The sequence below is a fragment of the Necator americanus genome, chromosome III (genome assembly GCF_031761385.1).
Source record: "Necator americanus strain Aroian chromosome III, whole genome shotgun sequence".
Lineage (NCBI taxonomy): Eukaryota > Metazoa > Nematoda > Chromadorea > Rhabditida > Ancylostomatidae > Necator > Necator americanus.
This window is the reverse complement of record NC_087373.1, coordinates 10300801-10361740: the sequence shown is the minus strand read 5'-3', so window position 1 is coordinate 10361740 and position 60940 is coordinate 10300801. Positions and strand designations below refer to the sequence as shown.

General features: G+C 39.2%; 13 protein-coding genes across 20 annotated transcripts; 8 read left to right on the top strand and 5 right to left on the bottom strand.

The window, feature by feature from the left end:
* Positions 1-996: 996 nt before the first annotated feature.
* On the top strand, positions 997-6887 carry RB195_009180 (uncharacterized protein; the record flags this gene model as incomplete). 2 transcript variants are annotated; one of them, XM_064196045.1, is made up of 8 exons in its annotated part: positions 997-1026; positions 4418-4493; positions 4592-4682; positions 5570-5644; positions 5793-5946; positions 6243-6371; positions 6611-6690; positions 6764-6887. In XM_064196045.1, the coding sequence occupies 8 exons, from the start codon at positions 997-999 to the stop codon at positions 6885-6887; spliced, it is 759 nt and encodes a 252-aa protein (XP_064047189.1). The 2 variants fall into 2 exon arrangements, with proteins under 2 accessions (XP_064047189.1, XP_064047190.1); XM_064196044.1 differs by lacking the exon at positions 997-1026 and adding an exon at positions 3375-3461.
* Positions 6888-7603: 716 nt separating this feature from the next.
* Positions 7604-13153, bottom strand: RB195_009179 (uncharacterized protein; the record flags this gene model as incomplete). 3 transcript variants are annotated; one of them, XM_064196041.1, is made up of 19 exons in its annotated part: positions 7604-7694; positions 7828-8006; positions 8424-8528; positions 8578-8662; positions 8735-8899; positions 8967-9047; positions 9103-9202; positions 9256-9378; positions 10050-10151; positions 10542-10648; positions 10907-11008; positions 11076-11179; positions 11240-11365; positions 11433-11538; positions 12159-12270; positions 12555-12633; positions 12697-12745; positions 12846-12992; positions 13122-13153. In XM_064196041.1, 19 exons carry the CDS (start codon positions 13151-13153, stop codon positions 7604-7606), a joined length of 1995 nt encoding a protein of 664 aa, XP_064047186.1. The 3 variants fall into 3 exon arrangements, with proteins under 3 accessions (XP_064047186.1, XP_064047188.1, XP_064047187.1); XM_064196042.1 differs by lacking the exons at positions 7604-7694; positions 7828-8006; positions 8424-8528; ... (4 more) ...; positions 9256-9378; positions 10050-10151 and adding an exon at positions 10435-10488 and having other exon boundaries at positions 10546-10648; XM_064196043.1 differs by lacking the exons at positions 10542-10648; positions 10907-11008; positions 11076-11179; ... (5 more) ...; positions 12846-12992; positions 13122-13153 and having other exon boundaries at positions 10050-10146.
* Positions 13154-13450: 297 nt separating this feature from the next.
* RB195_009178 (uncharacterized protein) lies at positions 13451-16357 on the bottom strand (the record flags this gene model as incomplete). 2 transcript variants are annotated; one of them, XM_064196040.1, is made up of 12 exons in its annotated part: positions 13451-13517; positions 13584-13706; positions 13766-13898; positions 14015-14085; positions 14362-14478; positions 14567-14620; positions 14711-14871; positions 15241-15365; positions 15429-15532; positions 15606-15664; positions 15770-15819; positions 16354-16357. In XM_064196040.1, 12 exons carry the CDS (start codon positions 16355-16357, stop codon positions 13451-13453), a joined length of 1068 nt encoding a protein of 355 aa, XP_064047184.1. The 2 variants fall into 2 exon arrangements, with proteins under 2 accessions (XP_064047184.1, XP_064047185.1); XM_064196039.1 differs by lacking the exons at positions 15606-15664; positions 15770-15819; positions 16354-16357 and having other exon boundaries at positions 15429-15513.
* Positions 16358-16606: 249 nt separating this feature from the next.
* Positions 16607-18393, top strand: RB195_009177 (uncharacterized protein; the record flags this gene model as incomplete). Its single annotated transcript, XM_064196038.1, has 6 exons — positions 16607-16755; positions 16828-16919; positions 17544-17635; positions 17693-17863; positions 18004-18156; positions 18208-18393. The coding sequence occupies 6 exons, from the start codon at positions 16607-16609 to the stop codon at positions 18391-18393; spliced, it is 843 nt and encodes a 280-aa protein (XP_064047183.1).
* Positions 18394-18891: 498 nt separating this feature from the next.
* Positions 18892-20846, bottom strand: RB195_009176 (uncharacterized protein; the record flags this gene model as incomplete). Of its 2 annotated transcripts, XM_064196037.1 has the most annotated exons (7): positions 18892-19081; positions 19137-19195; positions 19311-19467; positions 19742-19848; positions 19933-20034; positions 20115-20265; positions 20710-20846. In XM_064196037.1, the coding sequence occupies 7 exons, from the start codon at positions 20844-20846 to the stop codon at positions 18892-18894; spliced, it is 903 nt and encodes a 300-aa protein (XP_064047181.1). The 2 variants fall into 2 exon arrangements, with proteins under 2 accessions (XP_064047181.1, XP_064047182.1); XM_064196036.1 differs by lacking the exon at positions 20710-20846 and having other exon boundaries at positions 20079-20255.
* A 938-nt stretch (positions 20847-21784) lies between these two features.
* Positions 21785-29368, top strand: RB195_009175 (uncharacterized protein; the record flags this gene model as incomplete). Its single annotated transcript, XM_064196035.1, has 22 exons — positions 21785-21924; positions 22699-22820; positions 22883-22971; positions 23062-23138; positions 23191-23301; positions 23415-23497; positions 24498-24572; positions 24683-24832; positions 25483-25603; positions 25661-25745; positions 25801-25878; positions 25936-26044; positions 26758-26883; positions 27026-27109; positions 27178-27269; positions 27363-27463; positions 27780-27888; positions 28134-28273; positions 28332-28380; positions 28434-28587; positions 29006-29135; positions 29323-29368. The coding sequence occupies 22 exons, from the start codon at positions 21785-21787 to the stop codon at positions 29366-29368; spliced, it is 2271 nt and encodes a 756-aa protein (XP_064047180.1).
* A 1291-nt stretch (positions 29369-30659) lies between these two features.
* RB195_009174 (uncharacterized protein) lies at positions 30660-32928 on the top strand (the record flags this gene model as incomplete). 2 transcript variants are annotated; one of them, XM_064196033.1, is made up of 6 exons in its annotated part: positions 30660-30815; positions 31721-31816; positions 31867-31932; positions 31994-32129; positions 32568-32714; positions 32828-32928. In XM_064196033.1, the coding sequence occupies 6 exons, from the start codon at positions 30660-30662 to the stop codon at positions 32926-32928; spliced, it is 702 nt and encodes a 233-aa protein (XP_064047178.1). The 2 variants fall into 2 exon arrangements, with proteins under 2 accessions (XP_064047178.1, XP_064047179.1); XM_064196034.1 differs by having other exon boundaries at positions 30756-30815.
* A 790-nt stretch (positions 32929-33718) lies between these two features.
* RB195_009173 (uncharacterized protein) lies at positions 33719-34015 on the top strand (the record flags this gene model as incomplete). Its single annotated transcript, XM_064196032.1, has 1 exon — positions 33719-34015. One exon carries the CDS (start codon positions 33719-33721, stop codon positions 34013-34015), a length of 297 nt encoding a protein of 98 aa, XP_064047177.1.
* A 4051-nt stretch (positions 34016-38066) lies between these two features.
* On the bottom strand, positions 38067-39783 carry RB195_009172 (uncharacterized protein; the record flags this gene model as incomplete). The annotated part of the gene is made up of 4 exons (XM_064196031.1): positions 38067-38201; positions 38767-38833; positions 39493-39556; positions 39711-39783. The coding sequence occupies 4 exons, from the start codon at positions 39781-39783 to the stop codon at positions 38067-38069; spliced, it is 339 nt and encodes a 112-aa protein (XP_064047176.1).
* Positions 39784-41152: 1369 nt separating this feature from the next.
* On the top strand, positions 41153-41362 carry RB195_009171 (uncharacterized protein; the record flags this gene model as incomplete). Its single annotated transcript, XM_064196030.1, has 1 exon — positions 41153-41362. The coding sequence occupies one exon, from the start codon at positions 41153-41155 to the stop codon at positions 41360-41362; it is 210 nt and encodes a 69-aa protein (XP_064047175.1).
* Positions 41363-47665: 6303 nt separating this feature from the next.
* On the top strand, positions 47666-49492 carry RB195_009169 (uncharacterized protein; the record flags this gene model as incomplete). The annotated part of the gene is made up of 3 exons (XM_064196028.1): positions 47666-47796; positions 49292-49362; positions 49413-49492. The coding sequence occupies 3 exons, from the start codon at positions 47666-47668 to the stop codon at positions 49490-49492; spliced, it is 282 nt and encodes a 93-aa protein (XP_064047173.1).
* On the top strand, positions 48573-48950 carry RB195_009170 (uncharacterized protein; the record flags this gene model as incomplete). Its single annotated transcript, XM_064196029.1, has 1 exon — positions 48573-48950. The coding sequence occupies one exon, from the start codon at positions 48573-48575 to the stop codon at positions 48948-48950; it is 378 nt and encodes a 125-aa protein (XP_064047174.1).
* A 2820-nt stretch (positions 49493-52312) lies between the features above and the next one.
* RB195_009168 (uncharacterized protein) lies at positions 52313-53900 on the bottom strand (the record flags this gene model as incomplete). 2 transcript variants are annotated; one of them, XM_064196027.1, is made up of 6 exons in its annotated part: positions 52313-52407; positions 52494-52542; positions 52607-52645; positions 52907-52973; positions 53629-53692; positions 53828-53900. In XM_064196027.1, 6 exons carry the CDS (start codon positions 53898-53900, stop codon positions 52313-52315), a joined length of 387 nt encoding a protein of 128 aa, XP_064047172.1. The 2 variants fall into 2 exon arrangements, with proteins under 2 accessions (XP_064047172.1, XP_013306255.2); XM_013450801.2 differs by lacking the exon at positions 52313-52407 and having other exon boundaries at positions 52511-52645.
* Between the last annotated feature and the right edge of the window lie 7040 nt (positions 53901-60940).

The following is a 60940-nucleotide window of genomic DNA, read 5'->3' as shown; positions in this document are numbered from 1 at the left end:
TTTTTTTTTTGCATTTAATCGAGGTGGTGAAACAGCTTGAACATACCTGTTTTTGTTTGTGTTGTGAGCTGAGGAAAGACTCTCTTTTTGGTTTTTTTTTTTCGAGCATAAAACTTCAAACAAAGTCAATGACACAGTCTCCACTTTTCTTCCTCTCCAATCGTTCAATAAGTTTTTTGGGTACCTCATGTTGCTTTTTTATCGTGCGTTTTTTCTTTTTTTTTAAATGTTTTTTGGTGTTTTTTTAAAAGTGTTTTTTTTATGTCCTCTGTAAAGTGCAAATCTCACGAGCAGCTTCAGCCGCCTTATCATTTCGATTAAATGGAAAAAGTGTCGAAAATTCCATATTTCGTACAATTTACGTTTACCTTTACCTTCATTTCAATGATCTGAACAAGAAACAAGATTCAACTAAATTTAAGAAAATCAGAGCATCGTATGTAGCCAAGTCAATTTGAATCTCATAGAGCGGAAAACTCTATCAAAAAAAAATTTAGAGTTTTTATATGCTTTTCTTAAGCTTGAAAAAACCGTCGATAATTTTTTAACCATATCGGCAGTTAGAAACCTTTTTTTCTCGTATTTTTCGGATTTCACAAACTTTGTAAAGTATAAAAACAAAATGATAATAATAAAAGCTGAAATATGGATGCTTGTTTGTGGTTTGATGAACAGTTAGATGTACAAGATATATATATATATATACAAGATATATGTATATATATATATATCTATATATATACAAGATATATATATATATATATATACATTTGAGTTCGTACCTTCTTACGGTCAGCGTCAAACGTGTTCAGTCGGGCTGGATGTGACGCGTTGCGTCCAGTCCCATTGAATACGTTCGGCACTGATTGTAGGTGGTGTTTGCGGCGCTTGGATGAAGGTGGCCCCCCCCCCCCCCCTCCCCCCTCAAATAACTTCGCATACAACATATTTACATTCATTTTTAAGGTCCTCAGACTCTTCTGAAGGAGATAAAAGATGGTTTCTTCGGTACTCGGCATCCCGAAGGTATCGTTGTAGCTTCTTTATATATTCACGTTTTGCTAATTGATGGAGTTTCCACTCAGATTTCTTTTCCTTTTTTTGATTAGACTACTGTACTCTGAAACTGCATGGTATGTATAGTATGTAACGGTATGAACAACTTTTATTTTTACTGTGCTTTAGTGGCTGCACATGCTTTCAAAAAGTCGTTGATGTGATTTTTTTTAAGTTAAAGGCATCACCCAACGGATCTGGGGTGGTACGGGTTTCAGGTGGGTTATGCCTATACGGGATGGTATATTATGGGTAGGAGAGTGATTCCGATCATTTCTTCCTAACTGCCGTTAAAAAACGGCCCGGAATAGGTGGCTTCGAGCATTCCGGCGCGCTATTTTCTACAACGAGTTCGATTAGAGCGCGCCAGCCTTCTGCACGAGCCGCATACTCTGGCCCGTTTTTACGGCAATTAAGAAGAAATAGCCGGAATCACCCTGCTCTCCATAATCTGCGACCCCATACATGCATTACCCACTCGAAACTCGCACCAACCCAGATTCGTTGGGTGATGCCTTTGCGCTGGTAACTACAATAGTTCTTTCTTGAATATTCATCGGTCAACTTTCGACCTCTGGTATATCCCACTAGATTAGTTTCGAATTTTCTGAACTCTCATCTAAATGTGGGTTTTAAGTTCGACCTTTTTTTTGCATCGTAGTGATGGAGGACTACTTTCTTAAGCAGAACAAAAATTTTTATTTTTTTTTTTTTGCTAATTTCGGCGAGCCGTTTGCCTGAAAAATAAAGAAGATAAAAAAAAAAAGTCAGCGCTGCTTGGAAGTGCTAAAGAAAGGAGGAGAGGGTATTAAAGAGGCTTGGCGCAGCCTGCTCACCCAATGTTGGCAAAATTTTTCTGTTACGCCTCTTCGAGACCGCTTGGGCTGTCGCTTCTTTCGAAAATATGACCTTCTTTCATTACTATAAATCATATTTAATCATTTTTTCCGTTGATACTTGCTATCTTGTTCTTCCACAACTGCAACTTACTATTATTTGAAGAAGAATCTCAACAATTCCGTTCTTTTTTCATTTTTGTTTTTTTTTTTCTTGCGAACTAGTCGGGATTGTTTCATTCTATACTGCATGCATGCAATCACGTATAGTGCAGTCAGAGCGACATGAAGCACGGTGCAATTGCGTACGCGGCTTGGTAGAGCGTAGCGGTTAGGAATGCACTAGAAGCCTTGCTGGCACCACCCTTCGATGCAGTTTGCGATGATCCCACCTCGGTTCCAAGTGCTGCTTCCACAGCGTCGTTCCGAGTGCGTACGCTAATGCACCGTGCTTCACGTCGTTTTGACCCGATTATCGATAAAATACGTGGGTGACGCATCGCATACTCGGTGAAAGGTTCCAGTGACTGTCTTTCACAAAGTTCGACGTGTAGCTGATTTCTACTTCTTTTTCGTAATTTTTTTGCCTGGTAATGATTCGTGAATAGAATTACGTGTAGTAGATTAGCGATGTCCTTTTCTTTTGGTATATTTAAGATCTAATTTAATTTTGTAAAGATTCAATTTCTGTTTTTTTTTCGTGTAATTGAGCAGGATTAGCAGCCTTTACAGCCACAGTGCTGGGGAAATCTTTTTCGATAGTTCAATGGCTTTTTTGTGATCCCAAAGCATCTTCCCAAAGAATTCACTTTCCAAAAATTCAGTTTCTACCTCACTTTCCATCTACTTGTCCATAGTTAACGTTCTTTTTCCAGGAGATTATGAGATTTTTCCAGGACCACGATTATAAAAAACTGATCTTGCAGCGCTCAGCTATACGAAGAAGTGAAAGAGAAAATCAATTTCCTCGAAAAAAAAAAGATATTGTAGAGCCTCCAAAAGCGAAACAAATGACAAAACAAATGGAAAAGTACTTTGCTGACTACGTAATACGTAATTCTATTCAAGAACATTTTTGCGAAGGAATAGTATGAAAAACGTTGGAAAACAAGAAGAAACATCACCACGAAGCAACGCATTTAACCAACTCTACTCTCTACTCTACCAACTGATTCTTATCAATTCTATAATTGTTTCATATACATTAGCGCTGTGTGTGTTCAACAGCATGAATGTAATGCGCCTTCGATTTGAAAGTGAAGAGAGAGCGTGTCTCAAGCAGAAAAGAAAAGAATGTGTCTTCCTTCATGAATTTAAATTTGACTTCCTAGACCGGGTGCAATAGTATTTCTACCGGCAATATTGGATGTCCCATAGTCTCAAGATGACCTGAAACCTGGTGTAATTGCGTAGCCGGCTGAGCTCGAAGCAGCGCGATGGAGCCAGCAGTTCGGCGCCATCACTGCTTACTCCACAGCAGAGATGAGTGAAACTAGCGATGATGATGGTATCGAACAGCTACCTCCAACGTACCGTTTCGAGAGGAGTCACTTACGCAATTGCACCAAGGTTCAGATCTCTCTGTTCTCGAATATAACCTAGAAGGAAGGACTCCTCACATGTATATCACCGCATGGATTTTATGAAGGCATCAGAACCGCTAAAATATTCATTGATTTTCCATATCACTTCTGAACAATTATTTTTTGATAGCCGAATTCGTATGACTTATTAGTGCGCATTCCTAAACTTCAAAACCCAGATCGCAAAGAGATAGTTCTGACCCATACAGTAACAAGATGCAACTTTTGTAGGTTTCGAGACGATTCTGAACTCGGAAAAGTTTCCGTCGCATTCCTTGCAATTCAGAAAACTCTTATAGCGTCAGCATTTTCCCACTTTTCCTTCTTTGCGACTATGAGTAGCAGCGCCGCCGTATCAACATCGTATCACAATCTAATATGTTATGGAAATGGAAAGTTTACAGCGCACGTTCTTATCACTCTATGTAGAAAAAAGTTATGTGACATCGTTCTAATTTGGTACACGCCATATCTCGTACCAATGGAAACTCGGCATGTATTCACATACATGTTTGTGCTGTGTTTCAGCACCCACTCAATACGCATGACCGCCACATTGACCATTCTCCGTTGCTTCCGTTCTATTTTTATTTCCGCATACTTATTTTTGTTTTCGTTGGATGTTGAAATAAATCCATATGAGTGGATATGAGGCAGTCCAATCCTAAAACCACAGCCATTTAGTAGGTTATCACGTAGTAATTATGCAAGACAGTTACGGACTATTGCGTTCACTAGTAAACCTCTTTTAACATATGCAGCAACAATTTTCAACAATAGTTTGTAAAAAAAAATGACAGGAAACATCTTAGGTGACCTCCTTTTTTTTGAACTTCTGTTCAGTTCCGTGCTGATGTTTGACCTTCATAATTGCCAGTTTCTTCCTCTATCTTCCCTTACTGTGTTCGTTTGCTGCCGCTTATGTAATAACTGAGAATTCAGCAAAGATTTCTTCTCATACGATCGTTTTCAAAGTGCTTACGACTAGCCATGGACGAACCTCCTCTAGACATTCGAGGTGACTACTTTCTTAATGAACACATCTTAAAGTTTAGGACAGGACAGAGCTTTCTTCTAACCATTTTCTGATAATGTTTGAAGTTTTCGGCAATTAAGGATGGCGGAATCCATATCTGAACAAAGAAGAGCCGGAAGTTCTCGAGGAAAACCTACCTACTCGGGATCCGCATAAGCTTTTTGACGTTTGGTGAGATTTTCTAAGTGTCGTATTTTATTGTTGATAGCATATTCTTCCAAACATTACTATTGTAAAGAGAATGTAATCTGGTATGATCAATACAATCTTGGCCCCAATAGTACCTTTTTTCATTTGGGCTCCTGTCTGTCTCCAGAACTTTCCAGTTTCAACTGTATTTCTTTTCTTCTTTTGCCGTTTTCTAAGAAGGAAAAAATTGAAATGTCCATTGAATCCTCACGTCAAGAAATCAAGAAATGAAATGTCAAGAAATGGTGGCGTTTTTTTAAATTTTTTTTTCATAGTCATCAAATTTATCGGTGCTACTCCACAATTCATATCTCAACATTCTTCTTTCGTCTAAACTTTTCTTCAAGTGATTTCATGCGTCTTTCACGAATATCTTAGAAGTTTTCTATTAATCCCAACTACAGATGGTTCCTGTAGGGATACTTTGAAATTATGGTACCTCTCAGAGTTATCCCAAACTTTGTGTAGCGCATTATTAGGTCCAAACTAGTCCATTCATGTCCTCTCTGTCCATCCTTAAGCAGCCTGCCCTCAGAGACCCACCAAGGCATGCGACAAAACACGCGCGCGTGTCCGCGTACCGTCGATAAGCGAGAAATGCAACCTTTAGATAATCGAGTAAGAACAGCAGAAGACCTTCTGTTCGTAACTTATTGCCCATCGTACTTCATTACAGTATCTATAGCAATTGCAAACTTGTCCTTTTGCGATTGTAGGCAAGCCATAGTTAAACGTTTGGTATCCATTAGTTGGATGTACGCAGCAACGTTCTAAACCGTGGATTACTACACAAAAAATGAGATTTCAGGGTATGAGTTGTCGAATAATAGCAGTTTACCAAAGTTAGTTTTGATTTGTAATTTCTTCAGGTTCAAGAAAATAGCAGAAATCAAATCCACAACATTTGAAGAGCTGAACACATGTTGTTTCTCCACAGTGGGAAAGTTAGTTTGTGATTTTCAATTATGAAGGATTAAATATTATTTATTAACATTTTAACTTTTTTTAAATAGCATCGCTGCAGTGCTAACAGACAGCTTTTAGATTTTATATATAAGTTTTGGGTAAAAAAACATTACCAATTAATTTTAGGGACATGAGACCATCGTCTAGAATCGTTCTGCTTAAGGCATATTCAGCAGAAGGTTTCTCTTTTTTCACGAACTACAACAGCAGAAAGGGGAAGCAGTTAGAGGAAAATCCCTACGCTTGTATGCTATTCTACTGGGCAAATCGACATAGGCAGGTGATCACAGTATTTTCGTTGTAATTATTTGGCAAATTTGATGGGAAGAGTTCGAATTGTCATCTGGCTGTGTTAATACAATGAATAATGAAAGCTGTAGAACTGTGCTGCAACTGTGGTAATGCTGACGAAAACGTAGCATTGGTTTCACCCGATGATCTTCTAAGAATTCATAAAGAGGCACCGATTCTAGGCAACAAAATGTGTTATTCGTGTGTTTTTTTGCTTTGACCTTTTTATACAATTATTGATTTCCTCTACATATTTAAGCCAAAATAAGATCATAGAATGTTTAGATCCGCATAGAAGGTAAAGTGGAGAAATTATCACAAGAAGCAGCTGTCGAATACTGGAACTCTCGTCCGTTGTCTAGTCGAATCGGTTCAAAAAGCAGCGAGCAGAGTACTGTAATTCCAAGTAGGCAGGTTAGAACTGTTCTTTGGTATGGATTGTTATATGGCTTCTGATGAGATGTAATGTCGTTAATGAGTATAAGAGATTAAAAAGCAAAATTTTCCTCCTTCTTTTCCCTAATTTCATTCGATAGCCCGAGACGACAACTCCTATTGTTGTCTTCTTGGCTTAGGTTTGTAACCATGTGGATTTTAGAGTCTTTCGCTGCTACTAATCAGAATATTAGTGTTTACAGCGTTCACTTTTACAGTTCCTCATTGACAAGCGAAAAGCTCTACAGGAATTAGCGGAGAAGGAAGGTGAAGCAGCCATTACAAAGCCAGAATCATGGTACGTTTGCATGAATCATTTTTGTGCTATTGAGTGAGTCATCCCGCATGAAACGCATGAAAAATAAATTCAGGGGTGGATACATCCTGATCCCTGACTATTTCGAATTCTGGCAAGGCCAAAGCGACAGGGTTCATGACCGTTTAGAATTCCGAAAAACAGGCGACAAATGGGTGATGCAGAGGCTTTCTCCGTAAGACCTTTTCTTCTGAATCTCACTCGAACATGCAGATTGTGTAGTAGAAGTACAGTTGACATTGTTAGAACAACGTTCGATTCAGTATGTATATTTAATCTCTTAATGAAGATTGGCAAAAGGAAAAGCGATCCGATGACACATAAAACATAACCTGTAGACAATTTGTTAAGTCACAATTATTGTACATTCGAATATCTGTGAAATGCTAAGAGGCATATGTGTACTGTAAACAAATCTCATGAACACGGAATTGAGGTATTACGATAATCTCGCAGTGTATATTCTCAAGAAAAAAAAAGAAAGGAAAAAATCAGGAGAATAGATAACAGTATCACAAAATATAACCCTAAAAGATATTGAACCTTCTATCCAAGCGTTAATGCCGATATCTACGTTTGCCCTGATGGTAGCGATGCGCTTTTAATTGAGGCAGCGCAGAAGTGCAGAAGATGTTTGTGTCAGTCAGAAAAAGTACTTCAGCCGCGTCGCTATCACCCGGGTATGAATAATTTTACACTATATTGTTAAACGCACACGAAATTACTAGAATTAAATGATATACATGCACATAAAAAATTGAAACTTGGATCCCACAGTAGTGATTGTTTGTGTTGCTAGAGTGCATGAATGAACAATACGTGTTAATTGCATGTAGAGAAGAAAAAGCTGAGAATTTTGTAGTATTTGGGAAAATCTTATTTGTTAGTGAAGCGTTCACTTGGAGATTCCCACCAAAAAGGCTCCAATGAGAGTTGTTGCAACAGCAACAACCAAAATGTTAAGGTTGCGTTTTCCAGTAATCTCTCTGAATGCATTTCAAATTTTGCGACATGAATATCTAGCTCAAGGAATTACGCTGTATCAACAGGTAAATAAAAAAATTGGGTCTGCAGCTAACCTAAATGAGTTCTATAAAACGTGAATAGTATTCGACTTACTTAAAATAAAATACACTCCACATTGCTGCGCAAACTCCAGGTACCATGCTTATAATGGGGAATGTGATGGATTGGGAAAGATTATCGTTGGCTACGAACCAGGACGACTGCGCAAAACTCCACATACAACCAGCTATCAAACTTGGACCAATGATACGGCGATTTACAATAGGATTGTTCTGAAATATTATTGTGCATTGGATTGCATCACTACAGTGAATATGACATCTTTCATGACCCTCTTGGCAAGCAGGGTCAAGGTCACTTATCGCAAATAACCCTTTATATACTCAGAATTCGAAAAGAAAAGAGAGAATAATGCATCTTATTTTCCTCCATACGATCAGAGACATAGGATTTCTGCATAAGTCTCTCTTAATGCCACTTTTTGGAATCATGAAATCAAAAGTGATGTGAACGTAGTGTACAAATCGCACATTTCGAGATTTTCTCGCGTTTCTATTACTTATCCAGTATTCTCAATCAGGATTGGCAGTCTCGTACAGCTCCTTATAACACCTATTCCGAGGTTAGTAATGAACTGACGTTTCTTTACTTACTTCTAAATGCAAATAACTGAAGTTTAAACAACTCACCTTAGTACAGATAATATAGGAAACGAGTAGCATAGTGGCTGTCGCAAAAATACCACAGTAATGTGAGAACACGTAATCCAACCCATTTTTTGATGCTCCTGGGAACTGGAACAAAAGTCATTGGTGAGGCTCAATAACACGCCAGAGAACTTACTTTTTCTGGATGATCCTGTATATAAATAACTGGTACAAATGTGACACCATAGAAAATACCCGCCACGAGTGCAGTGAGAATCGCTCTAAAAGCAATACAGACGTCTAAAATTTCAGTAAGTAAAAAAAATGCAAATAAAATAAGTATCCTAACTAACAGGACTCTTTTCGATCGACGGTTCATTGCAACGGGACTAACAGGGCTTATTAATGGGCTGTTTTCTTCGGAGCCACTCTCATAAGGTGTTACTGGTTCTTCACTGAATTCCTCCAGTTGGGATGGCGTGCGAACAGATGGATGAATTTGTGCGAAGAAAATACCACTGGAATCTTGCAACAGTGTAATGAGAATCTGAACACATACAGTAACAAGCGAAACTACATACTTACCCTACGATGACCATAAGCAACCCCAGGTAGTTAAGTAGCGGCCACTCAGGTACTGTTCCATTCACACCAAATAGACCAAACCTAGAAGTATGAGCTTGAAGGGTGAGAAGGATTCCCGAGAGCACAAAAAAAAAACCTTCCAACTGCCCATCCAGTAATACAGTTCGTAGCACCCCATATGAGCATTCCCATCCCAAGACCAAGAACATTCATTATGGGAATGGCTGTCACGTTTCCTTCAACTAGAGACGTTGAGACTAATTTTTCGACATCATGTGATACAACTCACCTAATGCCCAAAAAACGCCTCCGAGCATGGCAAGAGGTTGGAACACAGGGAAACCTTCGACGGCATTGATAATCATTCCTACGCATAAAATAGCAGTTGACATTACCCATTGTACAAAGACTCCTAAAAGCGTTAGAAGTTCTTCATGCACTGACTAAAATTAGAAGTATCGCTGATGAATCAGAGCAGATGTGGGCTCCAAAACAATAAAAGCTTCAAGTAAGACCCCACAAAATAATTAGATTGCATTCTTATGATGAAATAATATGCAAAACTCAAACGTGCAACGGTCACCAACACTCATGCAATGCAATGATCACCAACACTCATAATGTAACTTGCGATGAAGTTCCTAACAACACCTATTTAAATTAAACACAAAAAATGACTGTTTTCGATAGCCGGATTGATTGGAATGATCCCCAGAAGAAATTATAACTTTAAAATCCCAAAAAGTAAAGTTGTTCGTTACTCGTTATTTGGACTCTTGAAAGCTTTTACCTACGTAGTTAGTTATGTATGGACGCATATATGGTACCAGTGAATCATTCACAACAGCCATACTACTATAGGCCGAGAATGGTTAGAACCAAAGTAGAATTCAAGGATAATTTCCCAACTCAACACTCAAATGAAAAGAACAGTAAGAAGTCTTCAGATAAGTAAGAAACAAAAAAGTCATTTTAAAACAAAATAAGAGCGAAAATAAAATCTCAGGTTTGTTAATTTCAACTTATACATAAAATAATAGTGCAGTTCAACTATTTGCAGAAGCAGAAGAAGAACGAACGAACCATTTCCTGGATCAAATTTTTTCACAGGCACGAAGGCACTTCCGAAAAACACAGAGGAAATTCCACATGCCGCTAAGCCAATTACCGCCGAGTACATCCCTCCTAAATAAGAAATATAACCAATTTAAACCACACTTACACAACTGTGGTTGCTTCAATCACAGAACAGAATGATCACTATTCAAAATCACACACAATATTACGGCCGTTCTCAAGGCATTATCGAAGCACAACGAGTGTTAATGGTCTTTATAGAGTTTTTACAGATATTAACAAGCATGATAACAACTAAACAAACTAGAAATTTGTATAATACACGAGACCGCCTTTTCGGAGCTACGGCTAGAAGTAGCCACGGTTATTGGGATCTCTGTTGTTCCTAACGTCAATCATCTCCACTGACGACCTGCTTTAACTCGTCATCCTCCTCATTCAAATCCTACAAAATCATCGTTTATTGTGGACCAAATTTCGATTCTATCATTCATATACCAACTTTTAGATGATCGTATCTCGTAATTATAGATGTAGGTATTCCTCGCACATCACCGGATGGGCTGACTTTAGGCCTGAGCTCTGGGCAAATATCACGCATGATTCTACAAAATAGGGATGTGATAGGTGGCATAGTTCGACAAATAAAAAAAAAGATATGGTACGGTCAAAACGAAATGAAGCACCGCGCAGTTGCGTAAGCGGCTGCGGTGGAACGTAGCGTTTACAATCGAGGGAGGACCTTTGCTAGCACCATTCTTTGCTGCCGTTCGCGATGGTCTCCCTTCGACTCCAACGCTAGCTCTGCGCGCAGTTTACGCAACTGCAATTGATTCATTTCGTTCTGACCCTGTTATACGTACCTGTGCCGCTTCAACTGCTTCCAATATAACTCTTTACCTCCTTCGCAATGATTGAAAGAGGTGCGCGCGGAAACACTGTCAGCATGCACATCAGTCACATACCTACAAAAAACTCAGATCTGGAGATGAAAAAAAAGAAAAGAACACGACATGTGATTCAAAAACAGACCTGTATAAGTCATACCACTGTTTGTTAGCAAACCATGCAGCAGAAACGAACAATGTGTAAATTACAGCAAATGACATCGCAGATCCGCCACATATTTTGGCTGACTAAAGGCTATATTTATATATTTCAATTAAGTGCTTGACACTTGAAACCAATAAACGAACATTGTGTAACCAGTAAGTGAAAATACTCGTAAATGAAGTCCATGTTGCCCAAGATATGCTTCGTTGTGCCAGTGATGCATATCCATCGTGTGCGTGTAAATCGCGTAAGAACATAAAACGAAGTGCCTGAAATCTTTCAAAAGCCGATTGAGAACGAGGAATTATGACTGTTGTAATAATCGTCCACACCCACATTTTCTGAAAGTACAAATGAGAACGCTAACTCCGTTCCTGACGGTGTATCCCACTGTATGGGCACTTTGGTACCAAGGAAATCAATCGCATCGATATTGTGATTTCTGGAAATATAGGACTACACAGCGAAATGTGACCTAATCAAATGTAGTGCATTCATATATTATAAAAGAAAAGCAGCGACAGTGAACAGAATGAGTGTAAATTCTACAGTTGGTATGCGATCAAAGAATGAAGACGTCAACGTAGGTCATCTTAAATAGATTCTGGCTGATAGCAAGAGAGTACGAGGCTTCTTATACATTAAAAAGAGCAACTATAATCAGGCAACAAAGTTTTGTAGCCATAAACGAAAAAATCGACAGACCCACTAAGCAATCAGAATTTAAGTTTCCTTCCTTTCTAGAAACTCTTTCGGTAAAACCGTAGGAGGGTAGAGTGGAGAAGTCTCAGAACAGTTAGTAAGTCAGATGAGTGCACAAATTTGGGTAGTGGGGTGGGGGCGGGGGGCACTCACTGGCGCCCTTATTTCTGGGCACTCTATCTTACTTTCCTCTCTTAGTTACTTAGGCTTACATGTCACAGATCCTCTAAGACTAATGCTTGGGTATTAGGGGCCCGATTGATTTAGTTATTTAATTCCAGAAGTAAGGGCGCCACTGAGTGCCCTCCCCTCCCCCACCAACTACTACATTTTGCCCCAAATTCGTTTCTTTGGACAGACCTGAAGTATTCTAAAGCCTGCTCGACATTCTCGAATTGAGCATGAAATGGAACAGCAACATGTAATCCCGTTCTAACGCCGAGAGAGCCGGCAGCTACAGTTTCATAATCACCTGCAATCAGTCATTAAAAAGGAAAAGAAACTGGGCAAAAAACAAATATGAGTAAACTGCTGAAAAAAACATATAAGAACAAAAAGAACAGCAAGTTTGTTCTAAAACACTTTAAAAGTAATACAAACGAGGTGCTTTAGTGAAATAATTAGTGTTACATTAGAGTCCGGAACACACTTTGTTTTGGATCTATTAATACGGCAAGACAAATGAGAATTAAATCAGTACAGGATTTTATGACGAAAAAAAATGCAAAACCGAAGATGCAAAAGAACAACACAAACCCAGAGCTTTCCCGATATGTTGCGTGACTACCGCATCTTTGGGCACTCGAGATTCAGTTTCGAGGAATCGTGCATATTCCTGTAAAAATTCCGATCTAAAAAATGGAGGCTGAATCAAAGGATCAAAGCAGAAATCTCCAACCTCTTCAGCAATCTTCTTCAATCTTAATGGAAGTGTTTCAACCGAAAACCTGAATGGAAAGATCGGTTATGGGTCCTTTAAACAACATAGGGCAATAACCCTAACCCCCCCCCCCCCCCCTATAACACAGGTTAACAATAGAAAAGAACCTGTAAGGGAAGCTAAAATTAACGAAAGGTCCATTGGTCAGCAGAGAAGCAATAGGATACGCAACTATAGTACCAGCTAGCAACCCTATTCGTAACCTCCTTCCTGGTTTTGTTTGCAGATATTCTGTCGCTCTCTCGTTCCACCTTCTGCAAATGAATGGAATTTTAAAGATGAAGATGTGGAGTGAAGATGAGTGGAAGAGTTTAGAATGGAAGACGAAGATAAAAAAGCACATACGTATACAAAAGAATGGGCTAATAAAAAAAAGGACTAACTTGTAGGAGAAGACTGCACGAGATATCCGCATAACCCTCTTAGAATCTGCTCTGTAGAGGGTTTGTGTTTTCATCAAAGTTTTCAGAGATCAATGAACAAATAAGCACTAAGGAACGACTTTGAAAAAACAAAACAAAAGTAGGAAGAAGATAGAATTCATTCAATAACAAATAAAGCAATAAGATAACAAGGGAAATTAAAACAAATGCAAGTCTATATCTATCAAAAACGTTGTCAAATGAACTATTAACAACATACAAACTACAACCTTCTTTGATGTACGAAGACAAAATACTAGATACTACTCTGTACTAGATTCTAAATTCGGCTATTTCAGTGGCTTGCTATAAGTTTCCAAATGTTTCAACCTCGCCGAAAGCGAAATTCGATCTAACCTAAAATCATAATGGGATGGGTGGGGCAATCCACATGGCCACTTGTTGCAAGAGAAGAAAACTTACCTGCAGTCACCATTCTTGGCTATGTTCTTTTTCCCTTCATCTCCTAGCAGAACCCGTAATAACCGGTTCAATTTCATTGTCGAATTAAAGTAGTCACGAGCCCCTTGCAAATATTCGCTGTCCCTATATAAGAGAATTAAAGTTTGACAATATTTTGATCATGGGGGAAACGCAGTGCTCACATCTCAACAGCCTTCTCGTCAGCCCATTTTATCTTGTACAAACTATAGGTTTTATAAAATTGGCGAAAAGCACAGATTCCCACTACTGCAGCTACAATGGATCCAGCGGCAACTCCAATAACTTTCGAAAGTCCTGAAATACTGTGGAAAATAATTTAGATTGCAATATTAACGAAGAAATTTTCAGATGTGTTGATATTGAGTAATGCAAGAATAATGACAGAGTCGCTTGCTGTGAACAGATCTCACCTACGACGAAGGCGTATCCGGCACCAAATATTCCAAACCACGCAAACATAGGGGCACAGAAAAGGACACCACTGCAAAAGCCAATTACAGGTCGAAGAAATCAGATGAGATTTCCGAGTGGTTCTTAGCAACTTTCAAAAATGTCAGGAGTTGCCATTATAATCGCTATTTCGCACAACAGCTACTATTAGTTAAGCTTAGCTAATACCAAAAGAGACAGGAGATCTCACACAACATCTACTGCTAGTTAAACAAGAGAGAAATGAGAGTCACAAGGGCCCAAGGGCTACTAATAGTTAAACCACAAAAGAAATAAAATAGAAGAATTCACAGAAAAGTCAATGCACCTGTTAGCGACGTGCAACTCCCTTTGTATGATGAATTTCTTCGCCAGTTCCGACAACATCATTCGTGAAAGCAACTCCTCGCCAACCTTTGAGTCCACCTCGATTTTGCGTCGATGCCTGATCTTAGGAAGTTTTCAAACGCACACTCCTGCCTTTGCCCCATTCCCAGCCTTCAGAATTGGGAACACAAGAACACAAAACTCACGATGCATGTCCCTCCCAAAAACATTTCAACTCGCTACGTTTCAATCCAGATGAACTGTAAGTGCAAAAGAAAAGGAAGGCTCACTTTTCAACGCTAACCTCATTCGCATTTGAGGAACACGATCCTGAGCAAAAAAGAACGAACCTCGCCAAACCTAAATCCACTTCAATGTTACGAGCTAAGCGACGAGCATTTTCGACATCATCAAACGAGACCCGCACAGGAAACTGCAGTTCAGCGCCAGATTTGAGAAAGAATCCACCGTAAGTTCGCGGTTCACCGCAATCAGTTAGACTAACAAGAACCTGAACAAAGAGAACTTCTCAGGACTCAACAGAATCTTTGAATAAAAGCTGGCAAGAAAAGCTCCTTTCGCACTAGCCAAGAAGATTACTCAAGACATTACGACAAGAAGCTAAAACGACGTCACTGTCAGTGGAACATAGATTTCAGTGGAACAAAACGATTGTGGGTGTAGAGGAAGGACATTGCGACCGTTGTTGGTTACACTTTAGTTTTAAAGCGAAACGCATATTATTACTACCCAATAATAAGATGATGATTTTATCTTATGACAGTAAGGGTCCGCTAATAGCATCTGATCAAACAAGTTTAAGATATTAATAATAAGCAGGAGAAAGCTGCATGTCGAAAGAATGCCTGGAAGCACTTACTTGTGCTTTTTTGATATCACCAATTCTATCTAGTTCAGACTCCACCAAATCCTTCAAATTTTCAGAAGGTGCGAAAACGCTCCTGTCTATGTAGAACTTCGTCCAGAACTGGTCGCCGCGAAACCCTAAACGAAATCAGTAGCTAACTTGTTGTGCTCATAAAATAAACGAAAAGTACTTCTGCTCACCATTCACTAGTAGATACCCCACTGGATACGAAGGAATCAGTGCCATATACGCTTGCTTCACCCACCATCCGGCAGTGCGAGCCATTGAAAGCGAGAATGCGAAGCTGCGAAAAAGACAGGAGTACAGAAAAAAAATCGTCGCTCTTTCCTTCAAGAAAAAAAAAGAGTTAGGCTCACCTAAGGCAAAAGATAAGAGTACAGATATAATAAATAATCTTTCCATATAAAGACGCGAACTAAAAATAAATATTATGACGAAGCTTCAGGTATTTTAGTGTTTTACCACCTGCGAATACCTTTTTCTCAGCAAAATCTAGAAAAATGGAAGATGAGAGACTTACACGATGAAGCAGCCTAGCAAACCATTGTCCACCGGTTGTCCATGAGTGAACTAGAAAGGAAAAAAAACAATTAATACAAAGAACTCACAGGTAATGAATATAATCCATGACTTTATAAATCCACATTAAAGGGAAAGAGAGCAAATGAGGCAACCGTCTGTGAGATTGCGTCTTGACTGTGATGGCGATGTGCTGCGGACATTATGCCCTCACCTATTTCAACATTTTTTTAGTGTTTTGAAGGTGAATTCGCTCTTTAAATGGTCACTTGGTAATAAATATTATTTCAAAACTTGCCACTCTTCGCTATACTCTGCTTGAGACCGCATGGTGGACTTTCAGAAAAGTTGAAGTTTTTTTTTAATCAGGCAGGTAGAAATTGACGAATTGTAAGCCGGAATGTCACTTTGAAGGACATCTCAAGCATATGTCGGACTTAATTTATTTTCTTGTTGTCTGAATTGGTAAATGTCAGTTTTGTGCGAAGAAATGTACGTAAATGAATTGCGATTCACAGACCATTAGCCAACGGAAAAAGTTTATGAAATATGTACTCTCTACTACAGGTTATACTAAGCTCGTACTCATTCTTGTCTATAAATGGTGATTATTCATTGTTTGTAGAGATATCGTGCGGTACATAGTCGGCTTCGAGTATGTTCAACGTAGGAAACGCGACTCTTCTGCTACGCACGCTCATGCTTTTTAACAATTTTTGACTTGTTCCCTCTGTTCACACTAGTGGAAACCGCATCACGATCATCTGGTTCAACATATTCGGCCACGACTACATAGAATCCTCCATTTTAGTCCCACTTGTTTGATTTCCAGCCGCTCATGGCAGAAGACGTTATCAGGTGGCTAGTATGTGGCGCTGGAGCAGGTCTAGCCGTCGATTTAGGGTTGTACCCTTTGGATACAATGAAAACAAGACTACAAAGCAAACAGGGTTTCCGTGCTGCAGGCGGCTTTAGGAACATATATAGGTGCTTTGTCGTAAATCTCTTATCCTTCTAATCCAATATTTCAACTCATCTCTGTAATATTCATATATTCAGTGGTATGGGATCTGTGGCAATTGGGTCCGCTCCTGGTTCTGCCCTCTTCTTCCTAACTTATAGATCTGTGAATGGATTATTCAGTCAAGAAAGTAGGTTTCAAGCCCTGTTTTTTCTTCATGGCCATTCGAATAGCAGTTAAAAAAAACCGCCGTATAGTCACTTCAAAACGACCTTAAGTCCGGTGTAGTTGCGTAAGCAGCTGCGCTCGAAGCGTCGCCATAGCGCTAGCGGATGCGATCGTTGCGAGACCTTCACTTTCTGCAGTCGGACGAACTGCTTACGCAACTGTACCATGCTTCAGGTAATTTTGACTTGACAGTATTTACTATTTATTTATTTATTTATTTATTTATTTACAGTATCACCTGAGACTTCACCATTAGTAGGTTTATCAGTGTCCTGTCGATCATAGGTGCGATAGGAAGGAGCCGGACCTTCTTCAGGTGAAGGGGTTAGTTCATAGGGTTCAGCTGCAGTGATGAGGATCCCTTTGCCAACCGTCCAAAAGTGAAGGAAGTCCCTTTGAAAAACTGAGGGGGGTCGAAGCACCGGTTCCACATATCGCGTCTATGGTGTCGATGTCATCATTAATAGGTTTCTCAGTGTCGATCTATCGAGCATCTCTCCCAGAAGACGGTAAAACCCGTGATTGTCTATCTACTTGCTTCAGTGGGTTTTCCAAGTAACAATGAACTCTTTTTTTTGCACTTCAGACTCCTTGGTTCACGCATTTTCCGCCAGTGTAGGAGAAGTTGCAGCTTGTGCAGTTAGAGTCCCCACTGAGCTTGTGAAACAGCGATTGCAAGTATACACATCATTGCTTCTATTTTCATCATCGATGGTTCGTATTTCGTTTTTATAGGCATCATCGAAAAAAGGAAAACTATCCGATATGTGTCGGGAAATCTACAATTCGAATCACTTGCGAGGATTTTATCGAGGATATTTGAGCACTGTTGCGAGAGAAATTCCCTTCTCCATAATTGAGTTTCCTTTGTGGGAATTTCTCAAGAAGAAAGTAGGAGAAAGAAAGGTGAATCAAATGGATTTCTATCCTATATTGCGCCTAAGCTCAAATTTACCTACACATTTGTTATGTCGCATATTGTTATGTGTATTTCGAAGGTCCGGATCTGATAAGACATGATATTTCTATTTTGAAGCAATTTCCAGAAGGCAGATTGTTCTCCTGTGGAAGGCGCCGCTTGCGGTAGTATAGCAGGTTCGGTGGCTGCTGCGATAACTACTCCTCTTGATGTAGCAAAGACTAGGATTATGTTATCCAAGACAGGAAAAGCTCCTACAATATATAGCACACTTAAAGAGGTACTTTTTCTTCATTGTATGTGATACGTCCAAAAATTTTTCCTTGTTCAGATTTACACGGGTGCCGGAATACCGGCGTTGTTTTCTGGTGTCACACCACGAGTTTTATGGATGGCTGTCGGTGGTTTCGTATTCTTCGGTGCTTACGAAACTGTGCTATCTTTCTCTTACTGGGTTTCTCCAGATAAGAGAAATAACGCCAAAAACCGCGAGTCGCAATCTTCTAGGCAATTATAGGCTTGTCTGTTTACTTTGTTACAGCTTAGTTGTTGTTTTGCTAATGACTCTTCAGATTTCTAACATTTTATTTCTACTTCACTCAGGTCAGGATATTGTCTTTCACTAGTAACTAGATATATAATTTTTTTTTTGTTTTCTTTCGTTACATTTTCGACAAAATCAGTCTCAGAGGCCTCAATATAACCAGTACGGCTATAACCCAAGTTTCGGAAGCATTTCTCGGCAATTATTCGAATGTTGAGGTCCTCTAGAGCCATCTTCATGTAAGGCTCAAAGTTACGAAGAGACTTCTTTTGAAAAAAGCTTCGTAGTATTTTTTCATATCAAAATAGCACTCGATTCTTGTAGGATTTGAATGTTGAACAGATTCGTTGTTGGATTTCGTGTTGAGAATTTTATTCATGTCATTATTCACAAAAAAGATTACATTGAGCAATGAAAGTTCCCCCAGAACTGTTTGAACACATAGAAGTGAGCAATTAAGGAACGAAATCTCTAGTTGTTGCGCTTCTTCGCAATTTGCACCCGTCCTTCAGTTAGATCAGAATACGATGCATGGATTTGTCTCGTATCCCAGGGAAGAGTAGATTTGAAAGACACTACGGTATCCGTTATACAGTCCATTTTTGCTGGGAATTTACCGTATTCCAAGTTTTCCACATGCACTTCTTCACCTTGTTTGTAGCTTAACACAATATATATTGTGATAATAATAAGAATTTAAATAGAAAGTTACTTACACTTTCCCATCATATGTTAGTTTCTGCTTCACTAAGATCACTTCATAAAGTCGCTGAATCTGAAATATTCCTTTGTAAGAATTAACAGAGAAAGGCAAAACTAAAAAAAAGAACTCTGTTATGTGTAAATGAAGAATGTGTAAAGGAGAAAAATACGACCCTACGAAAGCGTACCTTATGTGGGCTGCTTTTATCACCTGAAAATGCGCGAACATCTTCAGCTATTTCAGAATCAGTGAGCAAGTATCTTGTATCTGGTGTGATATTTGGAGTTGCCGGTTTGGGAGTAGCATTAAAGTACGTTGGCGGTTCGATCAAGATCCCTCCACGTCTAAATAAGCATAGATCTTATAAATTCTGCTTTTTTCTGGACGCGAAGAAAAAGTTACAGCAATGAAACAAAGGAGGTTTTGGGAAAAATGAAGAGAACTTTGGGAACTTTGCTGCTCTCAGAACAACAATTATATAAAACCAAAGGAAAAAGTGAAAGTAATTGTACGTAGCAGTTCTTCCGACGCAAGACACCATTTGATAATATGGTGTGACAAGCTGGGATTCTAATAATAGAGGACACAATTATTTAAATTTAGAACAATTGGTTGTACCCTCTTAATGTCTTCTTTGTAGAATCCAAAGAACTCGAACAACCAGCACGCGATACTTCCATGTTGGTATACTCCCATTCTATTCGTTTTTCCATCTCATCAAAATCCTAAATAGCAGAAGGATAATATTAAGAGTTAAGAGTAGAACAGTTCAGTAAATTTCCAAAGGGAAACGGAATTAAGCTATTTACCGCCAGCATAGATTGTACCAGTTCCTTTTCCTTACGCTCCAAATCTTCTTGTATTTGCCGTTTCCGTCGTTTATACTCATAATCTATACGTTCCACAGCAAGCTAAAATGATACTTAATGTTGCTACGCTAAGAGGAAATGCTAACACAAATTTTCATTATGAGAACACTCATTCTACGTGCCTCATGAGCTATCTGCTCACGTTCCTTTTGTTCCTCGTAAACTTTCTCGATCTGTTTCAATCTTTCAAGATACTTCGGGTGAGTCCCCGCATTTAACTGATCAAGTTCTTTGTATAATTGTTCTAGTTTCGCTGATGTCATTGCAGCATTCCTGGAATTAAAAGGAACTCTTGATTATAAGACTTCCAGCAATAAAATTAAAATTGACAGTAGAAACTGTGGATGCGAATGCGGACCAGAAAATCATGTTTAATGAAGGTGAAGTAAAACTTGGACGGTGATTTAAAAACGAATTCTGCTCCAAAGTTAAATAACAGGCTAGCAGATTATGAGTTCCTTCCTCGGACCGAAAAAAAAAATCATTCTTCATATCATAAAGAAAGGAAAAGACCGCCTTACTGGGATGATGAAGTTGACCCGGCTTATCTTCCATGAAGTAAACACTTATTTTGCTAGACGAATAACATAATATAAAACGTATAACTTGTTTTGGAAACACGTGAGGCACAACGTCGATTCGGCAACAAGAAAAAAAGTAAGACGAGAAATTTGACAAATAAAAAAAAATGTAAGTAAACACTAGTAAAAAAAATACCTGAAAATTTCACTGCGATCCTTTCGAAGGCGATATTGTTTAATATCTGAAATGTTCACATGTGCTGGTTGAAATTTAATTCTTCGAGGTAGTTTATCGTGAAAAAAGACAAGATTAAAAGTAATTATTATAACCATTTCAAATAATGTACAAACTACTGGGTTAGGAAGCCAATGAAGTTAGTATCCTTGCAATTTACACATTTATTTTATCTAGAAGCCATATACTGGAGAAGTAACATGCTGTGCAAACTTCACTTAAAAGAATCAAACAAGATCAGAAAGAAGCAAACAAGAAATAAACAAAACAACAAATGAAACAACAGCTCTCCTAAACAGAGATTCTACAACACTTCCAGTAAATTTACAGAAAACCATACTTCCTCGTATGTTAGCTCATGAAAATGGCATCAGAGTTCGGAGTTAGTAACGAACAGCTGAAAAATAAACATCGTTCATATATTGGCGCTTGAAACAAACTGCAGCGCGTATTGGCCGTGTTCCAGAACAGCCGTGTTGGCAATGAGCCATTCGAAAAAAGTTCTTTTGTTGGCATCGCTCCCATTCTCACCGCTTTTGCACTCAAAGTGTGCCAAAGAATATCAGATACAGAGTTTTTGGGTTTTTTTTTTTTTGAGCTGGGACTATAGTGGCTAAACTGTTCGAAATACATGCTAATTATTATTTCTTTAATAGAAAAATGGGTATCTTAGAAGTGAGGACGAATCTCAGCATCCCTTTCGGCGTTTTTTCTACAACGGCCGTAGATGTGGAGAAATTATTTTAAAAAATGGAAATGTATGGTATATTCGGAGTATGGGCCAAATAGCTGCGTATTCAATAGTGGTTCTTTTGTTGAAGTGTCACGAGTGCTTCGTAGTTAAGCACTCTCCTCGTTCGATGTTCTTCCTCCGTTTTCTACTTGACCTTATCTTTCAGCTACGCGAAAAAAATGCAGACATCGGGAATTCCTGCCTCTCGCCTGCATCAATATTAATCCTCTGTTCTATTGTTTTTTTTTTCTTTCTTGAGGAATTGTGCAGTGGTGAACAACTGGAAGGTGGACCTGACGTCAGATGTCTAAATTGCAACGACACGTACAATGTTATGATGCTTACGCACCATTGGAAATGATCCAGCGATGTATACGAGAAGGACATCATGTGATGGTTCTTATGCGAGGAATTCCCGGTAGTGGGAAAACACATCTCGCCAAGTTAGTACTGATCACTGATCTACTTGTTTATCTTAGTTTTTTTCATCTATTGCTGTGTCCCCTTTTATAGTATTATCGTGATCGTATAGTGTTACTGTAATACAAACACATTTCCGCTTCCTTCAGTTTTCCTTCTTGCACTTTCATTATTGAATTTCCTTAAATCTGCACATGGAAAGAACTTTCTCATTGACTCACATGATGGCTTCATTCACATTGAGAGGGTGTGGCTTCGCCTATTCCTGCTTGTGACAACTGAGTTAGGAAAGATCACGGATAACCGAGCTAGAGCTGGAAACGTCCCTGTCACAGTCGGATACAAACAACCTGACTTGTCCTGCACACGCGTAAGCGGCTGCGCTCAAAGTGGCACGGTTGAACCCTCGCTCACCTCCGCAGTCCCGGAGTGAAGCTAGCGAGGGACTCACCGCGATAGCAACCGCTTACGCAATTACACCACAGTTCGTTTCAATCCGATTGTACATATACAGATTGCAAATGGATACAAAAAATAACAGTTTTTTGTGATTATAACGACTGATTCTTTTCAATTTCCAAATTGAGCTGTAGTTAACAACGGTTGCTCCTTCCTGCAACATGCATCCGTTGTCAGTTTAACACAATAATTTTCACAACACAACTAAGCTGCACATCTAACAGCTGGAGTTTCAGTGCTGCTTGAAATTTATATTGTGTGTTGTTTCGTTGATATCCTTCCATGTGATGGATTCACTTTGATCTAACGATACCTGCCAAAATCCACACCAATTTCAGTCTTCTGTCGTCTAACTATGGCGGAGTAGTGTGTAGCACGGACGATTTTTTCATTGAAAACGGCGAATATCGATTTCAACCGGAAAAATTGGAGGAGTACCACAAAAACAATATTTTACGAGGTAACCGTTTGTTTGTGGTAGATTGATATTGATTCGCTTCTTCAATTCATTCGATTTTCTAGTTAGAGAGGCGATGAAAGATGGAATTAAACCAATTATAGTCGATAATACGAACATCTTTGCAAATCACATGGAACAGTATGCTCTTCACGTATGTTTTCTTGTCTTTTGATCACCATTCATCACGTGAGACATGGTATCTTATGACCACAGCTTTAAAGTTGTTGCTTGCGCTTCTCAGGCGGTCACGCATTGCTATGAAATATTTGTCGTTGAACCAGAAACGTCATGGAAATATGCGGTGAAAGAATGTTATAGGTGGGCATATGTCACCACTTTTCTTTAAAATATAACACTCTTTTTTCTTTAGGCGTAATGTCCACGGAGTTGACAAGTCGAGAATCCACCAAATGTTGCAGTCCTTGGAAGAGCAAGGAAGGCCATCGTTGTCACGACTTGTCGGTAAAAAGCGTGAAGTAAGGTGGGTACTTTCTACTCAGATGTCTAAAGCTTCATAATCCAGACGTTCCAGTGTTATATCAGGTTCTTTCTTCCCTCACTTCTGCACCTTCATATAAACTACATTCTATTTAGGTTGGATCCACCATGTGATGTGGTAGAGAATGCTCTTGTTGCAAAGTTCTCATCTCTAAAATGTGGCGCTTCTGCTTTACCGGGTAATCTATCTTTTATATAGAAGCGGTAAAACGTGTTCTAGTATGATGACGCGATGCACCATCGATGAAGCTAAGCTGCTGAGCTACGTTATGCGGAAAACCTCCTGAATCTCTTCTTTTTTTTTTTGCTTTTTCTTCATTTTTTTAAAATTTTTTCCGTACAGTAGTGCATGGAAAGGTTTACATAGTCTTAGTGAAACCATTTTCCACTAGTTTCGTCGTTACACTGGTCCTGGATATTTGTTTGTACGGATTTGATTTCTGTCCAATATTTCGTGTTATCGTGCACGATTTACGTCTCTAAAAGAAAATGGATAAAGTCTGGTTAATCAGTTCGCTTGGGGTGCCCCCGCTCGGCGTGTTGGCCTATACATTGATCGACCAATTAATCGTCTCCGGAGGGATGAAAGGCTTGATTGATACTATGCGATTTCGAACAGTCGATCATGCAGTTACAACCGGACTCTCTCCGACTGCGTTACAGCCGCCCGATTTTCGTCTTTTGTAACCTTTGCTGCTTTTGGTGTTCCAAGGCATCTCCACAAAGAATTGTGCCCAGTTATCTTTCTTCTAGGATTTTGCATTTAACATGATTCCGATTACAACAAGAAATTGAATCTCTAGAAACTAAGATTTTAGAGGAGTTCTTGGAGCAAAACAAGCGATAAAACTAATAGAAAAGGCTTTCTTAGAACATATAAGATTAGATAAGATAGGGTCATGGACAGTTATTAAAAAATGTAGCGAGAAACTATAAAAAGCAAAAAGAAAACAGCTCCAGGGAGTTTTCCGCATATTGTAGAGGGAGTTCTGTGCACTTCATTCTTCATCGAGGACGCGTCGCGTCGTCATGCTACAGCACATATTTTATGATTTCGATTTTGTTTTTCAAACATTTTATTAACAATATTTTGTTACTGCGTTTATATTTTCAATAGTTCTAGAAGGGAAATTTGTCTTAGTGGTACAGCAAGAACAAGAATTTCTTGTCAAATTTCAGCAACCTTTAACGGCAATTCGTCAGATATGCCTGAGAACGATGCTCCTCCCGGGCTGCCGATCACGAATGCATCATGTGCGTTTTCAAACAAGACTTTTCAGTTTTAGTTCAGATTTGCGGTTGTCGGTTTTCGCCCTAGTTCTATATATTTTCTTTTCCATCTCAATCAGAACAATTTCCTTTAGGTATTTTTGCAAAGCTATTCCCTCAAAACGTTGATTCTACTACCTCTCCACTTCCTCCGTCAGTTACGCTATCACTTGCTGTTGATACTCGTACTCATGTTCGAGAGATTGTGGTCCGAGATATGGCGACGCAAACTAATGAAGTTATAGGTAAGTGAGCACTAGTATCGGTGTGTTTTGAAGTCGAAACGTTTCAGTTTTTATTGTTTAAATGAATTTTTACCTCCTTTGTCTCCTTCATTTACGATTTGACTCTACGTGTTGTTTATTGTTTACACACATTTGAACGTATATTATCATTATGAAAGCTGTGACATGAATACTGTATTTTTTGGACATGTCATGAAAGAGTAAACTTATCTTAATGTTTGTATATTCTTCTGCTTATCAGACGTGATTTTCGAGCGGTTTGTTTGCGCGAGCCCTGAACACATGAGCAAAGAAATGTTAGAAATGTTGGAGTGCCATCAATGATATTTAAGTTTTTGATAATGAAACGTTCTATTATGAGAAAAAAATGATCCGAGAAAGTTCGACTTTTCGAAATATGTATAATGTAGCAAAAAAAAAGAAAAAATCAGGAAGGAAATGTTCTTCCTCTCCATTTCGGTTTCATTTTCCATATTTTATGCTGTCGACGATGTTCCAAGTGCTTCCTATCACTTTTTTAAAGCTCTTTTTCATTGGTTTTTTCAGTCTTGTTTGAAAAGTCATTTTCACTCTATACTTTCAGTGTGTAAAAAGTCTATACGTTCCACTATTTTGTCTCATTCCCTTATATCCTATTGTATTGTCTCCAGTGACGTTGACATGTGCTGGTGTTCCATGCGTGGTCGAAGACTTCTTCGAAGGCCCTTCATGTAGTGTTGAGAGAGTGAAGGATCCGAAGATTCAGATGAAGGATCGCATAGTCAGAATGGAGTAATACTTTTTCGTACACCTATCATAGAGTGATATTCGTCAGTGAGGAGGTTTCAGAAACATTCCACAGGTTTCCGAACTAGATGTACTGATCGCGATATTTCCGTTCGAAAGTATTAACAACTTGACACATTACTACCAGGTTATTTTCGGTATTGTCGTTCATTGTGCTTACTTTTTAAAGGGACTTCATTAAGATGATGGGATTTGATGGGTGCGTGAAACTTTTTGTGGAGTTGGGTGCTTATGTTGACTGGTCAGCATCAGTCGTCGAGGTTCGTGATATTTTATCTCTCCTGTTTATCCAGATTAGCTTAATGTTGTTCTCTCAGGGAACATTCGCAGAAGACATTGCGGCAGCTGAGATGAGCGCAACACTTCCTCATCCACCGCCTCCAAGAACTGATTGGCAGAGGTTGGCTGAACAAGAAGGCATGAATGGTGGGTTCCAAGTTAATTAGTTTTATGTTATTGTAGTTCTTCCTTCTATTATTAAATGTAGAGCAGATTACTGACGGATCTGTCTATGTATGCTCTGGTTGCTGTTGGTATAGACTATTTTGTAAATAAGAATCAATTACTAGTATTTTTGCCCTTCCAACCTTTTATTTTATTTTCTTCGCTTTCATTATATATCATCTTTCTTATAAAAGCTTAGTTCCCTTCAAAATTCCATAAAGCCACATGAACATTCTTGTTTCTTTCACTTCGCCGGTGCTCCCACTAGCTGTCATAATATGTCAGCATGCTGCAATAATCTTATTATTCTGAGGGTTTGAACCAACATCGAGTGCTCAACAGTCTTTTTTACCTGCCATACCTCTCCTTTTTGTTGACATGTAAGCATGGGTAGTTGGTGACAATGGTTATATGTGCTAACAGTTGATAGAACCGCACTGTCATGAGATCGAATGTCTAGAAAATAAATGAAAAATGTTCGTTTATTTTCTAGACATTCGATCTCATGACGTAAAAAAAAGTAAACGTAACAGAAATATGAAACGTCGAAATAAGTGGATGATGAGGTCACTTTGAAGAAACTTGACATATCTCATTTAGACTGTTATTAAACAACACTTGAGCTACTATCGATTTGTGGAGGAATGATGTAGCAAAATAACCTGTCTTTGAAGCGTCATGTTTAAAGCTTTTAGTTTCGGACAAATCAGCCAGGATGTCTCCTTCGCCTGCAGAATCTCTATGTACAGCGTCTCCATTGGTGAATGCTATTAACGTCACCCTCAATGTGGATATATTACAGAAGATGAGCGTACTTTTTGGTAAGACATTTCCTGTTCTATAGTACCACACAGGGAAAAAAGGTTTTGTTATGTACTGTAGCTACTCACTCAAATTATATCACCACTACATTCAATCTATTGCATTTGAACTATCTCTAAATTTTTCTATCCTCTTTTATAGGGAACGGAATGCCTATCGAAGAAGAATGTAATCTCAGCGTACCGTTATGGCTTCTGGAGCAGCTGTACATAATTTGGCAGAAAGGCAAAGACTTGGTTCTATTGTTGAACATCTTCACTTATCTTAAAACAACTGAAGTGGAAAAGCTTAAGATGTTCGTCAAAGTCAACATGATACTGATGTCGAGTTAGCGTCACTTCTGCAGGAAGATGAAGATGAAGAAGCAATTAGTGGATACTCGAAGGTATTTTCACATAAGACTTTTTCTATGTAGTCAAGACGACTAAGTACTGCCTAATTAGATATTTCTCTTCGAATCTCGTTTTTTTTCGTACAGAAACAGATGACGGTGGCGCAAAAACTGAACCTAAACGAGCTCACCAAGGAATTTGCTGCTTGCGATTCGGAGCGTGTGCGGCAAATCTATGAGGACAACAAGTGAATTTTTATTTTGATTTCCTGCTGTGCAGTAGTTGTACTTTAGCCTCTCACTCGAACAGTTAAGCACACTTACTAACTTTATTGACATCTATGAAGTATGTATAGTTTTTTCAAACGACATGAAGGTCGGTGCACTTCGCGCTAGAAGCGGGGCGATGGAACTATGAGATGAATGGATGAGATCTAGGCCGAATCCCTCTCGATCCTAACCGCTACGCTCTTCCCTAGCAACTGCACCCAGCTTCATGTCACTTTGACCCGACTATATTTACATTCTCATTCATTGTATGCTAATGTATGATATTTCCACTAGGTATGATGCTGCCGCCACGCGTCTGACTCTCCACATAATGTTAAATCCTGATGATGAAATCGAGAGCCTGAACCAGATTCCTGTCACGCCATCCCAACTTCCAAAGCCGGTAACGCTAAGAATTAGATACAGTATCAGCGCAGCATCGAGGACGCATGCATTCATGTTTTGAAGTGTAGGTGCACACGATTGCTTCGATTGAGATAGTTGACTGATTCATAATACATTGAGGAAACGTCGTAGACATGGATCCATGTCCAAAAATTGGGTCGTGATTTGGTGCAAACACCAAAGAAGAATTGAAGAATTGAAATATTGATCTTTTAATAATTAAAGTATTGGTTGTTTTTGAAGGTAGCACCACATCTACTACCTCATGCCCGTCCTCGAACAGAGTCAACCCTACCACTAGCACAACAACGGGCGCTTCAGTATCAACGGGAAGCTGATTTGTTTGCTGCGAAGCGAGCAGTCGAGACGCGGAAAGCACAAGGGTACATTTCTTTTTGGAATGGTATTGAACTCTAATTTGGTGTAAAAGCAATTTTCCAGGTATATAAGGTCGGGTTTGGTGCCAGCCGCAACTGTTTATCAACAGTTTGTGCGTTTACACTTATCTTGTCGTGTTAGCCGATTCCAGCACTATGTGTTTAGGCCCGAGAGCATGCTGAACGTGAGAGAAGTCTTCGTGAGAAAGCTGCTGACATCATAATAAAAGCTCACGAGAACTCGAACTTTCTTGACCTCCATCTTCTTAGTCAAAAAGATGCATTGGCTTTGCTTAGGGAGCGACTAGAGTTGCTGGATCGTTGGTTTTTGCCACGACTTTTCCTACCAGGTTGAGGAACAAGTCGTGACCGTTCCTTTTTAGGTGGAAAATGTTCACAGAAATAACAAATGTTTCTTTTATGTTATTCACCATCCGAAGGGCAATTTTTACTTTTTTACAACCATTTCTGCTAATTGCAAGAAAAAATGTCGAAAATCCTCTGTTTTGTCAAACCGACACTCAATTTTCAAGATTTGGACAAACAAAAATCAAAGATATTTTAAAAAATTCGAAATACGGTCTTAATTGAGGGAGAAACTCTCCATCAATTGACACGTAGTATTTTAGAAATACTTTTTATTTCTTCTCTGCATTCTTCACCTTGAAAAAAAAAACCTTCACGGCTTATACCTCAATCCAATATTTTCACAACGAATTCATCTCTCCTTTGCTCTAGGTCCGGAATTTTTGAGAAACGGTCGCTCAGATCGTCGTTTACGTGTGATCACAGGTTATGGCAAAAGCAGTGGCGGAAGAGCTGTGATAAAACCCGCTGTAGAATCTTACTTAAGGAAGAAAGGATATGTGTAAGTTTCATTTCTCGGAATAGTTGACTGTTTATGTAGTGTTTACTTGGTCGCTTCTTCTCTGCATTTTTTCATTTTGCATTTAAGTTTTTGATTCCTGTTTCTTAGTCATTTCTTTATTTTCACTTTCCAGGTTTATTTTTTCTCTCGCAAGATCTCTTCAATTTTTGTCCCAAAATTTTTTCAGATACTGTTTTACAAATATGGGAGAGATTATGGTCCACTGCAAATAGCCGAATGCTTCTCAAGCAAAGCGTTTAATCTACCCATAAGCGTAAGAGCGGAAAACGATGCACCGGGATCGTAATGCTACTTCACATTACATTTTTAAGCATTCATGTTTACGACTACTGTTATCGCTTACACTGCAATTGACTTTCCTTTTTCCTCCTCTCTTATTTTCCTTTCTTATTTTCGTAGAAATGTTGGGAAATACAGAACTGATATTGTAACGCATCGAATGAGGCAAACGAAAAAGCATTACACCTTTTACAATGCATTTTTTATTGCATGTTGGGGGATCTAAATTGAATGGATTAATTTTGGCGATGTAAGACTTTACGTATTGTCAGTTGGAGCGAAAACAGTTGATTTATTTTTTTTTTTTTGCATAATGCCCAAACACGAAAGTTTCGTGTTTGGGGCATTATAGGTGATTCCTTCAATGTTTAATTTTTTCAAATTTTTTTTTTGCACCGTGATTGTTTTTTTTTCGTTGTCGTAAAGTTTAATGTAATTATATTTGTATCGGAATGTTTTTATATCATTTTTCCACCAGGAGTGGGTGATTTGTTTTAAAATTTTTTGATAAGCAACAGGTTCATTTGTGAAGTGCCACTTTTTTTGGCTTTCTGACTTAGTTAGTCGTAAAGCTGCTAGTTGTTTTGTAGAGCCAGAGATACAGTGCTGTTGTTTTCTGTACATATAAGATTTGTATTGTACATACTAATGATTTTTTAAGCGACGTTTTCTGGTTGGCTTCAATTGTAGATAGGTATAACTATGACTTACCTCATTATTTATACCTACTTCTATGTTATCTCTGCCTCCATTTACCTGAGCGATTCTCCGTTGAGTTCATTTCGGATGCTTACTCAGATTATTCCGGATCAATCAAAATTATTTATTAGCTCATATTACTTGTTGTGTATAGATTATTCGGTTACTGTTCATGTAATGGTGGCTTAGCCAACATTATGACATTAGTAGCGTTATTTCATCTAGATCGGAGAGTGATTATTCTATAATTGGTGGATTCGCAGGCCTGAAGAGCTAGATAAATGGATTAGAATTACTGATTTCATGCTTGCTAGACAACTCTCCGTAGATATCGGAAACACAAATTAATTAAGATGGTGCTGATATTTCGTGAACAGTGCTGGAAATGAGAAGAACATTCTAACAACGTTATTTTGATGTTGATAAAAAATCTCGTGTGCACATGTGCTGAGGTTACTGCATCTGTTTCCTCTTTGACGTGTTTCAGGCCACTTTTCGGAAACCCATCTCAGTAGACGACCTCTTATGTCCATAATTTCTCAGGATAATTGTAAGCTCTCTCCTTATTCAAAACTGGATGGTTTAACGAAAACAAAATGCAGTAGATGTGGGAAGCGTCGCATGTATTTCTGCTATGACTGTCGTTTGACCCTACCTGGAGTGTTCTCGCCTCAAGTAAAGGTAGTTCTCATTTAGTGTGTTTAACGTTTTCTTCTTTTTCTTCTTCTTCTACTGACTAATGCTGATCGGCCGCTAGAATTTCGCTAGGATTTCTTGGCTTTAGGGGATTTGTAGTTATGAAGGTATGAAGTGAGAGCTATACTAAATGAACCACGGTGCAGTTGCATAACTTGCTGCGCTCGGAGGGTTGCGGTGAAGCGTAGAGGTTATGAGAGAGAAACTTTGTTAGCATCATTGTTTGCTGCAGTTCGCGATGGTCCCACCTTGATTTCAACGCTAGCTCGACCGCTTCTTTCGCAACCGCCTACGCATCTGCACCATGCTTCATGTCGTTTTGACCCACTATATGTTCAGGTTAAAACGACCTGAAGCTCGGTGCGGTGCGTAGCAGTTAGGATCAAAGGAGGATCTTTGCTAGCACCAAGCACCAGCACTCAACGCTGCAACAGCACAGAGCTTCATGCCACCTCGACCCAACTAAAAGGCTTCAGCTTATTTACCGGGTCAAAATCCTAGACTCTGGAAAGTTGAGAAGAGAGTAACATAGAAGCAAATTCCTCGCAAATTTACAATACGAATATTTGGAAGAGGGGACTCCGCTGATTAGACAACCTGTTTTGATAAGCAGCACAGCAGCAGACATGCTTTCTTCAGTACTAATTGATCACCGTGATTCAACATGCTGAGGAAAAAAAAGGTGCAGTTCGGAACAAAAAAGAGCGCAGTTGTATTCTTCTGGCAAGGACAGTAAGAGATAAGGAAAAATGAAGATAGGTCTGCTGAATGTTTAGAAGTTATAAGTGGAGATAATGGTAGATGTTCTAACTTGCTAGCGTTTATGGGAACAGTGAAATAGTTGTTTTGTTGTTGTCTTGTTGTTGTTTTGTTGCAAGTTGTTGTTGTAGTTACCGTGTTATGTCGATATCATCAAGCATCCATCGGAAAAGAATAGCAAAAGTAGCGCAATTCACTGTAAAATTGTCGCACCAGAGCAGACAAAGGTAAGCATTTCTTCTAACGAATGAATAAGTTTGTAGTTATGATTTGCTAGATTTTCGATGTCCCCAACGTATTTGACTATGGTGGCGAAAATTCAGCAGACACTGAAGGAAGCACCGTGAGTGTTGCACATGTCCCTTACTATCATCGCGAAAACATCGTGAAAACATCTGATTAAGGTACTTGTTTTTCCATCTCCCTCAGCTGTTTCTATCGAGGAATTTGTTCGAGTCAAAGGTCCTATCAAACGGTTGATTGTTCTTGACTGTACCTGGTTCCAGGTGCACATGATGCAAAAAATACCTGAAATTCAAGGTGAGTTCAAGTGAAGTAGTTGTGCTTTTGTTGGTGCAGGTTACAATTTTGCTTTACCACATGATTTAGAAAGTAAAATATGCCATATGCATAGACCGTACATAATACTCCCACCGCACACACCACATACACACGTACACATGCCCTCGTATAGTCGGGTCAAAGCGACATGAATCACGATGCAGTTGCATAAGCGGTTGTGCCCGAAGCGGGGCGGGGGAGATAGCGGTTGGAATCGAGGTGGGACCATCGCGAACCGCGGCAATTATTGGTGGTATCAGGTATATTGGTGGTACCGCACTGCTTCGAGCGCAACCGTTCACGCAACTGCGCCATGCTTCATGTCGTTTTGACTCTACTATACATACACCTACACACTTATATGCACTCATACACACATACACACATAAACACTGAATCGGACGTTTTTAAATTTAGGACTTCCTTGTGTTTCGCTGAGTAAATATAGGACGGCTTTTTGGAGACCTCAACATAATGTCGACGAGAGCGGATTGGCAACTATAGAAGCAATTTACTACGCCCTAAGGGAATATCAAGAATATGGATTGGGTAGACCATACCAAGGCGAGTGGTGTAGGAATCCCCTTTCGGTGGTCCTCCCAAGTTTTTGAAATGTTGTTGAATTCTTCATCAAAAACACTTCTCAATTGGTAATCTTGTGAATTACCTTCATTCAGGAGAGTTTGATGACCTACTCTACTGGTTTTTTCACACTCAGCAACATGTAAATAGGAAGCAACAAGAATACTGCAACAAAAAACTGGATCTTGAGCAATAGATCCCAAGAACTTGATACCATATTGATCTGATGTGAAACAGAAAAAGCTTAGTTGTTATTTCATTAAGATGTTGTTCCACGCAATGTGATATGCATCTAAAGTAGAGTGAGAACGGCATGAAGAACGTTGCGTAAGCGGTTGCGCTCGAAGCAGTGCGGTAGAGCGTAGCGGATAGGATAGAGCGAAACCACTGGAACCACCGTTCATTGCTGCAGTTAGCAATTAACGGTGGTTGCAGGGGTTTTGACGATATCACCTCGATTCCAGCCGCACTCTCCAACTCGCCGCTTCGGGCGCACTCCCTCATGCAACTGCATTGTTCTCCATGTCGTTTTGACCCGACTATAGATGTCAGTGTCATGAGATGTATAGGAAACGGGGTGAAACATATCTTTCTTGTATCTCTTCTGACTTTTCTTACACTGCTTTTGATAGCCTGGACATTGTTCTTCTTAGTCATTGTTGACATTGTTATTTGACTGGTTGTTGTCTAATTCTTTGTTTGGTCCTTGCAGGCCCGAAGTTGGCTGGTTTGTACCCATGGCGTCCATGAGAAACGTTTTATGTAATAAATATAAACGTTTTATATTATATATATATATTAGTTGTTCAAATCGAAATGCGACTTTTCACGTCGTTTTCAAGTTTCCACACGAAAGCAGTATCAAAATTTTATTCCACGATATGTTCTCCACAACTACGAGCAGCACTTCACCAACGTCACGTGGAGAGTATGCGCCCTTGATGCAGAACTGAACAGACTGCGAGTTAAAGAATTTAGCAACCCAGATGTGCGCTTCATCAAAGTTGTTGAACTTCTTCTCTGGCGAACGTGCTGCATCTAGTGGGAAACGTGAGAATCCGAAGGTGCAATTTCACGACTGTATGATGGATGTGGTACAACAGTGCAGCCCATTTCTTCAATCTTCTAATGAACGATATTCGCAATATCCGGGTGAGTTGTTCACATTACTTAGCTGCTGCGGCATCCATCTATCGCGACACTCTTTCCAAGCGAGCGAAAGTGTTCGGAGATGGTCGAGTTGGAATATCCGAAAGCTAAAGAGAGTTCACGTGTCGATTTGATCGGTCTCGGACTACATTGTATGCGACTCTGACTCGGAATAGTCCGAGTCACTACAGCTGATGCCACTACAGTTGGATCAGAAGGGCGTGCTGTATCCTTGCTCATTTCTGCAGTCTGTTTGAAGACAGCGATGGTGGAGTGATGGTCCCTTGCTGGAAGCAATCGCTATATAGGCGATAGCATCACTCATCAGAACCTTTGTGACCAGACACTGTTATAAGAGAAAAATAATATAACAAATTATACTATGTGACGAAACTGTTCGAAATACACGACTTCTGCTTCTACGTTTGCTTTTAAACGAGCATTTGGCTGTGCTCTTCAGCATTTTTCTCACCAACCTTGACAGAAAACTCGAAAGGATGCTGTTCGGGTGTTTTTACACAGTTAAAACATTCGAGAATCAAACGGTTGAGCGCTGTGGAAGGCCATCGTCGTTGTTGGTGCAAGCATAGGGTCCCAGGTCCGGTACGAGACTCTTTTGACGTTATTTTGCTTCCTTGGTGTATCAGCTTTCGTCAGCGCATATTTAATTGTGTTTGTATCTAATCTTTCCGCTTTTGTCAATGAAGATCAAAAAAGTTCTTCTGTGGTGATAATTTCTGCTCAGACAATGAATTTTCAACGGGTAAAAATCTCTCGCATTTACCAGTTCTGCATTCAGTCGACCAGCCGCCGGTCATTTCGAGGGCTACGCGTGTTTTCGATGTTGAAATTTTCTCATTAAAAGAGAAAACATCGTTTATGCAGCACTCTTTGGAAATCTAGAATGTTTTTATGCATCGTGTTCGCCTCTTCGGATTGGCATCAACCGAAAACTGATATAAACGATGAGATCATGATACTATAGAGTTTTTAAAACGATGGTCTGGATCACACAGACTTGCTCCGGATCTAATGATTGAATACCGACAGGCCTAAGGAATTGATACTTTGCAAATCTAGCAAACAAAACCGAGAAGATTTCGCAATCGTACTTAGTCATAGCTGAAAGTTTCCTTATCAGTTCGATCGTTTGGGACATGAGTGATCAGAAGTGAAAATAGATATGTTTACATATTTGTCATATGATAAACGTTGTTTTTTGTAATATTGGAAAAGTACATTCACCTGTGATAATGGCTCCGTTGCGACCTTTCACTATCTTCTCTGGTTTCACTGGTTTAACCACTCCTATAAAATGCTATCTCGGCTGAAAAAGTTTTCTTAGTGTTACCGCACCTACAGATAATTCCCATGTCAGCTGTTCGTAAATCTACGATGAGAGCTAATCCAGCTCTTGAAATCCAGATCATTAATGATCATTCATTGGACTTCTAGGTGAAGTTAAAGATAATCGAAGAGAACTAAACAAAACCTAATGTGAAGGAAATTTCTGTACCACTAGGTGCTTGAGGCAAAAAAAGGCAAACGCAAGACTTCCAAGTGCTTTGGATCAGATAGGAGCTACTTATGTTAGAAATGCTGACTAATCTAATAAAAAGGATAAAGTCACTGGCGTATCAATCCACTTGGGATGCGCCAACGCGTTTTACTGCAATTCGTAATCGTTGAGGTTTTGGAACGCGTGTTGGCCCGTACAATGACTTGCGGGGGCCAGCCGATGATCAAGTCAGTGTTTTTATCCTCCCAGACAAGTCTGGTACCAATTTATCGACCCCGGAAGGATGAAAGGCTTGGTTTGTACTAAGGCGGTTTCGAACCCTCGACCGTGTGGCTACAACGGACCTCTAACCGACTGCGCCACACCCGCCCCGACAAATCTAATACTCCAATCCAATTTCTTTTCTTCAGAATGCAGCGATACAATTCCGGAAATTGTTGTGCATTGCTCCTGTCCAACAGCAGTGCAGTAACTTGTTTTTCTATCCTTATAATTATAATATCCACAAACGCCTGAAGTCTTTGAAGCCGCCTGTTAGTAAAGCGTATAATGAAATCTTACGAATTGTGTACGAGGAAAGTGCTGTTACTATATATTCTGCTCTATCTCATATCTCATTGTCATTAAGTAAAGTTCAGAGATGTGGAAAAAACGCCATGGTCACAACCATTTGAACCTCCCACATACCAACTTGCTAAACATCCACCGTTTTAATAGCTTATTACCAACGAGGTGAAAGCTATGGAAAAAGTAGTCAGAAATAAACCATTATCTTGGTGAAAGAAGTTTCATCTGGTACCTACTCAACAAGAAGGGTTTATCGCAGTGGCTTCAACTTCTATTAACCTTACTGGTAGTGTCTTTGACTGGTCTCTAGGTCGTAACCAAGGTAAACCGATAGACATAATATACGTTGATCTGTCAGAACCCTTTGCATGAAGTATTTCGTTAAAAACTAATTGCAAAACTCCTCTACCTTGGAATACAGGACCATATTCTATGTAGGCTGGATAATCACTTATCTTAAGAAGAAAGTCATCACGAGAACTTGACTGTCAAAGTTGGCCCCGAATACTCAGCCAATTTCCTTTCCATAAGTGGAGTTTCACAATGTGGACCCGTGTGCCGTCTCTTGTTTCTTACATACACAATCGATCTACTTAGTGTGCACATAACTTCTTCACATGTGATGGTCCAAATGTACGTTGATGACATTAAAAGTTACAACATTTGTGATGACGGGAATCACCATAAACTACGTTCTGGACTTCAGACATCACTTCGGAGATCACTAGCCAGGATATTTTACTGGGTTTCCAGATAAGATCTGCACATTAACTACGAGAAGTCCCTGATTATACGCGTGGGTGAAGGGGAAGTGGCTGAGTAGAGTATGGAGAGAGCAATTCTTAAACCTTCTAAATCTCTAAGAGACATAGAAATTTTTCTCGATGAAAACTTCAATTTCTCGGAAGATATTGATCACATTGTTCGAACGGAATACTCTTCCCTTTTTCAGCTATTCCGGATTGCCCACACCACTAACCCAACTATTCTCATTCAAATATTCTCATTCACTTATACAAATCTTCGCTATACCTCATCTTGATGAATGCTCTATTAATTGAAGCCCTCAAGGAAAAGGGATATAACAATGCTCCAAAAAGTGCAGAAGACTTTATCCGTATGTTGTTAAGAAGAATTTTGCCAGACCTAATGATGACTAGCTACAATGAACCTCTCAAAAATTTAGATACGTGTAGCATGAGGAAGAGACGTGTGCACATCGACTTGTTCTTCGCAGAAATGCAAAATAGAAACTTTGCTCTGATGTTCAATAACTATCGAACTGCATAATGGTTGGAGATCTTACGTCGTGATCACGGCGTTGTTGGAGCCGAACTCAGTAGAATATTCGAGACGACTTTGAAGAAATTTGACATAATTTGGCGGTGTTTGAACATTGATGCCTAACCGTGTCTATCCGATGTTTTTCTTATTTCTCTTTATCTTGCAGTCCTTCTACTATACTTATTCTTTTTTCAGCTAAGTGCGAGGCCACTCCTACTCTCCTTCCGACCCATGAAGCCCAGTTCTCTGAGAGTCATTCACTTGCAAGAATACTAATATCATACCGTTATACTTCCTTTTGATTTGCTCCGTAATACTACATCCTCTCTTCACTACCCTTGAATAACCTCCTGTTATTGATCTTATAGCAGGTATGGTCTTGTGTAGATTGCGGTGGTTAGTCGTATGAGGACCACGAAATTTGGTGAACCTTCTTGCCCAAGGTTCCCCGTCAAATTCGCTCAAGATCCCACAGTGCTCCTTCGGCCTTTTTCTAAACCCCGGTATGTGGATAAATAAACCCCTTTTAACCTGTGTTTAGCGTTTTGGATTGGGGGAGTGGACGTCACGAGGTTCCACTGACAATAAGGTTGTCGATTTTTTTCAAAGGTTCCGACCTAGAGGAGCGTGTTTTCTTTTTTCTTCTTCTGGTGCACCATTGGCGCATCCTAATAAATAAATAAATAAATAAATAAATAAATAAATAAATAAATAAATAAATAAATAAATAAATATCACTAGCTCAAAGCTATGTTTTATTCATGTCTTGAAAACTGTAAAAAAAAATCACACTGATGTAATTCGGATCGAGTATTTCAGAACATAAGCTTGGAAAAAACAATTGTGGCCACAGCAGGAAGTGCTACCAGCATCGACGAAGAATTGCAGAGTTCATAGCTGCAGCAACACAATGTAGCGTCGGCTTCGTCTTGGCTAGTGCAACCATCATTCTTGAATTTAAAAAATGTTAATAGTAAAGTCTTGAAACATATAGTTGGGTGAAAACGACTTGAAGTACGAACAGGTTGCGTAAACGGTTGCGCTCGAAGCGGCGCGGTGGAGCGTAGCGATTGAGATCGTGTAAGGATTCTCGCTACCGCCACTCATCTCTGTATTTCGCCATGGTCCCACCTTGATTTTGACCGCTGTCCCCACCGCACCGCTTCGAGCGCAGCCGTTTACGCAACTGTCCGCGCTTCATGTCGTTTCGAGCCGACTATAGTAACATTAGGTTGTACCATAAGTTTCTATCATCTTAACATTTTTGGCTTTTTTATTTAACGATAAAGAAATTACAGTCGACAATAACTACAGAAATACAGTCGACAAAGTAACTAAAATAGTCAGCGACTTATTGTCCATCGATCGTATAAGTTGTTGACTTATTTAGATAGACTTAAAAGAATCTGAATTGAAAAAGTTGACCATCGTAGACAGAAACTTGTGGAATAACCTAAGAGAATCCACTGGGAAGACTGAGAAAAAACTGAGAAAGCTTGGGAACATGGTGCATACCTTGCATGCGTTAAAAATATCACATCCATGTATAGGTGGCGCGTGAATATTTGGTTTTGGGTGCACTCTGCAAATAACGTAAACACCAACAAAAATTGTTGGTCTGTTCAAGTCTCCTTTTTTTTAGATAGAATATAGAAGAAAAAATTTGCCGTAGTATTTCAAAATCTTTCCTATTTCTATTTCTACATTTCTCTTCGTTCTTATTATTCAAATAAAATTCGTGAATCTGTAAGAAAACATAAGGAAAAGGGCCAAGAAAAAATTTTCTGTCATGATAGCGCTTTTTCTTATGAAATCCTTAGTAGCCGAACTATGGCTTATTAGAAATTCATCAGATTTTGTAAATGTTGTATAGGAACATATAAAATATTTAGACGACAGAAAATTTTCCATTCTCCATTTTTTCCAAGTTTTTTTTTTTCAAGAACATTTTCCAAGTTTCTATTTATCTCGCAATAAGGATGAGAAGATGAAGATAACTCTAACTAAAAATAATGGTCTCTTTGACTTCTTAAATAAAACTCCACTCGTCCGTGCCTTTTTCTCTTTCTTCTTTTTCTTTTTTGAAGACTTACTCATTTTCCGATTATTCGTTAATATCTCAAAGGATCATGAATGCCAGGATAAGTAACTTGCTTTTTTCGTGATGCTCGCTTTTTCACGAACAGAAAAAGGAAATGGATTGCGCTTGAATCAAGCTGTCCATTTATATTTAGCTCTTACATAACGCAGAATTTTCCGGGACATTCCGTTGTGTTTTGTACTTTTCCTTGACCGTCAGGGGTGCCTAGAAATAACGAACCATAGCAAATGGTACATGATCATTGTGAATGGTCTGGATTTTGAAATTTGCTAAAATAGGTCTCTTTGGATATTTTCGAAATTGAACAAATGAGAATGACTTCAAAATGGATGTGGCAACACTAGTAAAACAATCTTACCTAAATAGCATTTTATGGCACTGGTTAAACCAGCTAAACCAAGAAGAACAGCGAAAAGTAGATACGAGGACATACGTGCACTTGAATGTACTTCTCCAACAGTCCGTGTCCGTTTATCGACATTCGATAGCAAACAGAACTTTTTTCTTTACTCTTTACTGCGATTATTCATGCCACAGGAGGGGTTGTTCATATGATAAGGAAAATTCTTAGTTTGACTGAGTACGACTACGAAATGTTTTGTGTTTTTTCTTCGCAACTTTGTGAACACTCAAGTTCGTGGTCCCCAAAATCTAATAATCAAACCAAGCAATCAACATAAAGGATAAAGTGGATAAGGTGTCTTGGTTTAATCAATCCGCTTGGAATGCGCCAATGCGCTCACTTCAGAATCATTTGAAGTTTATGAATGTATATCCCTCTTCCCGTATATGCCAAACCTAGGACGCTGGATGAAGCCCAGCCTCAAAAACAAGCTTGATTACGCCAGGGGTTCGCCTGTATCGACCACATCCTGACCGTGTTGAGGGTCGCAGAGGTTTGCCGAGAATACCACCTGCCCCTTGTTTTGACCTATGTCGACTATGAGAAAGCCTTCGACAGCATAGAAACTAGTGCAGTACTGTCAGCGCTGGTCGATAAAGGTGTGGACGCGTCGTATGTGAGGAAATTAGCCAATCGCTACGATCGACGCACCACCACGATACAGCTTTTCCACCGCAGAGTCACAAAATCTAATGGAAAGGGGGTATATCGCTTATTGATACTTCACAGCTGCATTATAATGGATAATAAAATCACTTGCTTGGGAAGAAAAGGGCGTACGTGTTGACAAGAGATTCCTCTCCAAATCTCTTGCGGACTTTTGCGGATGATATCGTTCTCTTTTCAATAAGAAGCAATGAGGCAGAGACGATGCCTAAGGAATTGAACGAAACAGGAAGAGAATAGGACTGCGGATAAACAGAAAGAAGACACAGTTCATGAAGAACGTCTACTGCGAGGTTGAAGGAGTGCAACTTGAATGCTCCTGAAAAGTGGAAACTTTGTCATACTTCTTACTTGGACGTTCTATGAATATGGAAAACGACTTGAGGAAGGAACTGAATAAAATGATGATAGCAGATTGGGCAGCATTCGCACCCGTCAGGTAAGCTAAGCTAGCGGACCGACTGACGGACCAAGACCTCCATGCTCATCTATTCCGCTTCATAGTTCTTGTAGCGCTCTCTTACAGCATAACAAAGACGTGAGCAGACATTGCTGCCACGTCTAGGAAGCTACACACTACCCACAGAGTCCTTGAGAGATGTCTTCTGAAGTTTAACCGGTGCACACAAAATCTAGCCGATCTTCACAGCTCCGACATAAGAGCAATGTCCTGTATTCGCGACCCAGCTGAATATGTATCGAAAGCAAAACATAGATAGGCCGTCCACATTATGAAAAGAATCGAAGATGAGTGGACTAAAAGAACGTTAGAGTGGATCCCAAGAGATACTAAAAGCGCTCGAGGTAGACCGCCAATGAGATGGGATGATGTGCTCGCTGCACGGATGGACCAGCTGAGAGCTCAGGCGGGTACAGCTGAAGGACCTCGTCAACGTAGCGCAAGAGCAACGCAAACAATACAAGAGTTGATAAACTGCTAAACTTTTGCTCACGCTGTTTTCAATGGATTCCAAGTTCCAGGTTTTCCTTCTTCAATTTTCGCTTATTCTTAACTGAATTGCATTTCCTACGTCATTTTCGCTCATATTTAATCGATGCAACCGTAAGAAAATGAAAAATCGAAGCGAAGCAACAGTCCACTGAGCGTCCACACTTGGCGCAGCATTTGTTAATTTGAGGAAGTCGTGTAGAAATAACCTGAGACATGGTTGTCCGTGGACCTGGACATGCGCGATTGTTGCTTTCGAAACGATGCGATGGGGCTAGCGGTTCCGATCGAGACCCTCGCTAGTTCCGATCATCTTTCCAGTCAGAATTGAGATAGCTATTTGGTGGATATTGTGCACTTCGTAGATTGTGAGGATCAAACAATATAGTATTACTTGTTTAGTGGTGGAACAACGTAGCGGTAGCGCCGAGAAGAGCCCATTGCAGGACTTTCGTGTAGGAGCATTGCTCAGTACTCTAGCAGTGCCAGAACGCTCAGGAAGACACCGCCGAAGTCTTCGTAGGACGTCCTGCTCCGCAAGCTACCCAAGCTAAGTAGCCAAGCTCCGCTTGCTGTTGCTTTTAAAGGGGTTGTACACCCAGATCATCGTGAGTTGTATTTTGTGTGTGTACGTCGTCCTAGAGTCGGGTCAAAAACGAATAATACGACGAAATAACTAATAATATAATATAAATAATGAAGCACTGTGTAGTTGCGTAAGCGACTGCACTCGAAACAATGCGGCGGAGCTAGCGGTTGCGATCGAGTAGGGACCGTCGCGAACTGCAGCGATGAGCGCTTCCAAGGGAGTTCCTGCTCGATTTTGACCGCTACGATGCTTCGTTTCGTTTAGACCCTCATTGTGCGCCACCTCATCAGACACCCCCGATGGTGTTTCTGTCAACGCAGTGGAAACCTGCGAACGGTTTTCTCCAAACATTACTTTGGTACTATTGTTTGGTACTATGCGACAAAATTTTCACCCGTTACAAATAAATTCTTTTTCCTTATTCACTTTTGTTGAAGTTAATGTAGCGGAAAGGTACGTTCGAATTCGAGCAACCTTTCACTCTCATCGGTGGAGTAACGACGAAATGTGGTGAAGATTTCCTTCAAAAGATGTTAAACAGGAAAGCATCGTTTCTCATTTCCTTGCCACTAAGTACGACATTGGGGAGTCCTTCGAACTGAGGAATGAGACAGATGCTTCGGTAAATAAAAAAAACTAGTACATTATAGCAATAGGGTTTGTTTCTCTACTAAAAAATTTCGTAAACAGTTGAAAAAATGACTATCTATGTCTACAATCGCTCGCCGTCAGAAGAGAGGAACATGATGCGAAAATTCCCCACAAAGTTCTACGGTTACACCGAACGGTCTTTACTCGAGTGTGCGTTCAAATATCTGTTCCAAGTCAGCTCTGGGTTTCACCTTTACAAACACCATTGGAGTTAATATAAAAAGTGCAAGAATTGGGCTGCTATTACAAGATTGCTGTCTTTCAGAGGCGGAGAAGTGGGAAGAAAACGGAGAGCTGAGTAGAACCAGCATCTTACAACCGCATCTCTAGCTTTTCCTGCGGATATTCTCACCACGTCAAATTCGTGGTATGCTGCCTTCAAAAAATTAGTGGCGCCATCTCCATCTTTCGTTTCTTTCTCTTATTAGCTTTTCACTACATGTCATAGATTCTCGAGGAATTATGCTAAGGTTTAAGGGTAACGACTACATCGTTTAAGGGGCTCAACTAACCATTTCTAGTGATGAACTGTCGTTTTTTGCTCTATCATCTTCTCAAATGGGAAAACCATTTGACAGTCAAGAACCATTTTTTCCTGCTCTCAGAACAATTTTTACGGTCTAAATGCGCTTTGTTTATAGCTGTTTTGAAGTGCTCCGCTGCCCAACTCCCTTTTCTCCCACTTTTTTTTGCGTAATCGTGGAGCGGCCCGGCAGACACCGTCAATCTCGTGATGTATTGTTTTTAAAGCATTGATTGGTGGATATTTCTCTCTTCTCATGGACTACGTTTTCAAACACGTGTCCGGGAACAAAAATATTTTTTTTCTTGTTGAGGTGTTCCTTTTCTTTTCTTACAGAATCTACTGCTATCTTTTCAGGTATGCCAGAAGATAAGATGTTCTGATTCTGAACACGTACATCGTTAAATCTTGTCGCAATGAGCTCCGATTTCGTTCATATCAAGATCACAAAAGTGGATTGCGAGCAAGGAAATAATTTTAGATATGCGTTTTTTTTTTCTTTTTCCTCAAGTGTTCGACAGGAAAGGTGAGATGCCATAATTTCCCATACATCGTTGTCTTCCATCAATGAGAGCTTGTTCATGGGTAATGTGAATTGCTTTGCTTTTACTAATAGAGCCCCAAACTTTAGAATATCGAATTTTCCGAATTTTCCAAGATTTCTAGCCACATACTCTCTATGAGAACATGTTTTTAGAAACTTAGGTGGATTTAGAAGATTTACTAATTGTTTGCATTTGTCTCTGTTCAGTGTATTTTACGTGCTAGTGGAAAATGCTTGAACTGGCGAAGCTAATGTACATCGAAGAAGTTTATAGTACGTATGAGAGATACAATGACTTCGCGAGACAATTATGCATACCCGACACTGCAAAAATAAGCTCGCATAAACGATTTTTAATCATCATTGTAAATCAGCCGCCGTTTTCTTGCGCCACTGTTTCGTTTTTTTTTTTTTTGAATTGCTCCCTTTTTTTGAGAATTTTTCACGGTAAGAAACTTCCTTTCTGGACCTCTACAAGTGAAAACGTGTGCTTCGCAGGGCTGTAGATGACTCCTGCGACAGTGGAGGTCTTTATACCGGAATTAGTTTTGAGCGACAATTTCACTATGTTTGCGCTATGTATTGGGCGGCTGTAGCGCGGTTGGAAAGAGATATCGCTGCGACTGCACGGTCGATCACCGGTTCGTAACAACCCTAGTGCCAACCAGGCCTCTCATCGCACCGATGTCGACAAACCGATACCAGACTTGTCTGAGAGGATAAATAAGAAACTGACTTGATACATCGTATACCGTCCGCAAGTCACTGTATAAGCTAGAAGCCCAGAATGCGAAACGATTCTGAATTGAAGTGTTGAATTGCGTTGGCGCATCCCTAGGGCGGATTGATTGACCCCAAACACTTTATCCTTCATCTTTTATACTATGTGCAGGGGTGGTAAACAGGACCGGTGAGCATGATGTGACATGAAGCGCACAGTTTGTTCTTTTCAAAATGAATGTTATGAAAAATATTACTTGAATGGACTTGCCAGCAACGCCTATAACAACTGTAGTATTTTGCTGAGTACTCTTATAGATTCTCCCAGATCTCATCAGGACTAGGCGGCGGAATTCTTCAGAACTAAGAGCATTCTTATCAAATAGAAATGCCATACAAGCATGAGTTTAATGCTTTAAGTGAGAAAAGAGCGAACAAAGTAACTGTCAACTTAAAGTATTGATTAAGAGCTAAACGAATCGGCCCATAGGTGCGATGGGAACGAGCCGGACCCTCAGACGAAGGGGTCTAACTCATGTGGTGCAGCTCAAATGATGAGGCTTGCTTCGCCAACCGTCTGAAATTGAAGGGGTTGGGATACCAGCTCCGACTATCGCATCTATAAATCAGTCCATTTATATCATATGTTTTCAGTTTCCCCAGGTATTTGCATCACTCATAATTATATCTTTCTGTAACATTTCCTTTTCTGTAAATGTTTTGGCTGTTTCTTTTCTGAGAGGTTTTTCTATCTGTTCTGTCTTCTATAAGCTATTCTCTCTAGGTTCTTAACTTTTTCAATCTTTCATTCCTCTTTATGTTGCGAAGGACTTTAGTAAATGGGTTTTCTTTTTTCTAGTGATGCGCCGTTGTACGAGATGTTACTGAAACTTTTAATTAAATTAATTAAACTGAATAATAACAACATATTGAGTAAATTCATAAACAGTTATTATTGTTCTTATTTTCATATTGTATAGCAGGGGCGAGTGTAGTGTAGCGGTTAGAGCTTCCGCTGCCTGCACGAGTGATTGGAGGTTTGAATCCGCCCTAGTGCTCACCAAGCCTTTCATTCCTCCACTGATAAAAACACTGACTTGACATATCGGTCACCACCGCAAGTCATTGTTTAGACCAAATACACATACGTGCACACCTGTACACATCTCAAACAATTCTGAATTGAAGTAAACGTAAAGTGGTGCCGCTCACAAGCGGACTGATTAGCGCCAGACACTTCATCCTTTATCCTTTGTATAGCTTATTATAGTATTTGTCTATATTATAATATATTATTATATTTATAACATAGTATGGAGCGATATTCTACCTTTTATTTTCAAAACCGAGATAAGAAAAACCTTATAAATCTATTATATGCTCTTCATTTTTTAAAGACAGTCCATTTTTCTTTGAGATTTTCAATACTTTTCTTTCAAAATCTCCTCTTTAAAACATAGTTATTTATACAACTGAAAAAGCCGGATTATTCGTCGGATGACCGGACATTTAATCTATGTGGACCTTTTAGTCTCTTAGTCCGATGTTAACATTGTCCTACACTGTTTTGTAATCAACGTTAACAACAAAAATCAACAACATGTTATGCACAATTTTCCAAAAGTGTCTTCATGGAAAGAAAGACAGCGCAGAATACAGAATGACACCGAAGTGCTGTAGGATTCGTGATCTAAGTGACTACGTAGTTTCATTTGCAAATTATAAATTGTATTTACTACAAATTCTGTAGAATACATTTCGCTAATCACAATCAATCCATCTTGGTTTTTTTTTTTTAAATGCGGAACCTCTTAGTGGAAAGGGATTGGGGTTGTTCTGGGGAGAATAATCACCAGCGAAGGTACACTGAAAAAATTAAGCGAACCAATGGAAAGGGATTGCTGGCGGGCGAACATTTGAAATTTATTTTGTTAGCGAAAATTTCCGAACATACATACCCCAATTCAGAGTGGTTGAGTCGGAATGGAAGTTTCTGCGTGTGTTTCTTGCATTGGTACAAATGTGACAAGAAAAATTTCAACTAAATTCGTTCACAACAACTAGTGTCCAGTTTTCTGTGCTATGTGAAAAAGAGAGCATTTCTGCTGTTCTTCCGGAAGGAGTAGAGGCAGCGGCACTTGACATGACATTAAATTCGGCATGTTCGGCTTTCCTCTTATTGAGAAATCAGCGCTATAACTTCACATTTCTATAGAGAAAAAGGAGCTCACCCTCCATAGGAATACATAGGAAGCCTAATTTCCCTCTTTAATTTCCAAAAAAAAAATGGTCGACCTCAGAAAACACGATTATAAACGTTTCATAGTGTAAACGTTGCTCTTTAGAGTTTTGCTTAAGGAGGTTCTTCAGGTGCTCTATCCACGGTTATTTACGGTCTTCCACAACAAAGCATGTGCGCAGAATGTGAGCTTTTTGGCTCTATAAAACGTTATGAAAAAACTTTATAAACTTTATAAGTTTTTAAAACTACATAAAATCTATGTTTAAAGTGTTGAAAAGAATATAACGTCGAAGTTTTCACCTTTTACAAGTCGCTCCAAATCTCTAATTATTTTTGCAAAAAATTGGCTGAGCAGGGTGTCGAACCTGCGCAATCCCATTACAATACTTTCATAACAAATGCTGATCTTTTCTGTTGTTCTTTCAAGAATAGGTTTTTGAAAGTTTTCACAGGTTGAAGCGATTCCTTATTCCTTGATTCCTTCTTAATGTTACGTTGTTGTCGTAATAACATCGGCTTAATTTTAGATTTTGGTTGACATTTTAGTAGAGGTACTGTTTTGGCAATCTCCTTGATTTCGCAATTGCGAAATTACGGCAGCTGACCAGTGTTGCGCAATCACGACATCGCTAATCCCTACGCTGAAGGGCTCTAGTGTTGTTGCTTTCTTTTTCCGTTCCTCTTCGTTAATTTTGTTCCGTGAAAAACAATCCTTTGTAGTTTGTTTTGATGCAATTCAAGGTATGTTATTGTTTGTTGATTGGTTGATTTGTTCGCCTTTTTGTTTTTAATCGTTTTCTTTTTGTTTAATTCTGCTTCTTGATGTTTAATTCTGATCTAACGATAGAACAATACTTCTCAACATCAAGAATCAAGATAGAACAATATTTCTCATTAAACAGAATTAAACAAAAGAAAAACGAAAAAGAGAACAGATACAAGCAAAAAGAAAGAAATCAATAACATCTAAAATTGCATCATAACAACCTATGAAACCATTATTGATCTCGTTTTTCTTGTTTTCGGATGAAAGGCCGATTCGATTTTATCAACAACACTTTGGTATTTCTCGGAACTGAGCCTCCGGGCGAAATCAAGGTGGTGACGAGCCCCACATTACCTGTGACGTTGGTTTTTTGGGAGCGGTTCTTTGTATGGTGAGCTTTTTTGCGGTCTTTCCCGTTTTTACTGCACGCACACAGATATTGTATATTCCGAATATTGTTTTTCCACCTCGGAAGGTGGTGGGTCAGATGATGGGCGAGATTTAAATGGTATGTTTGGATTAATTTATTCTAATCCTTATTGTTCTTTCACTGTAATCGCAGTAAAAAAACTTTCTTTCATGAAAAAGAAGAGAAGAAAAAAAGTGTTTTTGTTATGTTGCAGTATCTTTTTGAGTGAAATATAAAAGCTGTTGAAGAGATTGTGTGTTCTGCACTATGAACCAGCTTAGTACTTAGGCTCACAGAGTAGCACATTAGCACATTAGCATGCCCAAAACATGAATATCCTCAGAAGGAACATTAGGAAAGTGTTCAAAATGTCTCTTTTCTTATAAGCTGTAACTGTATGCTAGCGTGACAAAACAAAGTTCTATGATTACTGATGGACATCAGGAATAGTAATAGAAAATGTAAACTAGAGACAGTAGTGGAGGAATCGACTGCGCGAGGAAAGTCGCAGTAGACAGGAATCGTCAGTGCGTCCCTTCCTGCCTGGACTCCACACTCGCACGTGTCATAAGCAATAGGAACAGAAGAAGAAAAAAAAAGACAAGAAAAAAGAAAACGTACCAAGCAAAGAAAGTAAGAAAACTAGAAGAAAAAAAGAAGCATCAACAAGTTCATGCTGGTGCTGGACAATACACTCACAAACGTAAGAGTTATTTAAACAATAAAAACGTGAAAAAAAAACCTACCAATCGTTAACGATGAATAGCAGAATAGGAATAGTAGCAGCGTCAATTCACCAAGCGAATACCACGATGAATAGCAGAATAGGAATAGCAGCAGCATCTAATTCACCGGAATGGTGGCCAGCCAAGCTAGCGGTGGCATCGATGGTTCATGCCCTACCTCGTGGGTACATTTGCATTCACCAACCACTCACCACGGGCATAGCATGTTCAAATCTTCGCATGTATGAGCTAACGGACGAACGACGATCTGGATGCGGAAGCTTGCGCTTCACTCCGCCAGACAGGCTCAGGAACGCCAATTACCTCCAACTTGCTGCAGCTCCTCTTTGGCTGATGGTATTGCATTTGAATGTGCGCTGTTGTTCAGAATCGCATGCATCCGCTCCTTGAGTCCTTTTCGGTTGCCGTCGACATGTTGATGGAATGAATTTCGAAATATGGAACGGCTCCTTTTATAGAGGCGAAAGAGGGTGCAGCGTAAAGCACGCGAAGCAGAGGAGAGCTGTGGGACCTTTTCGCGTCCGCGGCAGGCGTCCTTTAGGTGTTACGAAAAAGAGTCGCGTGAAATCTGCGACAGCTATAGCAAATCAGATACTAACGTGAATTGTTCTTATACAGAAAAGCAAGCAATGCTGCAGCTGCGTCACGTCATTTGTTTCTGTTAAATTTTATTCCAGTTTTGTCATTACTGTAATTATGAATCGTTCCGGTCGTTCGCCGTTGACGTTTAGGTGGTACACATATAAGAATTATTACGATTTCTTCACAAAATGGTGGTCGCAGAGCAGAATGTGCAGCAGTGGTGAGCAAAATGTAGCTCAGGCTGCTACGTGGCAGACTGTTATATTCCAGGTCTCGGCAGGCGATCACATCATACAATGCTATATACAGTTATTATAATTGACACTGTGATTGACTCAAATTTGGTTTGAATTTAATTTAAACATTGTAATTGGTATGTATCAATGTGCTATGCTTAAATTATTATCTATGTATGTATTAACTTATTATGTTCATTTTCGCAGAAGTATGACACCAGATGAAAGAACGCGTGAGTATGAACTAAAGCAAGAGACACGTGAGCCTAATAGCGGTAAAAGTCAGCGCAATTGGGTGGTCTACCGTGGCGCGTTCCTGACATTAAATAAGGCGCATTGGAAAACGCCTGAAGCAGCATGGTATCTCTTCTACACTAAAATCCTACTTATTCAACATGCGTAGTCCTGTCTAAAAAGTGCAAATGTCTGTTAACTACCAAAATCTTAGCCTATGAGCTCGTTGGTAACCTACTCTATAAAGTTTGTTGTTCCATGAAAAGAGAAGGTAAAGTTTGGATTCTTTGTTAAATTTAGCCTACCAAGAATACGATGTGGTGCGAAACTCAAAACTAGCGAAAGCGTGGAGTGCGGCTAGTAGATTGTGGAACTACGGAATGTGGTTCCGCTTTTTTCTCTATAAATGTCGTGGAAACGGCATGGGCGTTTTAGCTTCTAGGAGATACGTTAAATACGTGATACGTGCCTCTCTGCTCACGTTCCGGTCCCCTCAGCAGCGTATTCATTGGTTTTGCAAAGGAGGTAGATGTATGCCGCTATCTAGGTAGAGGTAGATATATAGATATAGATAAATAGATTTAACGCATCTTTTTCTCTTTTCTTAGCGTTTTTCTTCTCCAACGCTATTCTGGTGCAAAATGTAAATCTCCTGACCTAAGACGATATAATTCTTGACATTATCCTCACACTTACACTCCTTTCGCTCGACGTCAAGCTTCTTCCGCTGCTACCCTCATCCGACCACGCTATTATTGACTTTGAAACACCTGTAGCTATGTCAGCACCAGGAATTCACATTTCCAACTTTTTCATCTATTTTAGATTATATAAGCAAGTTTACGAGGGTCTGGCGAAATTTACTCTTTTCCGTATTCTTCGCTCTTTTTAGTTCAATCTACCACGTCAACTAAAAACTTTATTCTTTTAGAGGCAACTTTTTTTGAGGAATTGGACGACCCCATACTAAGCTTATTGTTCAAGAATGTTTCTTCTGAGATTGACTCCCGTATGAGAAGATACCTTGCTTATCTTGAACGCCTCTTCGCGCGCAGAGAATTCATGAGCCTTTTCATTCATTTATACTTGAGGCAAAAAAAAATGAAGGCGAATAAATAATAAATTTGTCAGTATTTCTAACATAAAGAGCTACTTAATGCCGACAAATCTAATACACCAATCCAATTTCTTTTCTTCAGAATACAGCGATACAATTCCGGAAATTGTTGTGCATTGCTCCTGTCCAACAGCAGTGCAGTAACTTGTTTTTCTATCCTTATAATTATAATATCCACAAACCCCTGAAGTCTTTGAAGCCGCCTGTTAGTAAAGCGTATAATGAAATCTTACGAATTGTGTACAAGGAAAGTTCTGCTACTATATATTCTGCTCTATCTCATATCTCATTGTCATTAAATAAAGTTCAGATATGTGGAAAAAACACCATTGTCACAACCATTTGAACCTTCCACGTACCAACTTGCTAAACATCTACCGTTCTAATAGCTTATTACCAACGAGGTGAAAGCTATGGAAAAAGTAGTCAGAAATAAACCATTATCTTGGTAAAAGAAGTTTCATCTGATACCTACTCAACAAGAAGGGTTTATCGCAGTGGCTTCAACTTCTATTAACCTTACTGGTAGTGTCTTTCACTGGTCTCTAGGTCGTAACCAAGGTAAACCGATAGACATAATATACGTTCATCTGTCAGAACCCTTTGATGAAGTATTTCGTTAAACATTATTTGCAAAACTTCACTACCTCGGAACACAGAACCATATTTTATGTCGAATGGATGATCACTTATTAAGAATTAATTATTAGTAATTATTATTATTATTAGGAAGAATCTCATCATGAGAACTTGACTGTCAAAGTTGGCTCTGAATACTCAGCCAATTTCCTTTCCATAAGTGGAGTTTCACAATGTGGACCCGTGTGCCGTCTCTTGTTTCTTACATACACAATCGATCTACTTAGTGTGCACATAACTTCTTCACATGTGATGGTCCAAATGTACGTTGATGACATTAAAAGTTACGACATTTGTGATGACGAGAATCACCATAGACTACGTTCTGGACTTCAGACATCACTTCGGAGATCACTAGCCAGGATATTTTACTGGGTTTCCAGATAGGATCTGCACATTAACTACGAGAAGTCCCTGATTATACACGTGGGTGAAGGGGAAGTGGCTGAGTAGACTATGGAGAGAGCAATTCTTAAACCTTGTAATGAAAATTTCAATTTGTCGGGAGAATTTTTTGATCATACTGTTCGAAAAGAATACTCTTCTCTTCTTCGGCTATCCTATATTCCCCCCCGCCCCCTCCCCTCCCACTGCTAATCCGACTATTCTCATTTCACATTCCTCTCTTTCTTGCACTCCTTTTCCTATACTTATTCTTTTTTCAGTTAAGTGCGAGTGCTTCCATGAAGGAGAGTAGGAGTGGCCTCGCACTTAACTGAAAAAAGAATAAATAAACCCATGAAGCCTACGTCTCTAAGGGTCATTCACTTGCAGGAATATTAATGTCTTGCCGTTACACCTCTTTTTGATTTGTTCTGTCATGCTACATCCGCTCTCCACTTTCCTTGAATAACCTCCTGTTATTGACTTATTGAGATAAATAAACCTGTTTTAAACTATGTTAAGCGTTTTTTATTGTTATCCACCACGGAAAAAAAACTGCGTCAGATTCCGCTGACAATTAGGTTGCTGATTTTTTTTCGAATCTTCCGACACAAAGGAGCATGTTTACTTTTCTTTAGGCGCACCATTGGTGTATCTGAGTAATAGAATGAATAAATAAATATTACTAGGAAAGGCAATAATTTATTTATGTCTTGAAAGCAGTAAAAAAATCACACTGACGTGTTCGAATCGGGATTTCAAAACAAGAGCTTGGAGAAAACAATCGTGGCTACAACAGGAAGTGCTGCCAGCATCGACGAAGAATTGCAGAGTTCATAGCTGCAGCAGCACACCGTAACGTCACCTTGGTCTTCTTCAATGCAGCCATCTTTCTTGAATTAAATAAACGTTGTTGGAAGATTCTCGAAACATAATAACATCAGGTTGTACCATAAGTTTCTACCATTTTAACATTTTTGGCTTCTTTATTTAACGCTGAAGAAATTACAATCGATATTATAGTCACTAAAATAGTCAGTGACCTATTGCCCATCGACCGTTTATGTTCTTGACTTATTTAAATGAATTTAAAAGACTCCTATTAGATTTCACCGAAGTTAAGAAATGAGAAAGCTAGGAATTATGGTACCTACCTTGCATTCGTTATAAATATCACATCTATGCATAGCTGGCACGGGAATACCTGGTTTAGGGTGTAATCTGTAATTAACGTAATTAGGAAAAAGAAAAAAAAAATTAGGAAATCCCTTTTTCGTTAGATGGAATAAAGAAAGTAAAATTTGCCGTAGCGTTTCAAAATCTTTTCTATTTCTATTTTTATATTTTTCTTCTATCCTATTATTCACATAGTATTCGTAAATCTGTAAGAAACCTTTGATGTAGTGATAACGATTTTTCTTATGAAATCCTTACTAGCCGAACTATGGCTTATTCGAAACTGATCAGATTTTGTAAATGTTGTACAGGAACATATAAAATAATTAGACGACAGAAAATTTGAGATCTCCTTTTTTTTTGCATTTGTCTGGAGGAGAAACTTCACTTCTGGAGTTATTTGTTGGAGAGGTTGTTAATGGAGTTTCCGAAATTTCTGTTTCTGCCAATAAGGATGAAAAGATGAAGATTATAACTCTAACTAGGAATAGCGGTTTCTTTGTGTTCTCAGAAAGAACTCTATTCATCCTTTCTTCTTTTTAATATGGGCTTATATTTCGATGAATCGTTGATATTTCAAAAGATCATGAATACCAGGATAGGTAACTCGTTTTTTTTTTTTGATGTTGCGTTTTCCAGGAACAGAAAGAGGAAATGGATTGCACTTGAATCAATCTGTGAATTTATCTTTAGCACTTACATAACGCAGTATTTTTCGGCACATTCCGTAGTGTTTTGTACCTTTCCTTGAGCGTCAGGGATACCTACAAATAAGTGTAACAAATTGTGAATGATCATTGTTTGGATTTTGAAATTTGCTAAATTAGCTCTCTTTGGATTCACAGGAAATCGAACAAATGAGAATGACTTGAAAGTGAACGTGACAACATTATTCTTACCTAAATAGCATTTTATGGCAGTGGTAAGACCAACTAGAGTAAGAAGAACAGCGAAAAGTCGAAACGAAGACATGCGTAGATTTGAATGTACTTCTCTAACAGTCCGTGTCCATTTATTGACACTAGATAACAAACAGAACTTTTTTCCTTTTTACTGCGATTATTCATGCCACAGGAAGGGTTACTCATATGATAGGGAGAATTCCTAGTGTGACTAAGTACGACTACGAAATTTCCTCAGTGTTTTTTCTTTGTGACTTTGTAAACGCTCAAGTTTACAGCCCCCTGAAACCTTGTATTCAAAACAAGCACTCAGTACGTATAAAGGATGAAGTGGATAAAGTGCCTTGAGTTGATGAATCCGCTTAGAATGCTCCAATGCGTTCAATTCAGAATCATTTGAGGTTTATGAACGTGTAACTGGGATTTAGAATGACTTACGGTGGCTAGCCGATGTGTCAAGTCGGTGTTTTTATTCTTGTAGACAAGTCTGGTATCATACTTACTTTGACCCTTGAAGGATGAAAGGCTAGGTTGGCAGTGTAAAATTTCCGAGCATTGACCGACCGTACAATCGCAGCGGAACTTCTTACCGATTGCGCTACACTCGCCCTCGCACTCACTTTGTGTACTGGAAAATATTTCGTGAATGCCTTACGAACATAAAATAATCGCTGTTCGAACGTTCCGAGCACGAGTTACATAACACAACCAATTGAAGGCATCACCCCACGAATCTGAGGTGGTACGGATTTCAGGTGGAGTATTCTTGTATGGGATAAAAGATTATGGAGAGGGGAGTGATCCCGTCCATCTCTTCCTAATTGTAAAAAACGGTCTGGAAGATGCGGCGCATGCACAAGGCGCTCCAATCGAACTCCTTGTAGAAAATAGCGCGCCGAATCGCTCGAGGCTGTATCTTTCGGGCCGTTTTTTACGGCAACTAGGAAGAAATGGACAGAATCACCTTTCTCTCCATCCATAATCTACCATGCTGTATACGAATACTCCACCTGAAATCCGTACCACCTCAGATTCGTGGGGTGATGCCTTTAAAAGGCATACAATTGTTCCCAAGAGAAAGAAGCAGAAAACTGCTCTGTAACAACCTCACGGTTAACCGGTTATCCCTAGGATATGGAGTTCGAAAACTTCAGGATGAGAAGACTACCACACTAGTGTAATACGTAATATGTCATATACAAGGTGGTGCATATGAAGTGTGACCAAAAAACTACCCACACATTTGCACCAATTAATTCAAAAAAGAAATACTTTTGTCTATTCAATAGTCAGAAAACTCTACACAAGCTCTCGTGCATAACATTCAAAATTATAGCCTTTAGCTTCAATACAAACATCCAATCTCTTCCGGAAATTGTTGAGGATGCGCCCAAACAGCTTTCATTCCCAATGCTTCATCCAGGGAACCTCTCAGTGAATCCAGTGACTTGTGCTTAAAAGAGCAGGGTTTTTGCTCTGGAATCGACCAGACAGCAAGATCTAAAAGATTGATATCGAATGAGTTTGACCAAACACGAAGGTGGTCAAACACCTTCGTCCAGAAATGCTGAAGATTCCCTCACACTCCAGTGTCTTCTTCCCGCCACGGGTTGGCGTCGAATTTTTCAGGAAGGTCCAGTAGGAGTCCATACCAATTTCTTTGGCACAGGAAAGATCCGCATCTCTGACTATTCCATAGCCCATCACACTTCATGTGGACTACCCTATATGTATTGGTGTTGAAGTTTAGCAATTTTTCTCTCTTCGAGGTTTCGCTCCAATTTTTTGTTTTGCTTGAACATCTAACCGAAAATGGTGTACGAAATCCCATTCCGTGCAAAAAGCGAAGATTAGAGCAAGAGAATATGCGATTTTAGATTTGTTGGAAATAGTGAGGATAAGAGTTGAGCAGTTCCTCAGATCTCTTTTTTTCTTCTTCGTACAATGAGAAACGGCTTTGATTATTCCCTCCTGCATATTTAGGATAACCTTTCTTTTTTACTTATATGTAGAGCAAAAGGAAAAATGTTATGAGAGTGTAGAACATGAACAAAGGACAACAAGAGAAGGTAACGCAAACAATACAAGAGCTGAGAAACTGCTAAACTTTTGTCCACGCTATTTTCAATAGATCTAAAATTGCTGGCTTTCTCTCTTGAATTTCTGCATTTTTTTTAACAGAGTAGCATTTCCTTTTCATTTCCATTTCAGTAACAGACTTGTCTGGGAGGATAAAAACACTGGATTGATTAAGAAATGAAAGGAATGATTAAGGATTCCAGTGAAACGCGTTGGCGCATCCCAAGGGGATTGATACGCCAATGATTTTCTTCCTTATCCTTTTAAGGACAACGCTTCAAAGTCCTTCGACTGATACAGGTGCTCGGGGAAACAGTAGACTAACAGAGCGCTTGCTTCCAGAGTAGGACCGGTGAGCATGATTTGATATGAAGCGGCCAGATTGAATTTTCATTTTCGAAATGAATGTTTTGAGAAAATATTACTTGAATGGAAGATTTCCAGCAACGTCTAACAAGTGTAGCGATTTGGCTGAGGACTCTCACAGATTCTGCCAGATCTCATTAGGATTGCGGAAGAACACTGCAGAACTAGAATCATTCTTCCAAATAGAAATGCGATACAAAATGAGTTTAAAGACATCACCCCACGAATCTAAGGTGGTGCAGATTTCAAGTGGAGTATTCGTATACGAGATGGAAGACTATGGAAAGGGGGGTGATTCCGTCCGTTTCTTCCTAATTAGCGTAAAAAACGGCCTGATAGATGCGGCGCCGCACAAGGCTGACGCGCTCCAATCGAACCTCTTGTGCAAAATGGTGCGCCAAAACGAATGAAGCTGTATCTTCCGGGTCGTTTTTTACAGCAATGGGGAAGAAATGGACGGAATCACCCTCCTCTCCATAGTCTCCCATACCGTATACGAATACTGCACCTGAAATCCGTACCACCTCAAATTCGTGGAGTGATGCCTTTAATGCTTGAAGTGAGAAAGAAACGAAAAAAAAGAAAACTGCCAAGCAAAACTGTTAACTAAGAGAGAGCTAAATCAATCGCCCTATTTATATCATATCTACGTGTTCAGTCTCCCCAAGCAATTGCATTACTCATAACTCGATCATCGTGAGGTTTCTCTAAGTACATACTTGCTCTGTCCTCTACAAACTGTCCTTTCTAGGGACCAGTCATTTTTCACTCCTCTTTATGTTGCATAGGACTGGTGTAAGTCTGGATTTTCTTGTTTTCTAGTGATACGCCGTTGCTGGAACCTTTAATTTAATCAATTAAACTGAACAATGGCAACATATGCAGTGGGTAAATTCAGGAACAATTATTATCATTATTATTTTCATATTGGGGAGGGTGTGGCGCAGTCGGTTAGAGGTCCGTTGTAGCCACACGGTCGAGGGTTCGAAACCGCCCTAGCGCAAACCAAGCCTTTCATCCCTCCGGGGTCGATAAATTGGTACCAGACTTGTCTGGGAGGATAAAAACACTGACTTGATCATCGGCTGGCCCCCGCAAGTCATTGTATAGGCCAACACGCGTTCCAAAACCTCAACGATTATGAATTCCACTAAAACGCGTTGGCGCATCCCGAGTGGATTGATACGCCAGTGACTTTATCCTTTTTTTTATCCTTTTTATTTTCATATTCTATTGAGTGGGGCGGGTGTAGTGTAGCGGTTAGAGGTTCCGCTTACTGCACAATCGATCGGAATCGAATCCGCCCTAGTGCTCACCAAGCCTTTCATCCCTCCGGGGCCGATAAATTGGTGGGTCTGTAAAACTAACTAACTAACTTGGTAACTTGTCTGGGAGGATAAAAGCACTGACTTGACACATCGGCTAGCCACCGCAAGTCATTGTATAGACCAGTTCCACGTTCGTAAACCTCAAACGATTCTGAATTGAAGAGATCAGGGCGGTGGATCCCAAGCGGATTGATCAACGCCAGAAAACTTTAACTTTTATTGTATAGAGTATTATGGTATTTATATGTTATATATTATATTATTATCTTCCTAATATAAAGCAGTATTTTCCCCTTTTTTTCCAAAAATAAGATAAGAAAAACCCTTAAAATCTTGTATATGCTCTTCAGTTTTTAGGCTTATTCTATTTTGCTTTGAGGTTTTAAATCCCCTCCTCTTGCAATACCCTTTTAGAAAATTTTTATTTATACAATTGAAAAAGCCGAATTATTCATATGACTATGACCATTTTACACATTTTAACACAACTTTCAACATTTGACCCATACCTTTCTGTCTTATATCCCGGTCTTAACATTGTCCTACACTGTTTTTTAATCAAGGTTCCCAACAAAAATCAGCCATATATTATGGACAATTTTTCGCAAAAATGTCTCAATAGAAGGGAAGACAGCTTCGTTTTTAATGACATCGAAGTGTTGCAGGATTCGTGACCTCAGTAACTACGTAGTTTGAAATTGTAAAATATATTTACAAATTACATTCATGTACAAATGCTGCAGAATACATTTAGAGCTAGAGCAAGAAGTAGCTCTAGCTGCTTTGCGGTTTTTTTATGTCACGCTCCAGATCTATTCATACTCCAGATCACTTTACATCATACAATGATATAATTATACACTTGTCATAAGTGATATTTTGACTGATTTAAATTTAATTTAAATTTATTTAAATATTGATAACCGGTGAAGTATCAACTACTAAAATTCCCTTCTGAAAAAGATATTCATTTATACAATTGAAAAAGGATTATTTGTCGGATGACCGAACATTTAACCTAGATGTTTTTGTCTCTTATTCCGATTTTAACATTTAGGGGAGTGGAAGGGGACTGCATGGTCTCTGGAGCAGTCTATCTAATTTCGTGCAAAACATGTGGGGACCAATACATCGGCGAAACAGGGCGCCTCCTTTGTGTTCGCATTAAAGAACATCTAAAGGGGATGAAACAATCGAATGCAGCAACTCCCCTCGGAGTTCACCGCAGACAATGTCATGAAAATGTTCCTTTCTGCATAGCTGTCACAATTCTATCGTACGAATCCGAAATTATAGCTCGCAGAACTTTAGAAGCGTTTTGGACAAATGCAAAAGGTCCAAAAGTGAATAGAAAGGAAGAGTGCTTAGCCGTGACCAACGAGCTGGCTCTGTATCAAAATCTTTGCGGGTTTTGATCTACGGGGTCATATGCGGGTCGCATCTTAATTAGTATCAGCGGAGCGATAACACCACGCGGATATCCGCTAACATCACGGCAACGCGGCTACTGTGGTAGGCACAACGATTTGGGCTTTTTTGGTTTTTGTTTCCGGGTGTAATATCCTAGGGGATGATGACTTGTTCTGGATGAGGCATTTGAGAGGATATATTGCAAATGTTCTTACTTTCCAGGCTCTGAAGGCGAAGGCGACAAAGCCGAAACATTAACCGTAATAAAGTTTGTTAACTTTTCTTGGCTGTTGCTTAAATTTGACTATCGACCAGTTGCGATCTTAACATTGTCCTGCATTGTTTTTTAATCAACGTTCCCAACAAAAATCAATCATATATTATTGACAATTTTTTGCAAACTAAGATTAAATGCGACATTTTCTATTTACCACTCGTATACTCGTTAACATTAAGGCAACTGCGAGTTAAAATAATCTCACAAATTAAAAAATTAAGTTGAAATTAATTGTGTAGATAATTGAATGAAACTCTAAAGTACACAAAAACTCGAAAATTAAGATTGAAATTAACTTAATAAAATGTATATATAAACGAATAAGTGATATTATTTCAAAAATATATAAATCTGCGCAAATTCTCGTTTTCGTTTTTTTTTAAGGACAGAGTGATATTTTAATAAATTGATATCAATTATTAGTAATTTTTTTAATAATAAGAATTAAGAAATCGCAGTTATTGAAAGAAAGTATCGTTTTTATTGGAGCGTTTTGAGTTGATTTCCACAAGATTAGTGCTGTAAATGAAAACATTACATTAACCATGTTGTTATTTGCTGGACGAACTGATCGCAGGATCGTCGCGATTAAATATGCCGCTGTTGCTGACTAATGTGAAAAATCTGGCACTTATGACATCAGAAAAGGAGAAATGAAGAGCAACGATGAGGAGCTACCGTATATGTAGTTGGAAGCGTAGAAAATAATCTGTTTAGGAAATTGGAGCAAAAAAAAATTATGCACTAATACCTTCTCTGCTCTCATTTATGATTTCAATCCACAACACATATATACATAATATGCAAAAAAAAAGAAGTCTTAGAACTCGATATGTAAGTTATTTGACAATTCATATATTTTTTCAACTATTTAAATAATATTAAAATAGATGTAAAAAACTATTTACAAAATATATACTTATATACTGTAACAATATAATATATATAGTCTTAAAAGTATAGAAATATATCTTACATTTTTATATGTATTTTAAAAAAAGAGATGTAAGTAGGTATTGCTAGTTCTATTTCTTGATACAGCATACAGCATGCAGTGCAAAAGTGTGCTGAAATAAGCAATTCGTCTAGGATTCTTTTGGGAATTGACGATCTGCTCCTTCTAGAAATGGAATTTAGAAAAACAAGCAACTCCTGATAAGTTCCAGTATAATTTCAACAAGGATACTGTAATAAGGTCAAAAGTTTTTGTACATTATTCCGTAAAAAAAGAATTTTACTCTTATTATGCTTTCAACTATGTTCATTGCGTCTCAGCAACATCTACAATACGTTTGTAGTCAAAATCGTCAGAAAAACAGAGTGTAGCCTCTGGAGCGGAAAACAGAGCTCTTGCTCTGGGAAAGAAGAAGTTTTGCTGTGTCATTGACATTTTACGTTTTATGTGGCGAGAAGGATGAGGACAACAACATTCGATGGAATAAATTTGTAGGAAGGAAGGATTTGCAGGAATTGTAGGGTTTGCAGGAATTTAGCGTATCTCCCCAATGGGCCAGTCAGATTCCCAAGTATTGGTTGATTTTTTGAAATTTGATTTTTAACGGACCTACTCGAATTCATTGCAATCCGGAAAAGGAACTCAGCTACTCCGCTGTAGAGAAACGCTAAGGAGAATTGAAAAATAATAGAATG